Source organism: Phocoena phocoena, chromosome 2, assembly GCF_963924675.1.
Source record: "Phocoena phocoena chromosome 2, mPhoPho1.1, whole genome shotgun sequence".
NCBI lineage: Eukaryota > Metazoa > Chordata > Mammalia > Artiodactyla > Phocoenidae > Phocoena > Phocoena phocoena.
The window spans coordinates 75,983,623-76,054,520 of record NC_089220.1 but is presented as its reverse complement, the minus strand read 5'-3'; the positions used below and the strand labels follow the sequence as shown (position 1 = coordinate 76,054,520).

Here is a 70,898-nt window from a genome sequence, read left to right as displayed (position 1 = left end):
CACTTTTTGCCCCATGTCTGCAACATACTATCACTGAAAACATTAATGACATTTTTTAGAAAAATAAGATGATGTCTTTCCTATGTGGTCACTGTTTCCTCCAAGTTACCCTTTTCTATTTGTTTCAGACAAATAAAATCACATTAGATGATTTCCCCCAGCAATTAGCTGATCCTTGGTTAAATGTTTATATTAAAGAGAGGGAGACTAAGTAGCTGTTTGGAAGTTCTGAGTGCATGGATGGTACTTGAATCTGGACTTCACTCTACGGCGACATGACTGGCTTGTTTTTTAGGAAACACCAATGCCAGTATCTTCAGATCTTTCATTTTGGACTTGTCAGATAACAAAAAGAAACTTCTTCAGCTTCCTGTCTAGCTGCCGAACGTGTGGGAGCTAAGTAGGCAACTCAGCAACCAGTACATATACATTTATTTAATCCCCTACTTTCTGTACAGTATTCCTATCTTTGGCAATCAAGAGACCCTCTCTTTTACCTGTGCCAGAAACAAATCATCCAGTCTCCTGTTGGAGTGGGAGAGGGACAACAGTCAGCCTGGGTAGTAAAGAAGTATCTAGAATTCAACTGCTTCTTAAATATTTTTCAATTCTTCTTAATTTAGCCTTCCATTCACTCCACTTCCAAAAATATAGAGGGACTCTATGGAATATATCAAGCTGATTCTTGTTTTTTCTCACTGCTTGAATAGAAATAATCTTTTTCCATCAGTCTTTCCATGCCAGTTACTACTAAATTATCTGCTTTTTATCTTCCAAAATGTTGTTGCTTTGTTTCCTTTCCCATGCTATAGATTTAGTGGAGTTTTGGGAGGGAGAAAATATGGATGCATGTGTTCAATCTACCATATTTATGCCCATATTTACCAATTTCTTTGTTGATCTTTCCTTCTTGTATCTCAGTCTCTCTTTCCAGGCTCATTTTCTGTACATCTTTTAGATGTTCCTTTAATAAAAATCTGTTGGTCATTAACCCTCTCAGTTTTTATTTATCAGAAAATGCCTATTTCACCCCATTCTTGATATTCTTTATGCATACATAATTAAGAGTTATTTCCTCTCAACACTGTCTTCAGTCTTCAATTAATACGTGTTGGAAAGTCAGCTATCATCTTGTTACTCTTTGTAGGTAATGTCTTTTACTCTGGTTGCATATATAATCTTCTCTTTGTCACTGATATGCTAGAGTTTCACAATAATGTATCTATGTTTAGAATTTTTTTCTTTTAATTCCTGCATGGTCAACATTGTGCTTCCTGTATTTGGAATTCAACTCTCATCAGTTCTCTGAATTCATCACCTATTATCCCTTCAAGTATCCTCTCTTCTTCATTCTGTTTTCTTCTTTAGGACACCATTTCTTATATAGTTTTCATCTCCTTGTGTCTGTTAAATTCTGGGTAACATCTTCAGATATTTATTTACATTTACTAATTCTCTCTTGGTATGTGTAATTCACTAATTAAATCATTCATTGCGGGTTTTATTTTAATAGTTATATTTTTCATTTTAAAGGCTATAGGTTTTTTCTTTTGCAAATCTGCATGGTCATTTTTATAGTTTCATATTGCTTATTTATTTATATGACCCTTACCTTTTATTTCTTTGAACATTTTCTATTTAGTGATTTTGTGTTGTTTAGCTGAAAACTCCAATATCCGAGGGCCTACTGAGTTTAAGAATTTTTTCCTGCTGCTTTGTTCCTGTGTGTTGGTGATTTTTGAGTAAGACTTCTTTTCTGGTTTATCTTTATCTGTGGAAACACTGAGGACCTAAGCTGGGGTGCCCTCCTTCTGATAGTATTTGCCTCTGATTCTGCCTGCAGCCAGCACTACCTATCTTCACACACTTACTTATGTGTTATTGGCTTTTCAAACCATTGAGAGTTATAAGGTAGCTCTTTAATACGTGAAATCTAAATGCCTTTGGCCCCATGATAGTTGAGAAATGCAGTTCATGTAATTTCAAGTTTTGAGACACCAGTAATTTGAGAGTTGATTAAAGATAGTGAAATAGTTTGTGTTTCTCTGAAGCAGAAGATGATAAAGAAAAACACATTTTTTATATGAGCATTCATCTATGTTTAAAAATAATTGATTTTAACATCCTTTTCTTCAGATATTAAAAGTTATTTTTCTAAAGAATCTAAATATTTCACATTAAAAACTATAGGATTTTTAAGGCTTAAATTTTAACCTTTGGAACTTAAATATTTTATCTGCTAAGTTTTTGGAGAACTCATTTTCCTAGATGAAATAAAAGCTCCTCAAAAAATAGTCGAAGTAACACACTACTATATATAAAATAGACAACCAGGGACTACTGTATAACACAGGGAACTCTACTCAACATTCTGTAATAACCTATACGGGTAAAGAATCTGAAAAAGAATGAATATGTGTATAACTGAATCACTTTGCTGTGCACCTGAAACTAAACAACATTGTAAATCAACTATACTCCGATAAAATTAAAAACCAGGGTTTCCCTGGTGGCGCAGTGGTTGAGAGTCCGCCTGCCGATGCAGGGGACACGGATTCGTGCCCCGGTCCAGGAAGATCCCACATGTTGCGGAGCGGCTGGGCCCGTGGGCCCGTGAGCCCGTGAGCCGTGGCCGCTGAGCATGCGCGTCCGCAGCCTGTGCTCCGCAACGGGAGAAGCCACAACAGTGAGAGGCCCGCGTACGGCAAAAAAAAAATCAAACAAACAAAAAAATTCTTGAAGTAGCAGGAATGACATTGCTTTGAAAACTGATGCAAGAAAAAGCATTTGAGATGGTTGTCAGTTGGTTTTCTTATTAATTTGTAGGCATTCTTTATATATTTGGGATGTAAATCTTTTGCTGGATATACAAGTACATTCTCCCACTCTGTGGCAGGCCTCTTTACTCATTTAATGGGATTTTTTAAATGAGAAGATCTTAATTTTAATGTAGCCCAATTTATCAATTTTATCCCTCTACATTTGTTTGTGTCTTGTTTAAGAAATGTTTGCCTAACTCAAGGTCATCAGGGTATTCTCTTGTGTTTTTTTAAAGATGTTTTACTGTTTTACATTTCATAATTAGATTTACAACTTACAGTTAGATTTATAATTCATCAGTGTTGTATGCAATATGTGATTTGAATCAAGATTCCTTTCCCTCCATTGTAGTAGCTAAATGATCCATTATTATTTATTGAAAAGACAGTTATCTCCCTTGCAGTGTAATCTTTGTCACAAATCAGTGGCCAAGTTTGGGTCTATTTCTAGACTGCACTGTTCAGTTGGTATATTTGCCTGTCCTATATCATTACCATCCTAACTAAACTGTTGTGTCTTTATAAAGTTTCTTGGTACCTGGTATATTTAAGTCCTCTCTATTTGTCCTTTCTAAGAGTATATTAGCTGTTTTGACACTTTGCATGCCCTTATATGCTTTAGAATTGTCTTATCAAGTTTCCCTGCCCAATTATGGAATTTTGATTAGATTTTTAAGATCATAGATTATTTTGAGGAGATTTGATATTTTTACAATATTGAGTTGTTTAGTCTATAAATGGACTGTCTTTCCATTTATGTAACTTTTCTTTAATTCTCCAATAATATTTTGTATTTTGTGCCTTGAGATTTTGCATGTTTTTAAAGATATGTTTCTAGATATTTCATTGTTTGATGCTATTACAAAGGTAATCTTTTGAAAATTTAATATTCTAACTATTCTAGTTGATGATGGCATATAGAAATATACGTAATCTTTGAATATTGACCTTTGATACTGCAAGTGTATTAAAATAACCTATTATCTCTAGTAATACAGCTGTAGATTTCTTTTTTCTTTTTTTGGGGTGGGGGGGGCTTTACACAGTGAATGTTTATTTCTCACTCATGTTATAGTCTCGTGGGCTGCAGCAATGGCTTAGAGATCCAGGGTCTTCAACATGAGGCTTGCACATTCACCGAGGGCATTCTAATCTTGTTTCAGTCTCAGACAGAAATCTAGCACCATTTCACCATTAAACACATTGTTAGATGCAACATACAATGAGACTTTTGTTTGTAAATGCACTTTATCAAACAAATTGCCTTCTGGTTTATTAATAACATTATCATGAGAGATACTGAATTTTATTAAATGAATTTTCTTCATCTATTAAAATAGTCGTCTTATTTTTTCCTTTGTTCTGTTAGTATGGTGAAGTACACTGATTCTTTTAATGTTAAATCAATGCTACTTTCATGCAATAGCTCCAATTTTGTCAGATATGTAATAAGTTTTACATATGGTTTATTTGATTTGCTAATGTTTTGTTTAGAATTTTTTTTTTTTTTTTTTGGCGGTACGCGGGCCTCTCACTGTTGTGGCCTCTCCAGTTGTGGAGCACAGGCTCCGGACGCGCAGGCTCAGCGGCCATGGCTCACGGGCCCAGCCGCTCCGCAGCATGTGGGATCTTCCCGGACCGGGGCACAAACCCGTGTCCCCTGCATCGGCAGGCAGACTCTCAACCACTGCGCCACCAGGGAAGCCCTGTTTAGAATTTTTATAGCCATGTTCATGAATGAGATTGACCTGTAATAAATCTTTCTCTTAATATTCTTGTCTGCTTTTGTTATAAAATTCATACTGATTTTTTCATAAAATGAGTCATTTTCATATATGTGTGGATTTTCTAGTTATTATCACTCTGGATTTTACCTCTCTTATATTTTGACTAAGTCTTGTCATCTTTTTTCTCTCTCCAGTATCATGAAGCAGATGTTTTCATATATTGTTTCAACTTTCAGATTTCCTCAGTGATAAGGGTTAGTTTGAATATCTTACTATGGGATTCCCAGAATCTTCTTCATTTGATTTTCATCACAGAAAACCCTGGACTCTTTACATGGAATCTGTCACCTCTGGTTCTTACCTTAGAAGGAATTATGGACCTTTTTTTATCTTCCAATAAATCAGGTCTTTAGTCATTACTCGAGGATGTCCTTATTTATCAGAGTCTTCATCTTTCTGGAGCTGATGGTGAAATGCCTCAGGCTGGTAAATAATTTAACATGAGCTAGATGTCTGTCCTGTGCAAGGTACTGTGAAAAGCAAGGTGCTGTTGGTACCAAAATAAATATGAGATTTCCCCAGATTTCAAGGAGCTCACTCCGAAAGAAGATATTAAATTATAATATCAGCATAGCATGATAGGCAGAAAGGTGAAAGTAATTAAGGAGTACCAAAGAGACAAAGAGGAAGAGGACAAAATTGAGACTTGAGGAGCTAGGAAAAGATTATGATAAAAGATGATCCTGAAATGAGTAAGAGAGAATGAGAAAGAATTTGATAAAAGGGGGGGCAGAGGGATCAAAGCAGAACGAGCATCTTGTTACCGTCCAGTGTTCGTAAACCCAGGAAACGTGGCACATTTTGACTGAATCAAAGCGTTTGGGTGGAGGTGGGAATGGGGGGCATTGAACTGATTAAGCTGGTTACTTCAAATGTGATCCTTTCTGAGGCTCCAATATTTTTAGTAAAATACTAAGATGATAGGAAGAAAAAGCCACCAGTAAAAAGAGCAGCACTACCCATCTTCTACGGCAGTGTTGACCTCCGGTTGAGAATGGGTTGTGCTGCGGGGCCTAGAGGCAGGAACTCATTTGCCCTCTTTGTGACTTGGATTCCTGCCCTATTACCTGGCATACAGTGAGAGACAGTGAAGTTGCAACAATGGGAAAACAAGGAGCTTGCCTAGTAAGATACTGCTTGTTTTTTAGGTTTTTATCCCAGGTGTGGCTTCTCAGACGCTGTTCTTCTGCCTTGTAAAAATAAAGGGGGTGCCTTCTGATCCTGAGGAAGATGAGTAACCTTGTTGTATCTTGTGGCTACCGACCTCAAGGACCCCACCCTCCCCTCTTTCAGAGAGTTTTATTTATCTACAATGTACTTAATGAGTTTGGCTTGAGCATACTCTGATATTTAAATAAAGGGACTTTGCCACAAAATGCCCCAAGACATTTCAGTCTGTGTACAATATGGGACTGGCAGGCAAAATCCTTGAAAGGATTACACTTCTCATTCTCCATCTTGAAAAGACTGTGATATTTATCCACATTCCCTTACCCACTACTGATTGAAAAACTGTTCCATTTGAAGCCAGGTTTTATGTTTCTTGCTTAGGGATTTTACATGCAAATGTCATTTTACCTGTCTTGGACCACATACTTCTTCTTGATTACTTGTATTAGCGTGAGTGTAGAGATGGAGGAGAGTGAAAATACTTTGGTTTCTAATTAATCTCACTATTGAAAGGTAAACATTTTCATGTATAGCCTATGTATAACTATTTAATTATCACTGAGTATGGCCTGCATAGAGGGTTTTATTGATCCAGGCATCATAGAGGCAAGATTTTCTGAGAAAGGCTACCTTGGTGGTAAACAGAAGTGATGTTGAGGTTTGAGAAAGAGAGAAGAAAATTTCAAGAGCTCCTGAATGGAAATTTCCCAATTCCCCATTCCTGACAAATCTGGAAAGGAGGTAAACCCTTATACAACATAAGATTTTTCTCTCCTGGCATCAGTGATGTCTCTGCCTTCTGTCAGCTGATCCAAGCCAGGTAGTTGCAAAATGTATGTGTAGAGAAAATGACAGTAGGTGTGGGACTGGATGCAATGGAGGTGACTGGAAGTACAAAGACATTATGAACCTTTCTTCTGCTGGTCATTCTGGAAAAATAATAAACATGTCATGTTAAAAAGCCACGGTGTCTTCTCCAAAAAGACTCACAAGGGATGTTGAGAAATCTCTCCCTTGCTTCTGGGGTGAGCAGCAACTGGAAATCAGGGATATGATGAGATAAGTTAAAATTCCATGCACAATTATTTGTATCTTCATTTCCTGCTAGTCCTGGATTTCTCTGTATGCTCTAGTGATACCATATATAGTTACACAAAAAAATCAACACTCTTCAGGTTTCTGTTTCTTTTCTAATTGTTTTGGATCCGCTCCGCTCACCTCTTCACAGATCTACTTACTCCTCTTCTAAAACTGAGCTGACTACGGTGCATTGTCTCTCCCATGAGATCTTCCATATTTTCTATTTTGCCCTCCACCCCAGCCTGAATTAAAACTTCCTAAGATTGATTTTAGTTTTAGATTTACATGGACTATTCTATCTACCTCATTTGTAGTTTTCAGCACATTGTATTATAACTGTCTGCTTCCATCTCTGGGTAACCTACAGTCAGAAATATTCCAGGGCAAGACCTATATTTTAACCTCTACATCCCTGGCACAAGCACAATACATGGTACGTATTAGGTGCTTATTAAATGGTTTGTGAAAAAAACATACCTGAATACCAATCCTAAAGAGGGCAATTCTATTGAGTCAACACGACCTGGGTTGATGAGCTAAGAGGATGCAGGACTTACTAGTCCCCTTATTGATGCGTACATGCCTTCATTCATAATTCTAAGAACACATTCTTAGTAAATACATAATGGTGTAAGAGGTAGAATTACAGGATGTCCAAGAAAGGCCCAATTCCATCACTGGTCTCACTATGTTAATTTCTGCATATGGTGACAATCAAGGCTGGGGTCTCTTTGTGGATACAGAGCAATAGAGTCTTCATATAGATCACCTGTCTGAGCTAAATAGTATAAGCAGACTAGGAGATATCATTGCTCATAAAATAGCCAAAAATCTACATGAGCGCCGGGAAATATTAACAAGACAAATAAACCTGAGGATTCTTAGCAGAATATGAGTAATATTGGGTAATAATGGGTAATTATTACTCCCAGACACTGGGAGTAATAATTACCCATTAAACTACAGGGACCAAACAGCTGCATATTTCGGCTCAAATGTCATTTACAAAGTAGTGAAGATTAGCAAATACATTCTCAAAAGGTAAATCCCTACAAATACCATGCTAAGAAGGCAACCATGGTAGTTTACTACATAGCTGGGTTTCTAAAAATTATAGTTCTCAGATAAAATTAAAAATACCAACAGAAAAAGAAAAAAACATTGAGGAAAACAGACATATACATAAAAAGACATGAAAAGTTTCACAGATGCACGCCAGAGTTATCCGTGGCCCGCCTAGTGGCCGGTATGGTTGCAGACATACAGGGCTTGCAGTAAACAGCTCCTCAGGGGCAACCTGTTTAACAGGGATCTGTCCATGATTAGAGAAGCTGTGGTATCAGATAGAGACAGTGCTGTCCTGGGCAGAAGGAGCAAAAGCAAGAGCTGTGGGTGAATAAAACTATAAAGGACTTTGGAGGTCGGGGGTCGGGGCTGGCTAACTGCGGCTGCCCACTAAAGCAGGAGCAACGGGGGCTGGGCCGTCTTGCGTTGAAGGGCATGGGTCAATAGATTTCAAGAAGTAGGTGTGTTCCTTGGCGACAGCCCACAGGTGGCTGTGAGGGTGACTCCGGAAGGGTTTTCCTGGCTGAGTTCAGCTGCTGACCTGCTGCAAGGGCCAATTTGCAGGGCTGGGCGCCAGGGGGTGGTGGCGGCCTTCATGACGGGGCAAAAGCAACAGAGCACTTCCTTCGAGCCGGAATCGAACCAGCGACCTAAGGATTTCCACGTGTAGCAGGCCTACAGTCCTCCGCTCTACCAGCTGAGCTATCGAAGGGTGCACAGCGGTAAAGGCTGAGTCCTTCGTTTTTCCTGGAAACGACAGAGGCCAAGGCTCTGGAAGGCCCCGGGTGCAATATGCCCTAGGTTAGTTGGAAGCCCCTTGGCAGGGAGTCGTGCACACGCCGGGGATCCGTGGTGGCCAGGCATCCCGGGGAGGCGATTTTCAGAACGCCTGGGCCCGGGCCGCCACCTGTTGACTCATTTTCTCTCCCCTGGGCTCTTTCTATAGGGAGACACCAGGACGACAGCCCTCGCTGGCCAGAAAGCCAGTAAGAGGGTGAAGGGAGGGGGGGCGTTGGTGAAACCCAAACGGATGAGTGGGTCGGGTGGGGGCGGGCTTGCGGAGGGAAGCAGGAGAGAAGAATGCACCATCAGGCAGGCAGGGTCGCTGAAGGGCCCTCGAGGAGTTTCTGAGCTCGCCCCCCCGCCCCACCCAATCACATACACGCCCCCTGGTGCTGGGGCGTCATCATCCCCGCATTTAACCTCAACCCGACCCTGTTGCCCACCGTGAGCTGGGCTCGTTTTTCTGCGCAGTGAGACTTCCTGGAAGTGAGGGAGAAAGGATGTCCCCATAGGTACCCAGCCGTCTGGCCCGCTGCGACCCGTCTGGGGACTTGGCTTGTGTTCTCTGCCCACAGACCCGGATTCCTCTGGCAGAGGCGGGTGCTCCCTGAAGCAGCTCAAGATTCTGTGGGCTTCCTGGACAGGCAGAGCACACCGTTGTCCAGGTCGGACCTCTCGCCCTCGCTCCGCGTCTTTGACAAACGTTTCAGATCCCATCTGGTGCATGCCCGCCACCTGACACCACTCGCTCACCCACCCAGCTCAGGTCGCACAGAAGTACGGCAAGCCACACCCAAGTCACCTGCCCTCCGATGCCTGTGTCGCCACCCCTGATCGGGAGACCAGCAGGTCTGCACCTGTGAGGATGAGGGCCATGTCTGCGGAGGTCCCCTACTGCCCGCTGTGAGGCCCCAGACAGGAGGAGGTGGCCGTGCCGGGGCTCACCGGGGTGTGTCCAAGTCACCAGAGTCCACCTCCCAACCACGGGCACACCCTCCACCCCTGTTACATCCCCCAAACATCAAACCTAGTTCCTCCAAACCTGGGAACCTTCTGTCCCTCTCTCGAGGATGAGGGAGAGAGAGAGAGAGAGAGAGAGAGAGAGAGAGAAAGAGATGAAGTTGGAGAGAGAGATGGATGGAGATACACAGAGACTGCATTTGTTGGGCTAGACAGAAGAGAGAGGCCATGGACCATCGTAGGACTAGGCAAAGTAGGAAAGGGAAATTGAGTGGGAGGGTTTTCAAGAAGAATGCCTTGGTTGTCCGTGACCCGTGTGATGGCCCGTGTGCTTGTTGGGCTCCAGGGCTCGCGGTGGGCAGCTCCTGTATGGCCACATGTTTGTCGGATCTGTCCACGTTGAGCAAAGTGGTGGTGGCAGAGGGAGCGCTGCTCTCCCTGGGGAGAGGTGCGAGAATAAAAGTGTTAAGGGCTTGGGAGGCTGACGGGCTGGCTGGTGGGGGCAGTCTGCTAAGGCAGGAGCAAGGGGATGTTGTGGACTGAGGGGCATATGTCTGTGGACTTCAGGAAGAAAGGGTAAGTGGTTCTGGAAGGGCTTTGTTGGCTTTGTCCGGTGAGAATGAGGATGCCCTTGTAGTGCAGGGGGAAGGGCCAATTTGCAGGGCAGAAGCAGAGGGCGTGGCCCTCATGATGGGGCAAAAACGATTAAAGCCGGAATCAAACCAGCAACCTAAGGATGTCCACATGCCATCGAATGTACAGTCCTCCACTCTACCAGCTGAGCTATCACAGGGTGCACATCTATACCTCCACTGACAAGCACTGGGTCCTTTCTTTTTGCAGGAATGGTGGAGACCAAGGAACTGGAGCCTCACCGTTCCTCAAAGAGGAGCACGGCCTCTAAGTGCCTCCCCCCATGCCCTCCATCCACCCCAAATCCCGCTCCCAGTTCTGTACCTCCCTCAGCTCGCCACTCACTCCAGACAGGGGCCGTGGTGCCCACCTAAACCTAGTTTTACTTTTCCGCGCAGTGAGGGCACCTGGGAAGTGATGGAGAAAGGACGTCGGGCTAGGCCTGTCTGGGGACTTGGCTCGCGTTCTCTGCCCACAGACCCGGATTCCTCTGGCAGAGGCGGGTGCTCCCTGAAGCAGCTCAAGATTCTGTGGGCTTCCTGGACAGGCAGAGCACACCGTTGTCCAGGTCGGACCTCTCGCCCTCGCTCCGCGTCTTTGACAAACGTTTCAGATCCCATCTGGTGCGTGCCCGCCACCTGACACCACTTGCTCACCCACCCAGCTCAGGTCGCACAGAAGTACGGCAAGCCACACCCAAGTCACCTGCCCTCCGATGCCTGTGTCGCCACCCCCGATCGGGAGACCAGCAGGTCTGCACCTGCGAGGATGAGGGCCATGTCTGCGGAGGTCCCCTACTGCCCGCTGTGAGGCCCCAGACAGGAGGAGGTGGCCGTGCCGGGGCTCACCGGGGTGTGTCCAAGTCTCCAGAGTCCACCTCCCAGCCACAGGCACATTCTCCACCCCTGTTGTATCCCCCAAACACCAAAGCTAGTTCCCCCAAACCTGGGAACCTCCAATTTCCATGGCGGGTGGAGGGCATGGGCACATCCAATGGAAGCCTTAGAATCTCTCTTTGGTCCCTGTCCACTGGTCTCTGCAGATGGTGACATTAGAGGCTGGGGAATCTTTGTGGCCACAGAGCAGTAGGTTCCTCCTGAAGGGCTCCTGAGGGAAAGCAGTGGCACTGCCCCTGGACCCTGGAAACTCCACAGCCCCAGGCTCAGCTCCTCTTGGTCAGCAGTGGGGCAGCAGGGAAGATTGCTGCTGCAGAGGAGACCTGGAGATGAAGATATGCGGGAAACGCAGTCTGGATGCAGAGGCAGAACCCGAACCAAAAAAGGAGCTCATGGCCGCAAGGGTCAGGGGAGGGCAGCGGCTGGGCCCCAGGGCCTGCAGAGAGCCACGCTCCCATCACCGTTCCTCCGACAGTGCTTTCCAACTGTATCTCCAGCCTTTGGGAGTTTCCCTCCCACAGGAGAGAAAAGGGCAAGGGCCACTCCTTGGCTTTCCTCTCTGCACCCACATGCCCTGACAAACCTCCCCCAACCAGCACCATCCCTAAAACCTGGCTCAGTGGCGGTGGAGGGAGAAGGGTGTGGAAGGCTGTAGCCTCAGCGGCCCAGCACTTAATTCAGCCAGCTGGTCAGAAGGCACAGGCCAGTGGCCTGTGTCAGGAGGACAGTTGTTGTGCCCCTCCAGGATCACACATCCGGCCACCAAGCCCCAGTCCCGGGCCCTTTCTGCTCCCTGCCTTCAGCCACCATTATCTGCCCCCCACCCCCGGCCTTTTCCTACTCTCAGGTCTCAGCCTTTCCTTTTGCTCACAAACTCCCTTCCTCTCCCCATCTCCCCCTCTCCCTTGCAGTCGCTCTCCCTCGGTCTCTCTCTGTCTCTATCTTTATCTCAGTCTCTATTTCTCTGTCTCTCCATCAGAAGTGGCAGGGGAATTGGTACAGGGGTTTTTCCCACAATTGTACAGAGTGTGAGCAACCCTTGCTCTTGCAGAAGGAACTCAAACCTTCCTACGGCAGCAAGAACAGGTGTGAAGTTTCGAGGAACTGGAAGTTTTCCCGTGGCCTCGGCCTTGTTCTCTGACTGACAGGAGACCTGAATGGGGCCTCTGAAGTTTTCATCGTGATGTCAAGCCTCCTCCCCTGTCCTGAGAGCCCTGGTGTCTTTTGCTCCTGCCAATGCCAGAGGCTCTTGGTGCAGGCGCACAATTGGCAACGGCTTGGCAAATCTCAGGGTGGCAGTCCTGTCCCACAGTATATAAAGCACATGGTGAAGGGTTTCTGTCTCCCTAAGTTTATACATTTATGATAATTCAAGAGAGACACAGAAAGAGAGAACGAGTTCGAGAATGAGGGAGAGAGAGAGAGAGAGTTGGAGAGAGGGATGGACAGAGATACACAGAGACTGTGGTTGGGCTAGACAGAAGAGAGAGGCCATGGACTAACATAGGACTAGGCAGAGTAGGAAAGGGAAATTGAGTGGGAGGGTTTTCAAGAAGTATGCCTTGGTTGTCTGTGACCTATGTGATGGCCAGTGTGCTGGTCGGCCTCCAGGGCTCACGGTGGGCAGCTCCTATGTGGCCACGTTTGTCAGGGATCTATCCACGTTGAGCAAAGCAGTGGTGGCACAGCGGGCACTTCTCTCCCCAAGGAGAGGTGCGTGAATAGGAGTTTAAAGGACTTGGGAGGTTGAAGCGGCTGGTTGGTTGGGGCAGTCTGCTAAGGCTGCTAAGGGTGTTTTTGGCTGATGAAGCATGTGTCTCTGGATTTTGGGAAAGGGACAAGTGGCTCCAGAAGGGCTTTGCCGGCTTTCTCCTGTGAGAATGAGGATGCCAATTTGCAGGGATGCCAATTTGCAGGGCCAATTTGCAGGGTAGAGGCAAGGCTGCACTAGGCAGTGGTGGGCTTCATGATGGGGCAAAAGCACCAGGGGGACTTCCTTCGAGCCGGAATCGAACCAGCGACCTAAGGATATCCACATAGTAGCAGGTCTACAGTCCTCCGCTCTACCAGCTGAGCTATCGAAGGGTCCACACTGGTGAGTGCTGAGTCCTTCCTTTTTGCAGAAATGACAGAGGCCAACGCATTGAATGGCCCCAGGTACAACATGCTTTTGGTTGGTTGGAAGGCCCCTAGGCAAGGAGCGGTGTATATGCTGGCTCCGTGGTTGTCAGGCATCCTGGGGCGGCAATTTTCAGAATGCCTGGGACTGGACAGTCACCTGTTGACTCATTTCCTCTACCTGCCCCCCACCCCGCCCTGTCCCTTTCTACACGGAGTGGGGGGATGACACCCATCCCAGTCCAGAAAGCCGGCAAGAGAGTGAGGGGAAAGGGGACGTCGGGCAAACGGATGCATGGATTGGTTGAGGGCAGGCTTGCGGAGGATGGAGAGCAGAAGAACGGAGCCCACAGGGTCACAGAAGATCCCTTGAGGAGGAGCACAGCCTTATCTAAGCGCCTCCCCCCATCCCACCCATCCCACCCCAGCCCTCGGCCCCGGTTCTGTACCCCCCTCACCTCGCCACTTACTCAAGACCGGGGCCGAGGTGCCCACGTAGACCTAGTCTTACTTTTATGTGCAGTGAGGCTTCCTGGGATGTGATAGAGAAGGGATGTCGGGATGTCGGGCCAGGCAGGCCAGGGGTGGAGGGAAGGCGGTGGGGGTTGACGATGACACCACGCCCATAGTTACCCATCGGCCTGGGTAACTACGAACTTGGATCCCCTTTTCTGCCCACAGAACAGAATTTTTTTCAGTAGCTGTTTCTCCAGCATCCATCTTCCACTCCCTGCACCCTTCAGTTCCCTTCCTTCAGCCTGCTTTGTTTTCCCCACCTCCTTCCTGCTACCAGGTGTATTTCTGATCCCTAAGCCTGTGTTTTTCTCTCAAACTTTTCCCCTTCTTGTACATCTGTGTCTGTTTCTCACTTTCTATCTCTCAGGGTGTCTGGCTCTCTTTTTTGATTTTTTGCTCTGATTTTTCTCTGAAACTTTTTTTCACTGTTTCCTTCTTTGTTTCTCTCTGTCTCTTTCTCTTGCTTTTTGTCTCTCTTTTTTTTTCTGTCTCTCTATATTTCCACTTGTATATCTCTATGTCAGAATTTGCAGTGTATTTGTTCCTGATTCACCTAGTTTCGGCAGTCATTGCTCTTTCACGTGGAACTAACACTTTCTGGGTGCAATGAGAGCAGTGTATAGGGCAATAGATATTATCTGAAGTGCAGGCTGAGAGAAGCCAGTGGGAAAATAAAGGGAGAGGTCCAGAGGTTTAAGTATAGTTATCCTGGAAGTGTTTTTAAATATGTATGCTCAGATTCTCTTGGGCTTTTGCTGCAAGTTTCTTTTACTCTCCAGTTTTGAAGAAATCTTTAATGGCAATCAAAGAAATTTTGCTAGGATGAAACTTACGTATCCCTGGATTTAATTATTAATAAAGTAGTACAATTGGCTCACCGATTGTAATAAAATGTATTATACCAATACAATTTGTCATTAGAAGGGAAAATAGTGGAAGAGGGGCAGTGAGAACATATATATGAGAACATTCCTGACACTGTGCTCAATTTTCTTTTACAGAAAACTGCCTCCAAACAGAAACAGTATTAACTGAAAAATTAATAAATTGATTTTGTCCATGTATATTCATTTATGTGTATACAACTGCTGGAAAGAATGTTCTTGGGTAAGCAATAAAGGGTGGCATCTAGTGCACAGTTAGAGGGGATGGTCTTAGCTAGGATCTTGGATAGGTCATCCACAGTAACAGGAGGAATAAAAGTACTCAGATGCCTGTAAATGGGTACCTTGTAGATGTTCTCCTGTGAATGCTTCTGTTTTCTTACTGAGATAGAAAGCTGAGAGTGAGAATGTATGCTGAGGTATTGCTATTTTGAAGACACAAGAGAAGGAATGAAAGAGTAGAAGTGAAGGGATTGAGAAAAATAGTAAGATTGCTATGCATATGCACTTGAGATTATTGTCATGAATTTAAATTGAGACCATTTCAGCATCACTGGGTTTCTCTTCATTCTAGTTCAGCTAGGTGAGGGCACGTATTGAATGCTTACATTAAATAAGGATTGCTATTTTGTTAAGTGAGTTTTTCTAAGCAAAAGAGGGACGATCATATTCAGACCCCTAGATCAAGAATTTAGCCAGAAACTTGAAACTTCTCTTGGTGATTCTTTTGAAGGACGTGGGCCATCTTCACTCCTTCACCACCTCCTGAAGGTGCTTTCTCCTTTGCCTAAAGGTGCTCTCTCCTACTAAAGGTGACCTCTCCAAAGGCACACTAAGAAAGGGGCAACACTTTGATTCAACCTGGGTTTCAATGGACATCAAATTCCTCCCATCCACTCTCTGGGACCCCCAAAATATGGGCAAAGATCCGAAGTACACTGTACTTACAGTTCAAGCCGTGAAAATATCTAATAGGAGTTCAGATGATGGGTTAAAACATTCTCGGGATCTTTGAGAGCAAACTGTAGGGGCAGTGAGCTAATTTTCCAAGTTAGTTGTCAAAGATGCTCGATTCAAGTCTGCAAAAATTGAAACATCTCCATCATCCCCGGGGCATTGCCTTTTTGCTGCATCACATCTCGGTACAGTCTCACTCAGACCCCCTCTGTCCTGACTTCCTGGCAGAGAAAGAGGCAGAGGGAAGGGTAGGACCTCCATCGGGAGATCAGAAATAGGGTTTGGGGGCTTCCCGGGCTTCCCTGGTGGCGCAGGGGTTGAGAGTCCGCCTGCCGATGCAGGGAACACGGGTTCGTGCCCCGGTCCGGGAAGGTCCCACATGCCGCGGAGCGGCTGGGCCCGTGAGCCATGGCCGCTGAGCCTGTGCGTCCGGAGCCTGTGCTCTGCAACGGGAGAGGCCACAACAGTGAGAGGCCCGCGTACAGCAAGAAAAAAAAAGAAATAGGGCTTGGGCGTGAGGAGGCAGAAACGTCCCAGAGCCAACATACCACTGGGGAGCTGAGGACCCGAGGGGCTGATTCTAAGGTCACTGATGTACTCCAGCAACAGTACAGGCCCAAGGGTCTGCACCGGTGCTCTTGCCAAAGGAGTAACTCTTGAAGTTCGCTTATAGACTGCGCACGAAGTTTCTGTGAGTCTCCATTATGAGGAAAAAAAATGTAAATAAAATAAATAAAAACAAACACCACTCCCTGTTTTCTCCAGCCTTTTATCCGTCTCCTGTTGCATGTGACAGCTTCCTCTTCTGGGGCTACACCTCTACTTAAAACTTCTCTTTCTTACCGAACCCTATCCTGCGGATGAGCTTCATCCTTTAAGACTTATCAAAATTATCAAAACTTACTACCTGGCAAAACTTTCTCAAGCCCTATCTGGCCAGAAAACAGGAACCCCCTTGCCTTAAATAGTCTGACCTGAACTTCACTCTGGTACACTCAGTCCCTCATCTCAGCCCCAAACCGAGGACTAGATTAGTATTCCCATTTTAGACCTCGGTTGTACAACTGGCAAAGCTGTTGCTTAGCGGTGGTGGGATCCGAACGCCCCACCCAAAGAGACTGAGGCCTCATTCCAGTGCCTTAGACCGCTGGGTCACACTACTTGGTGTTATGTGATATTGCCTATTCTTTCCCATACTACCTACTTTCTTTTACATTTCAGCTGTGCTCTATACAATGTGTTCTCGAAGTCCTAACTTGATACCTCAAGAGCAAGGGTTCAGGGAACAGCGGAGGCTTATCACAAAAACTTACTTTCCTCATCGGCTCTGAAGTTTTCATCTTCCACCCAAGTGCTTAAATGGGAAGAACTTAGTGGATGAACAATGAGTGAATTGAATCTGTGCCACACAACTAGGCCGTGGGCCTTCTGTAGGTGTTACTATGTTTTATTCTTTTAGGCTTCCTCTCAGTCTCGCCACAAATTTCTTAGGAAAACAAACGAAGGCTGACGCTAATTAAAGCCATAAAAATCCTATCTTCGAAGGAGCATGACTTATCAAATGGTGTTTTAAAGCATTTGCAAATCCTTGAGCACGTACTTAAAGCTGGAATCTAACCAACAACCTAAAGATGCCAACGGAGCTCAACAGCGCCGCCCCCTCCCCCATTTTACCAGCTGAGGCATCAAAGAATGCACACATGTGGCTCTGCTGAATTATTTCTTCAGAGAAGGAGCAGCCTCTCACATGGTTTTATACTCTATTCCTAAGACACCTGGAGATGTCTTCTGCTCTCATAGCAGTTGCTCACGTCTTTAGAATTTGACGGTTTTAGGACCTTAGGCGTCGCCCAGGTTGCCATGTTGACATCTCTGCATTACAGATCCACCCTCTTGTTGCTCTGGAACTTGTGCCGGGGGTGGAGGTGGGGGTGGGGGGTAGGAAATGTCGATGTGAGCAGAAAGCAGCGCTCAAGTTCCCTGTTGACAAACTCTGCTCCCCTGGTGGAACCGTCATCGCACCGCGGAGAGCTCTGCCCAGGGCTCCCGAAGGATCTCCGTCTCTAGGCCTCCCTCCTAGCCCAAGGACACAACGTGCTCATTTCTCCGAGAAAAACGTTTTGTTTTGTTTTTTCACAACTCACACACACACACTGTATTTTATTTTTACAAGAGATAAATAAACTGACACCAAGCATTGTAAATGGATGACCACGACAAAAGCAACAATGATTGCAATTACCGAACATGAAACACACTCATATGTCATAATATTGACATTCAGTCCAGTGATCCTCCCCTGTAACAGCTCCTTTACTTTGCAGTGAAAATTGATTTGTATACTTTTTGCCTGTGAGTCCTTCTGGGATTTTTCTTTTATTCAAACAGAAAGTCACAAAAATTATAATCATCCTCATCAGTTCCCTCAGTCCCGTGTAATTAATTTTTTTTCATCTTGATCTTTTGTTAGCACTTTTATGAATTCATCAGTTTTCCATTAGAGTTCTGAAAATGCTTATTCATTCAGTTCAGCAGTACAGTCAGTGACCAGAAACCTGTACTTGTCAGAGTCTTTTCCATGAATTCCTTGAAGATGAAACCCTTTTATAGAAAAACGTTTTGGTGATAGAAGTCCTGCAGCTCCACAGAGGCCTGACTGGGGCTTCCGATCCTGACAGCTGTCCCCTCCCACCAGGCAGTTTTTACTATCACAGAATATTCTGTCCACATGCACAGATCACCTTCATTTAATGGCTGACTCCATTTTTCAGAAGATCATTCAGGGTCCTTCAGGTTTTTAACCTGGCACATCACATCCAAAATAATTAAATTCCTAAAGCAGTAGTCCTCAACCCTGGTTGTACAGGAACTTAAAAACATTCGGATGTGGAGGCCACACCCTAGACCAATTACATCAGAATCTCTGTGGGTGGTATCCAAGCATCAGCGTTTTGTAAAGTTTCCCAAGTGCGGCCAACATTAAAAAAAAAAAAAAAGTGCAGTGCAGGAGGATATTCCAACTAAGCCTGTTCTATTCCTTTTAAGGAAATCTCACTTGTCCTGCCCGTCAAGTCAAAACCTCCTTGGCCCGCAGCTCTTTCTCTGGACACCTCCTGGGACACAGCCAACAAATGTCATTGCTGGGTTCAATGCTTGGATGGCAGCCGCCAAATGCCGCCTGGCTACTGTTGTCAGATTACGGAAAAGATAGTGTGCTCTACATCTTACCAGTTACTAGACTCTCAATAAAAACAAAGTAAGGCTGTTATAGATTACAACGAGGAACCACATATAAGAAGGGCTCTTCCCCAGTCCCTCTAAATTCCTGTCTTTCAGTCCCGTTCTTTGACACGTCTCAGGATGATCTAGGGCTTCTAACTCCTCTATTCCCACTCACACACTTGAAGTGAGCTCTGGACTTAAAGCCTTAATACTAGGAGCAAATATATCCCCGAAATGACACCTGAGAATAGGTTTTCCGGTTCATGGTCGTGCGGCTCCTAAATCGTTCATTTAATCATCAGAGGCTGTCTTAATCAACATAGTCTAAAAGTACTGGCTTCTCTTTGACCTTTGACATGGCTCATAGAAGAGATGAGACAGAGATGTTGCTCCCGGAGCCATTGCGCTCTTCACAAAGCTTCTGCCCAGGAACTGGGGAGAATGTTCGGGGCCGGGGAACCTTGGAGAAGGGTCTGGCACCAGTCTCAGAGCCATCTGCACCAACACTGGAGATTTTCTAGGTTAGGAGGGACATAGAGGTTGAAGTGGGTACTGTGCCTCAGCGGTCCCCAACCTTTCTGGCACCAGGGACCGGCTTTGGGAAAGACAATTTTTCCACAGCGGGGGTTTGGGGGATGGTTCAGGCAATAATGGGGAGGCATAGATGAAGCTTCTCTCGCCCGCGGCTCACCTCCTGCTGTGCGGCCCGGGTCCTAACAGGCCGCGGACCAGTCTACAGCTGGGGGCTGGGGACCCCTGTTGTACAGGACAAATCACGTGTGAGGGGGTGGCGGCGCGGTGTATCGGGGGCTTTGTCCAGACTTAGCTGCGCAGGCGGCATTCACACAGATTGTGTTCCTGCTTCGTCTGGGGACTTGTCTTCTGGTGTGATAGCCCCCAGAGAGCGAGTTGCAATTACCTGAACCTAGGGACAAGTATCTCCTACTTCTTCCTTCTGCCAGTTTTGTTGGCTGTGGATCAACAAAATGTGTCTCTCTTAGAAGAATACAATAAGGAGACGCTGTAACTCAAAGGTTAGTGCACCAGGCAGGAGCTAAGATGTGAAGTCCCCATGGGGCCCTAGCTGTTGCACTTTTTATACTCTCCGATGTATTTACCAGACCGAGAAAACTTCACTGGTGAATTTTAACAAACATTTCAGGGAGAAATAATGCCATTTATACACAACTTCTTCCAGAAAAATTAAAGGGGAGGTAATAATTCCCAACTCTTTCTATGAGGCCAGCATGTTTTTGGCATCAAAACCAAAGACACTACATAAAAAAGAAAACTACAGACCAATATATCTCAAGAACATAGAAGCAAAGGAACTTAGCAATACTTTAGCAAGTTGAATCAATGGTATATAAAATAATAATACATCAAGATTAAAGTAAAGTGGGGGCTTCCCTAGTGGCGCAGTGGTTGAGAGTCCGCCTGCCGATGCGGGGCACAGAGGTTCGTGCCCCGGTCCGGGAAGATCCACATGTCACGGAGCAGCTGGGCCTGTGAGCCATGGCCGCTGACCCTGCGCATCCAGAGCCTGTGCTCCACAACGGGAGAGGCCAAAAAAAAAGTAAAGTGAGCTTTATCCCTGAAAAGCAAAGTTGGTTTAATATTCAAAGTCAGTTAATGTAAGTCATCATAGTAACAGATTAAAAAAAGAAAAATCATAGGATCTTACCAAAAGATGCAGACAAAGCATTTGACAAAGTACACATTCATTCTTGACACAAACCCTCAGCAAATAAGGAAAGAAAGGGAACTTCTTCAATATGATAAAGGACATCTATGAAAAACTTCCAACCAACATCAACTTAATGATAAAAGACTGAATGTTTCCGCTGTAAGATAAGAAGCAAACAAGGACATCTGCTTTCATCACTTGTATTCAACATTGTACTAGAGATTTTTGCCCAATAAATAAATTAAAAAAAAAATTGAAATAGAAGGCATCCAGCATCTGTGTTTAAACAAAGAAGTAAAGCTGAAATTCTTTTCCAAGAAAACATGAAAGCCTGGGGCATGTGGGAGCTGCCTGGCTGCCTGGACAGCATGTAGGAGCGTGAGGGGATTCGTGGAGTTTCAGGGTGTTGCCCCGATGGTAGATTACCTCCCAGGCCTCCCTTTCCCTCAATGGTGAGCTGATTGGGATGGTATGCCGGGAATCTCCTGAGTCTGCCCAGTGTCTGTGCCCTACCCTGGCCAGTCCGAATGGCAAGATTGTGCTTTGGCGGAAACACAAGAGGAAGAGCAGACAGCACCAGCGATTCATGGCCCAGAAGGCCTTGCTGCAGGAGCAGGGGCTGCTGAGCACATCCCCAGAGCTGGGGTCCTCCCCACCACCCACGCTGTTGGAGGCACCACCAGGCAAGGAAGCCACCAGCAGTATGAGGGAGTGTGTCTGAATCTGGAGGGCTGAATCTGGAGGTGCCCCATGCAACAGAAAGCCCACACCCAGGGAATCTGCTGGGCCCTTGCCCAGCAAGTATGTGGCTATCGACTGTGAGATGGTGGGCACAGAATCCCGAACGTGGGTGAGTGAGCTGGCCCGCTGCTCTGTGGTGAGTTACCACGGCGAGGTCCTCTTCAGCAAGTACGTCTGGACTGAGATGCCCATCATGGACTACTGCAGTCTCTGGAGCGCCATCACTGGGCAGCACATGTGCAAGGCTATCTCTTTCCAGGTGGCCCAGAAGGAGATCCTGGAGCTCCTGAAGGGCAAGGCGCTGGGAGGCACGTGCTGCACAATGACTTCCAGGTCTTTCCTCAAGTACGTCTACCCTCGGGGCCAAACTCCGGATACCACTTATGTCTCCAACCTCCTCAGCTAGTCCAGCCTCAACACCCAGACCCAGGTCTCTCTTAAGGACCTGACCCTGCAACTACTGCACAAGAAAATCCAGGTGGGCCAGCAGGGGCACTCCTCAGTGGAAGATGCCAGGACAGCCATGGAGCTCTGTGACTGAGCAGGACCCTATGGGGCCTTCCCGGGACAGGCCCTTCCCCTCATCCTCTGCTTTAGCTCCTCTCTGAAGTACCTAGATAACAGTATTTGATGCACATTTCCAGAGGTGTTTTACAGAAGTGAAAACCCCCCACCAAATGGAAGATGTTAACTACTTGATGACCATGAGCACACAGCCCCAGGCCTCCTGGAGCCTAAGGACTGATAGTGTTAACCCCTGTGACACCACCCTGTTTCCTCACCATCAGCCAATCAGAGAACTGTGCATGAGCTGATCACATACCCTGCGACCCCCCGTCCCTCACCTGGCCTTTAAAAATGTTTTGCCGAAACCCTTCGGGGAGCTTGGGGTTTGGGGGGCCTGAACCACCTGTCTCCTTGCATGGCCCTGCAATAAACCCATGCACATATTGTCACCTTATCTTTGATAAAGGAGGCAGGAATGTACAGTGGAGAAAGGACAGCCTCTTCAATAAGTGCTGCTGGGAAAACTGGACAGGTACATGTAAAAGTATGAGATTAGATCACTCCCTAACACCATACACAAAAATAAGCTCAAAATGGATTAAAGACCTAAATGTAAGGCCAGAAACTATCAGACTCTTAGAGGAAAACATAGGCATAACACTCTATGACATAAATCACAGCAAGATCCTTTTTGACCCACCTCCTAGGGAAATGGAAATAAAAACAAAAATAAACAAATGGGACCTAATGAAACTGCAAAGCTTTTGCACAGCAAAGGAAACCATAAACAAGACCAAAAGACAACCCTCAGAATGGGAGAAAATATTTGCAAATGAAGCAACTGACAAAGGATTAATCTCCAAAATTTACAACCAGCTCATGCAGCTCAATAACGAAAAAACAAACAACCCCATCCAAAAATGGGCAGAAGACCTAAATAGACATTTCTCCAAAGAAGATATACAGACTGCCAACAAACACGTGAAAGGATGCTCAACATCATTAATCATTAGAGAAATGCAAATCAAAACTACAATGAGATATCATCTCACACAAGTCAGAATGGCCATCATCAAAAAATCTAGAAACAATAAATGCTGGAGAGGGTGTGGAGAAAAGGGAACACTCTTGCACTGCTGCTGGGAATGTGAATTGGTTCAGCCACTATGGAGAACAGTATGGATGTTCCTTAAAAAACTACAAATAGAACTACCATATGACCCAGCAATCCCACTACTGGGCATATACCCTGGGAAAACCATAATTCAAAAAGAGCCATGTACTAAAATGTTCATTGCAGCTCTATTTACAATAGCCCAGAGATGGAAAGTGTCCATCATTGGATGAATGGATAAAGAAGATGTGGCACATATATACAATGGAATGTTACTCAGCCATAAAAAGAAACAAAATTGAGCTATTTGTAATGAGGTGGATGGACCTAGAGTCTGTCATACAGAGTGAAGTAAGCCCGAAAGATAAAGACAAATACCGTATGGTAACACATATATATGGAATTTAAGGAAAAAAAAGATGTCATGAAGAACCTAGGAGTAAGACGTACTAGAGAATGGACTTGAGGATATGGGGAGGGGGAAGGGTAAGCTGTGACAAAGTGAGAGAGTGGCATGGACATATATACACTACCAAACGTAAAATAGATAGCTAGTGGGAAGCAGCCGCATAGCACAGGGAGATCAGCTCGGTGCTTTGTGACCACCTAGAGGGGTGGGATAGGGAGGGAGGGAGGGAGATGCAAGAGGGAAGAGATATGGGAACGTATGTATATGTGTAACTGATTCACTTTGTTATAAAGCAGAAACTAACACACTATTGTAAAGCAATTATACTCCAATAAAGATGTAAAAAAAAATTGTTTTTTTAATTAAGAAAAAAAACCCTTTCTTTGCTCCAAACTGCGACGTTTCGGTTTGTTTGGTCTCACTGTTCATCGTTGGGCACAGGAACTTGGGCTAACAGCTCTACCAGCTGGTGGAGGTGCAGTGGGAACAGCTGGAGGCCAGCAGCTTCCGGACCCACCCTGAGGACAAAGAGCCTGAGAGCAGCAAGGACATGGAACAGTGTATGGAGGACCAGTACTGGCCTGAGGACCTGGCCCAGGGCACCAGCAGAGGAACGGAGGAGGCGCAAGGCAGAAGGGAGTGAGGAAGGAGAGGCTCCCTTGGGGAGGGGAGGCCAGGAGAGTGGCTGGGGCAGGATGCTGCCAGCTGCCCCCAGGGTCTAAAGAGTTGGGACCATCTATCTATCTGTACTCTGAGCTCCCTCTGCTCACAGCACAGCCCTCTGCGCTCCAGGGCTGTTGACAGCCCTTTCTCCCCAAATCCTGTGGTTTTGCTAATGGCACTTTACAGATATGATGAAAATGTCCCGTGGGCTAGCTGCTAGAGCCCAGCAGGAGTAGGGAATGTACCAACAGATGGTCCCAGGCTGTCACTCTAAATGTCTCCCTCCCTGGGGAGTTGGGTAGGGGTGTCAATATCTAAGAGTTTTCTTATCTCCACTCAGTGACCTGGGTAAAGTTCTCATCCTGTTGTCGCCATCTGCCTCTTCCTTCAGAGTCATTTTCCAGAGAATAAATATGCTCTGAAGCTATAGAGTTAAGGCCACTCAAGGGTCATTTTATCCCTTTCTCTCAGAACTGGAACTCTGGCTGTAGCCATTGTAGGAACTGCTAAGCTACAATGGAATAGCAGAGCCTACAGGCTCATGGGAAGCTGGGTCCTCCCATGGTGCCACCAGAAGTCACCAGGCCCTATTCTGGGAGGAGTGAGAGCAGATAAGCTTTGGGTGGAGACTGGCATATTTATTTTGACCTGAATCAGGCATTCCTCCTGCACACCCAGCACTAGGCTCTCTTAAGCAAACGCCTGAGAAACAAGACAGCAATTTGAATTCTGGGACCCCTGTGCAGAATTGCCCACGATGACCTTTGCTTATTGAAAGCAAGGCCACAGGTCTGTAGGGGAGCAGAGTGCCCGTCTACTTGGGGCTGGGCCAGGCATTAACAGCTGTGTAGTTTTACCTGCACTCAGGTGGGTGCCCCCAATCACTGCAGTGGCTGGGTTTTCTCCAAATTTCTAAAAGTGTTCTCTGTCAGAATTCATCCTCTACCCCTCTTTCCTAAGGGGCAGTTTTGGGATATGAGGTAACAAAGAGCTCAGGTCACACAGAACCTGAGCCCCATCTTAAGAGCTCTGAGACTTAGGCAAGTATGTGACTTCATTCTTGAATCTCTTCCCTCATCTGTAAAGTGGGGATAATGACACAACTACCTCACAAGGCTGTTTCAAAGATGAAGTACTAAGTGCTTGGCACAGTGCCTGGTACATAGTGAGCCGAGGGTGAAACCGAGTGAGGCCCTGTGGGGCTCCCGGGCACGGAGGCCTTTTTCATCCCCTGTTTCTTGTAGGCAAGACTCCAGCCTCCAGGACCTTCCCTGAGTTCCAAAGGGCAGATTCGAACAGTTGCTAATCAACTGTTGCCAAGAAACCACCTGAGGCCAGATTAAAGGACCAGAGGAGCTCATCCAGATTAGGGGACTGACCACCTGAGACAAGATGAAGGGAGCACAGGCCCTGCTCACCCCTGACCTTGTCAGAGACCCCGCCCTTGAACCGTTGCTATAAAACTTCTCCTCCAATCCTCCTGGGTTGGGACACATAGTTTTCAAGGACAGGAGCCCACTGTGTCCCCTTTTGCCTGGCAAAGTGATAAAGCTATCCTTTTCTACTTCACCCAAAACTCTGTCCCAAGATTTGATTCGGCACCGGTGTACAGAGGCCGAGCTTTCGGTAGCAAGGTCAGTGAGAGCAGCTGTTTTTTCTTTAAGGATTAGTATTGGACTCTTCTGGATAACACCTGAACTTGCCCTCGGGTTGAGTGGCTTTGGCCTAGACAGAACTCTTCTAGCATGTGGGGCATGGACCTCTGAGGACAACGTGCGGGGTTCCGGGCTCTCACTGTTCCTGTGCTGCATGGATTTCCAGTCAGTCTGAGCAAAGCGGCAGGGCCAGGAAGGGAGAGACACTACTGAAGGCGCACACCTGCGAACTCAGGACCACAGTTCTGGGAGCTGGCTGAGTCACTGACCGCTGCTGGCCTGGCTCCAGGACTTTGTTCTATATTCCTTGAAAATCTGTAGCTGACAGCACACTCACAGCTGAGCAGTAGCTTCAGTTCTTTTGTCTACGGGTTGATGGAGGATGGAGCTGTTAGCAGTGGGGAAATGTACTGGGTTTAAAATGTTCTGGAATAAAATTCAATTGGAAAAGTGAAAAAAAGACATGAAAGCCTATGTAAAAATCCTATGGAATCTACAGAAAGCTATAACTAATAATTGAATCTAGAAAAGCTGTAGAATACAAGATTAATATTGAAATTAATTATATATATTACTGTTTATACTATATATACATATATAGAGAGTGTATACTATATATGTGTGTGTGTATATATATGTGTGTGTATATATATATATATGTGTGTGTATATATATATATATATATATATACACACACATATATATATATAGTATCTAGCAATGAACAATCAGAAATCAATTTTGGGGCTTCCCTGGTGGCGCAATGGTTAAGTAATCCACCTGCCAATGCAGGGGACATGGGTCCAAATCCTGATCCATGAAGATCCCACATGCTGTGGAAAACTAAGCCCGTGTGCCACAACTACTGAGCCTGCGGTCTAGAGCCCGCAAGCCACTACTACTGAGCCTGCGTGCCACAACTACTGAAATCCGTGTGTCTAGAGCCCATGCTCCACAACAAGAGAAGCCACCACAATGAGAAGTCCGCACACTGCAAAGAAGAGTAGCACCTACTCGCCACAACTAGAGAAAGCCCACACGCAGCGACAAAGACCCAACAAGCCAAAAATAAATAAATAAATAAAATAAATTCATTTTTTAAAAAAAGAAATCGATTTTGGATTCTTTTAAAAAGCAATCCAGGGGCTTCCCTGGTGGCGCAGTGGTTGAGAGTCCACCTGCCGATGCGGGGGACACGGGTTCGTGCCCCGGTCCGGGAAGGTCCCACATGCCGCGGAGCGGCTGGGCCTGTGAGCCATGGGCGCTGGGCCTGCGCGTCCGGAGCCTGTGGTCTGCAACGGGAGAGGCCACAGCAGTAAGAGGCCCGCGTACCACAAAAAAAAAAAAGCAATCCAATTTACTATAGTATCATTCAATATGAAATACTTAGCATTAAAACATGTACACTTGTACACCGAAAAAAAAATGCTGAGAGAAATGAAAGAAAACCTAAATACAAGAAGAAACATTTTGTGTTTGTGAATGAGAAGACAATACTGTTAAGATATCAATTATCCCTAAATTGATTTATGGGTTCAATGTAATCCAAATCAAAATAACAACAGGTTTTTTCCCCAGAAAATGACCAGCTGATTCCAAAATTCATATGAAAATCCAAAGACATAGCATGCTCCAAACAACAAAAGAAGAACAAAGTTGGAGGACTCACTCAAGACTTATAAATCTGCTATAATCAAGACTGTAGTATTGGCATTAAGATACAAAAATAGATCTATGGAACAGGAGTGCAGAGGTAGAACCACACATGTATTATCAACTAATTTTTGACAAAATTTCAAAGGCAAGTCAGTAGAGAAAAGTAGTCTTTTCAACAAATGATGCTTTAAAAAAACCCACAATTTTGATCCCTACTTCACACTGAATGAAAAATTAACTCAAAATGGATGAAAAATCAAAACTATACAATATTTAGAATAAAATCTTTGTCAACTTGTGTTGGGGGAAGATTTCTTAGATGCAACATTAAAAGCATGATCCATCAAAGAAAAATTAAGTACAATGATTAATTGTACTTCATAAAATTAAGAATCCCTGCCCTTCAAAAGACACTGTGAAGAGATTGAGAAGACAAACCAAACACTGCGAGATAATACTGTAGTTGCACCCTCAGGTCTTTAGGGAGGATTTTGCCTCGTAGGGGACATTTGACAATGTCTGGAGACATTTTCGTTTGTCAAAACTGGGACAGTACTACTGGTGTCTAGTGGGTAAAGGCCAGGGATGCTGCTAAACATTCTATAATACATATGACAGGCCCCCACTACAAAGAATTATCCAAAATGTCACTATGGTAGAGGCTGACTAAAGTAACAAGTCACAAGGACAAATTTATCTCTTGCCTCCTTTAGGGCGTGGGCCAGTCAGGACTATCACCACTTACTAAAATGAACCGATGACTCCTTCTCAAAGGCTTGAGGAAGGGACAATGCCTGGATTCAGACCTGGGGGCAATGAGTGCCAAACAGTGCCCAGTGCACCCTTTGGGTACCAAAGGCAGTGCACATGGGGCAGGAAAGTCATTGTCCAAAGGTCAGAAAGTGAGAATGTTCTTTAAAGAGCTCAAATTCTGACTTTGAACCCATCCTAGGATACCTTGCAGGCTGGGGGTGGGGGGGAGGTCAGGGTACTCTTCTTTGGCTGGCTCAAGCCTGGGAATTGAATCACTTCCCTGAGCTGGTGAGCAGTTGCCTCCCTCGATGATTCGCTTTCTGCTTAACCCATCGTCCTTTACTGGCTTGACTTTACCACCTTTACCTGGAGGGAGAGACGGAAAGAGAAAGTGTGGGTGGGTGGGTGGGTGGTGCTGTTGTAGCGGGGAGACCAGTGGAAAAATAGAGAACATCCCGTAGGAAACTCTAGGGGTTCCAGAGGCAGTCAGCATCGGGAACTGCACAGGGACACTTTGCATCTGCCCGAATTTTGCCGTGTTAACACTTAAGAGAAAATGATGAGATAAAGTCTCACTTCGCTCCCGGCTCCCCTCCGTGCCCCACCCGGGAGTCTACAGAGTCTACTCTCCAATTCAGCCTGCAGGGAGGGAGGCTGTCGTTTAGATTGGATCGGTTCCTGCTTCCGGGGAGCCTAACCCCACCCCATCCCGCCGGTTTCAAGGCTCTCCACCTCTCCTCAACTTGAACGCCCCAGCTTAAATGCAACACCTTTGGCAAGTCCTTATCCGCTCCTGTAGTGAGGACCCGGGCAGTGATCGCTTGTGATTAAGAAAGAAAACCTTGGCAGCGGTGGGATTCGAACCCACGCCTCCAAAGAGACTGGAGCCTAAATCCAGCGCCTTAGACCGCTCGGCCACGCTACCAAACGTATACCACATACTTCTGTACACTTGCTAGTTATACGTTTCTGCCCTTTTTTTTTCCCGCGTTGTTCTCTACTCCCTGACCCGAAACCATGATTCTAGGTATCACCAAGGGACACTAAGAAAGTTCTTCTCAGCTCTACTAGGACTCGAACCTGCATTCACCCAAGCCAAACAGCTCTTCTCACTCCAGGAGCTAAAAGAGAAAGACCTTCAAAACCAAGTATCCCCTTCCGAAGCACAGCACTTGGGATCTAGAATGTAACATCTTTGCGAAGGCGGGTCACGTCAGGTTCCGCCTGGCGTCCAGTAAGCGCTCAAAAACTGTTGAGAGGACGAATGAACTCCTTGATTTAGACTCCAGATCACTTGGGGATCGCGGTGGTGGAATAAGAAAGAGCAAACTGTCTTTCCCTGTCACCACCCCGCGCGCCGCGACTTCAATTCTTTGCTAAATTTTGAGTTTGATACTTTTCGGTTCTGAAGCCGGGAGAGAAGTCTCCAGGAGTCATGCACAGTGCGTGCGTTAAACGACTGGGGAAAAAAAAAAACTTGTCTCCTAGTTCCCTTTTTCTTCTCTTGGCCGAAAGCGCAAATAGCCGACGCCGATCAATGCCCGCTCCCTAGTGCCAGCCCAAGCAGAGTCTGCAGTCTTCCTCCCCAGTTCAGCCTACTGGTAGGGAGGCTGTTTTTTAGGTCGGATCGGTTTCTGCTTCCCGGGAGCCTCCAGTCCCTTTTGTATCTCTGTGTTTCCCATTTCTGCGTCTCCCAGAGAGGTCCTGTTTCCCCTGCGCAGTTGTAGCCCTGTGGAGGCTATTACTACTGGCGACTGCGGAAGGAGACGGACTGAGATGTCCTTCCATAGGGACTGAGGCCGGATTCTGAGCCCAGACTGGTACTCCAGGTGCCCAGGATTCCTGAGAACTCTCACGCTCGCGCTCCTCATCCCACCTAGAAGCCCAAGCCTGCCGGCCTCCAGAGGGGAGCCTGGGAACGGGGCCAGAATAGGCGAGAGAATTACACTGTCACGCCTCTTGACCCGGAGAAGAGGAGCCACACATCAGTTCTCCAAATGTTTGAGCATCTGTCTAGGGTCCACCAAACTTGAGTTTCCATGTTCCCTATGTGAAAAGGAATTCTTGCTGCTTTTAATTACAACGAAGTGGAAGTTACAGAAGGCCACGATGCTATGTCTCTTTTGCTACTTTGTGGCAGTAGCTGAGAATTATTTCACAACTACTGCCTAGACTTGGGGGTGGGGGGGCGGGCAATAAAAACCATTGCAGCAGAGATCGGTTTTGTATTTTGGAATTCTAACAGGTGACTGAGCAAAAGGCTGGGCAATGGGATTGGGGGATGCTTGGGCCAATTTTCTGCCTTCTAAGGGTAGAAATTGTGGTTCCCTGGTGATATCCGATCACATCCTTCATTTGATAAAATTAAAGCTATTTGGGGGGCAAATTCCACCAAGAGCCTTAAACGGGGAGGTTGTATATGCTCTGTGCTTCCCTCTCTCTTGCAAATATGCAGTCTATGTCAGAGAAGAAGCACCCAGACCTGGCTCACTTCCTTAAGAATAGACAATTGTCATTGTTTCTTAATTCCCCCAAGAGAAGGGAAAATCAATCCCTTCTCTTGGTGGTGTTGAAGGTTCCCAGGACACATAAAGGGGATTTTCCCAGGGCCTCCAGTAAAATTCTATGGTCTTTGTTTTGGGTGGAATTGTGTCCCTCCAGAAGGATATATAGAAGTCCTAATTCCCAGTGCCCCAATATGTGACCTTATTTGGAAATAAGGTATTTACAGAAGTAATCAAATTAAAATGAGGTCATTAGTGTGGGCTCTAATCCAATACGACTGGTGTCCTTATAAAAAGGGGGAAATTTGGGCATAGAGATAGAGATCTCTTCCTGAAATCCCATAAATTTCAACATAAGAGTGAAGGGAACAGGGATTGCAGGAAGACTGCTAACTCAGATTCTCTGTGGGATCTCTGTAAAAGAACCTCAATGTATTTTCAAGGGTAATAGAGGTAGACATATTGGGGCTGGAGCTCCCTGCTGGTGTGGAAAGAGATCACTGGAGAGGGGCAACTCACCAGTGGTAGAGCAGTGGCCCTCAAATGTTAGCATGCATCACAATCACCTGGAGGGCTTATTAAAAAGACAGATTGCTAGACTCAACTCTTGGAATTTCTGATTTAGAAGACCAAGGGCCTAAGAATTTATATTTCTAACAGGTTGTGAGGTGCTGCTGCTGCTACTGATCCAGGGACCATGCTTCGAAAACTACTGCAGCAGAGATCAGTTTTTTATTTTGGAATTGTAACAGAAATGAGGAAGGCAAGCTGAAGGAGTCAAAGGTGTACAGACTTCTTGAAAGCAGTGTGCAGGGAAGAGATGTATGCTCAATATGGTGGCTGTGGGGGAAAAATGAGAGGCCTTGGATATAAATGAGAGGGAAAAGCCTGGCAAAATATTAAAGACTACTGTTAAGGACAAGGAAAAGGTCCTTCCAATACTGGTGAACAGTACCGGTCACTTTGTGACCCTTAAGACATGAATAGGGCTTCCCTGGTGGCGCAGTGGTTGAGAGTCTGCCTGCCGATGCAGGGGACGCGGGTTCGTTCCCCGGTCCGGAAAGATCCCACGTGCCGCGGAGCGCCTGGGCCCGTGAGCCATGGCCGCTGAGCCTGTGCGTCCGGAGCCTGTGCTCCTCAACGGGAGAGGTAACAACAGTGAGAGGCCCGTGTACAGCAAAAAAAAAAAAAAGACATGAATAGAATGTGGACCCAAGGATGTCCAGGACTAGAAACGCTAGAGGTCTCAGATGAACTACGCAAAAATGGAATCAAATGGTGCTATCTTCTGAAGTCTCTGGCCACATGTATTTGTCTTACTGGGCATGGCATAAAGACACATGAGCGTGCAGGAGAAACTAGGAGAAATGTTTGCACCCTTACCCTCTCCTAGGCCACATGGAAAACTTTGCACATATCCAAATTAATCAACTGAGGTCACCCTGGAAACTTGATACCAGAGGTCTTTCTCATCTGTGAAAGAACTTTAGAGACTTGAAGCCTAGGACGTCTGAGGTCCATGAACAATGCACCTACAAGATCTCGGCCTAAGAAAATGGAATCTCATCTACCCTTGATCTTCTATGTCCAAGTGTATTTTTTATCATGTCCATTTTACAGACTTAGACAAGGTAGAGTTCACACCCTTGTCAGTAGTGTGCAAAATACTTGCATTCTCCTTTGAACCTTAGAGACCTAAGGATGTCTACCAGGATATGCATCCTACAGTCCTTCATTCTATCAACTGAGTGATTGAAGTATGTGTCGACTGAAAAAACATGTATAATGTGAGAGTTGTGAGTTAGTTTTATTGGGGGCAAAATGAGGACTATAGCCTGGGAGACAGCATCTCAGATAGCTCTGAGGGACAGCTCTGAAGAGGTAGGAAGGAACCCAGTATTGTATATGATTTTAGTGAAGGGGGGTCCATGCAGTCAAGCACACATTTTGGCAAGGCTTGCTGCTAGTCACAAGGAGCAGATGTCTCTGTTAATGATTTTAGTGCTTTTCTAGATGTAAGAAGATGCAAGAATTTGGGCTCATAAAATCTCCTCCTGAAAATATCTAACTATCTGAAAGGCCTGTTTTGCCAGTTTTTCCCAGAGCACAGATTGCCTCATTCCTGATCTCCACTCTGAACCCCTTTCAGGGTGTGTTGAATGTCAGGGGCTGCAGTGGCTAGTGACTTAATCCTTGCAGAGGCAGATGGCAAATGCCAGTTTGTAGTTGGCATATACATAGTAAACGTTATTCAAATTTTCTTTTTGTTAGGAATCTATCTAGTTACCTCCCAGTACCAGATATTGGTTACTGTGTTCATAAAACCTTCGAAGTCCTCACTGAATATTTTGTCTACTTGTTTAATACTTACTGAGAGAGGAGTGTTCAAATATCCAATGATGATTGTGTATTTTTCTATTTCTTCTCTCAGTTATGTCAACTTTTGTTTCTTACCTTTGAAGACATGTTATTAGATACATAAAAATTCAAGGATATTGTGGAGAGTTTAAATAGAATTTCTTTTCAGGGCAGTTTTAAGTTCACAGCAAAATTGAGTAGAAAGTGCATAGAGTTCCCATCTACCTCCTGCCCTCACACATGCACAGACTCCTCCATCTTCAGCATCCCACACTAGAGTGGTACAGAATGGTACATATGTTACAATCAATGAATCACACTGATACATCATTATCACCCCCAAACCACAGTTTACAATAGGGATCACTCTTGGTGTTACAAATTCTATGGATTCTAACAAATGTATGACATGTATCTACTGTATCAAATAGAATAGTTTCACTGCCCTAAAAATCCTCTGTGCTCTGCCTATTCACCCCTCCCTCACCCCAACCCCTGGCAACCAGTGATCTTTTTGTTTTGTTCATAGTTTTGCCTTTGTCAGAGCATCATATATTTGGAATCATACAATATGTAACATTTCAGAAGGGCTTCTTTCATTTAGTAATATGCATTTCAGTTTTTTGTCTTAGTCAGCTCAGGCTACCATACAAAATACCATAGACTGGGTGACTTGAACAACAGAAATCTATTTACTTACAGTTCTGGAGGCTGGAAGTCCAGGATCAGGGTGCTAGGATTGTCGAATTCTGATGTAAGCTATCGTCTGGCTTGCAGGCAAGCACTCTGTCCTCACATGGCAGAGAAGGAGAGAGAAAGAGAAAGCAAGCCTTCTGATATCTCTTTTTATAAGGACACTGCTCCCAGCTTGAGGGCCCCATCCTCATGGCCCCATCTAACACTACTTACCCCCAAAAGACCATCTCCAAATACCATCACATTGGGGGTTAGGGCTTCAACATATGAATCTGGCAGAAACATAGTTATTCAGTCCATAACAGTTCTTACATTTCTTTTCATGGCTTGTTAGCTCATGCTATAGGTCTCAGTGCTGAATAATAGTCTACTGTATGGATGTACCACAAGGAATATTGTATATAATTGACCCTTTTATAATAAAATATTCCTCAATATCTCATACAGTACTTCTCACCTTAAAGAATCTGTTGTCTGATATTGATATAACTACATCATCCTTTTTCCTTTAAAGAGTTTTCAATGGTATGTCTTTTCCATTTTTTTACTTCCAGCCTATCTGTATAATGGAAGAAATTTTCATGTATTTGAATTCATAAACTCAAACTTTTCATAAATTTCCATATATAAATGTTTAAAACATTTGCATCATCACAAGTCATTCTGGCTTATACATAATTTGGCTTGAACTTTACACTAACTAGAACAGCTTGTCTTATGACCTGTCAAACATGCATTGTACATCTGCTTTAACCATTAAAGAAAATAATGTATTGTAAAATCAAAATGGAATGACTGTGGTTTAGGTCTCCTCTTGTAACTATGCAAACATTTTGGACCCCAGCCAATCCTTGCTTAACAAACACCCTTACTTCTTGCCAGCTCCAAACCTAAATCTTGACAAGCAACTTACATAACTTTGCAGTTTTTGCCTATGTAAGCCTCCATTTTATAGGTTGGTGGAACACAGTTCAATTGCTTCTTGAATCTGTGTCTCCTAGGGTACAGTCCTTGGTTTGGAACAAATAAAACTCTTTTCTCTTTCTATTGTTCATTGTTTATTGATTATTTCTGTCAACACTTGTCTTTACATTTAAAATGTGTTTTCTATAAACAGCATAGAGTTAGGTCTCATTTTTACTCAAGCTAACAATTTTTGCTTTTAACTACAATATTTGTAACATTTACATTAAATGTAATTTCTGATACAGAGGAGATTGAGTCTACCAATTGCTACTTGCTTTCTATTATTCCCATCAATACTTAAAAAAAAATAACTCTATTGACGTATGATTTACATACCTTAAATTCATCTTTGTAAGTGTACAATTCAATGATTATTTTGGTAAATTTACCAAGTTGTACCACCATCACAATAATCAAGGTTTAAAACATTTGTGTCATTACAGTAAGATCCCTCTTATCTGTTCTTTGTTTCTTTATTCCTTGTTAACCGAGAAATCCAGGAAGAGAGACCTGGTTGAGATAGAAAATAAATGCTTTTATTGGGGTTTGTTAGGACTGCAGCCCAGGAAGCATAAATTCAAGGAAGTACTTGAATTGTGTTCCATTGCATTACAAAATGAGGGAAGCTTACAACGGCAAAAAACTGTGGGGTTACATAAATTATTTGTCAAGAATTAGAAGTAAGCGTGCTTATTAAGCAAGGATTGATTGGGATTTGAAATGATAACATAGTTGTGACATGGGTAGGGGACATTTTGAAACTACAAGGTTGTAGCTAGCAGCTGCTAGCAGATATATATATATATATCTTTTATTGGAGTATAATTGCTTTACAATGTTGTGTTAGTTTTGGCTGTACAATTAAGTGAATCAGCTATATGTATACATATAACCCCTGCCACTTGGACCTCCCCCCTCTTCCCACCCATCTAGGTCATCACAGAGCACCGAGCTGAGCTCCTTGTGCTATACAGCAGGTTCCCACTAGCTATCTACTTTACACATGGTAGTGTATTTATGTCAAACCTAATCTCCCAATTCATCCCACTCTCCCCTTCCCCCTTGTGTTCACACATCCATTCTCTAGGTCTGCATCTCTATTCTTGCCCTGCAAATAGGTTCATCTGTACCATTTTTCTAGATTCCACATATATGAGTTAAATCGACAGATGAATGGATAAAGAAGATGTGGTATATATAAATATATACATATACATATAATGGAATATTACTCAGCCATAACAAGGAACAAAACTGGGTCATTTGTAGAGATGTGGATGAACCTAGAGTCTGTCATACAGAGTGAAATAAGTCAGAAAGAGAAAAACAAATATTGTACTAGATGTTGTTTTGAAAATGACTGGTAATGTCCTTGAAGTTCAGAAAATTCAAGTTCTCTGTGATTTGGGAACGTTTCTGAAACCACATCCACAATGGGTACCTGGCTCCATTTTGGATGAACATAGTTACTGAAACATAGTTACTCCATTTTGATTTTTAAAATAATCTTAAATATATCATCATCGTCCTTTTCTGGCTTTGTATTAAACAAGCACTTTTATCATTCCATTTATCTCCTCCATTTTGTTTTACTTTTAGTTATCATTCTTTAAGTTCTTAACCTTAAATTTACTAAATGCATCATTTTTATTAGTCTACCTGAAATTAACATTTTAATCATATCCCAGACAATGCAGAAAACTTACAATGCAAGAAACGTATTGCAGATGGCAGAATTTCCTTCTTTTTAAAGGTTGAATATTACTTCATTGTATATATGTATACCATATTTTCTCTATCCATTCATCCATCAACATTTAGGTTGTTTCCATACCTTGGCTACTGTGAATAATTCTGCAATAAACATAGGAGTTCAGATGTCTGTTTGAGATACTGATCTCATTTCCTTGGGCTATAAACCCAGAAGTGGAATTACAGGATCATAAAGTAGTTATATTTTAAATTTTTTTTAGTATCCTCCATACTCTTTCCATAATAGCTCTACCAATTAACATTCCAACCAAAGTGCACAATGGTTTTCTTTTGTCCACATCCTCACCAACAGTTGCTATCTTTTGTCTTTTTGATAAAATCCATTATAGCAGGTGTGAGGTGATATCTCATTGTGGTTTTGATTTGCATTACCCTGATGATTAGTGATGTTAGTACCTTTTCCTATATCTGTTGGACATTTGTATGCCTTGTTTTAAGAAATGTCTACTCAGGTCCTTTACCCATTTTTTAATTGGTCATTTGTTTTTTTGCTATTGAGTTATATGATTTTTTAAAAAATATATTTTAGGTATTAATCCCTTATTAGATATATGGTTTGCTAATGTTTTCCCCTATTTGGTAGAAAATATTCACTCTATTGATTGTTTCATTTGATGAACAGAAACTTTTTAGTCTGACATAATCCCACTTGTCTATTTTTGCTTTTGTTGCCTGTGCTTTTGGTGTCATATACAGAAAATCATTGCTTAAACCAATGTTGAGAAGTTTTTCCCGTATGTTTTCTTCTAGTAGTTTTATAGTTTTAGGTCTAACACTTAAGTCTCTAATTCATTTTGAGTTGATTTCTGTATAAGATATGAGATAATGGTCCAGTTTTATTCTTTTGCATGTGGATATCCAATTTTCCCAACACCATTTCTTAAAGAGGCTATCCTTTCCCTATTGTGTGTTCTTGGCACCCTTGTCAAAGATCAGTTGAATATATATATGAAAATTTATTTCTGGGCTCTATATTATGTTCCTTTGATCTATGTCTATTTTATGGTAGTATGTTACTATTTTAATTACTGTAGCTTTGTAATACATTTTGAAATCAGAAAGTATGATGTCTCCAGCTTTGTTCTTCTTGCTTAAGATTGCTTTGGCTAGTCAAGGGTTCAAAGAAGACAAAGAGATCAAAGAGAATAAATCCAGTCCTTGTAAGAGCTGTAAATAAACACTGATATTTACTTAAAAAAAAAATTGCTTTGGCTAATCAGGAACTTTTGTGGTCCCACATGAATTTTAGGATTTTTTTCTATTTTTGTAGAGAATACAATTGGGATTTTGATAAAGATTGCACTGAATCTGTAGATCACTTTGGGTAGTTTGGATATTTTAATGCTATTAATTCTTCCAATCCATGAACAAAAAACACTTTCCACTGAACAGATGTTTAGAAAACAAAGGTTGTCCTGTTGCATAAGATAAGTTTCTTAAGTGGGGCTTCTCTCACTAGAAAGTGTGCCTGCTTGAGGGTCTGAAATCATGAATTGGCCTGAAAAAGGAGGTCAGAGATTTTTCAGAGGAAATCTGCCCCAGTGGGGCTAAATGCACATGCCATGTTAAACTGTTTCTACCCAGTGTTTTTTTATGAACATTATCTTAGAGATTCTCAGTCTCAGTAGGTAACCATATGTTTATTCTTAGGTTACTTCTCCTTTTTCTGTAAGGATACTCTGTGTGTGTTGGGTGGGTGAGACATTCATCTCTGTGCTGGTGTCAGGTACACCATTCAGTGACCACATAAATATGAGAACTGGCACCTGAATTCAGACTAGTTTCCTGGAATTTATGCTTAAATTGGGTGACAGCTAGAAGTCCCTTAGAGATTTTCAGTGCTTGTTTTACCAAGAATTTCAGGAAGAGGAAACTATAAGAGTCTGTTATATTCTAGATTTCTGAGGGTAATAATTTCCTTCACTCTCTGCACATATCTGTGTATTTGTTTGCTCTCCATTTCTAGTATTTACTAATGCCCTGATATGTGCTGGTGGTCACTTTGCTAGGTATTTTGGAGACCCAGAAGTATAATCCATACAACCTTCCCCTAAAGGAGCTGTATAATATATAAACTGCAGATGATGTACTAATACACACAATTCTAAAAACAAAACAAAGCCATCTAACTACTACAGGAGACTGCAGTACAGTCTCCTTCCCTTTTTCTTTTCCATCTCATTCAGTTCTTTCTTTGTATCTTTTGTAGCATTTTCCAAAAGATGGACATAGAAATACACAGAAAACCACAACTCAGAAGTAATTCTGGAAGATTAAAAAAATTAAAATGTGCATCCTTTTGACAATATTTCATATAAGATGAAGAAATATGGGAAGGAAGAGAGAATCATGATAATTTCATGGTTGAGTGTAGTTGAATGGGTAATGTCAGTCTGGATGCTTACTTCTGGGTGCTGGGGGACACTTCCATTACATGTGTCCTATTCAAAATCTTGAGAGAGGGAGTGTAGAGGAAGGAATAGCAAGGACAAAAAATGGTTCATGGGTTTCAGAGGGGAAAAGAGATGAAATCTATTTGGTAAAAAGCAAAGGCATTGTGAATTAGAACATTGAGATGGTTTTTCCAGGATAAGTAGTGTTTGCTAAGTATGGAGGAATGGGAAATCATTCTAGTTGAAGAAATAATAAGCAAATGATCACAACTGGAAAAGGTGTGAGTTATATCTGGGGAATTATAAGTGGACCAAGTTGACTGGAGCAAAGATCTGTACAGGGCAACCTGTTGCCAATATATAACGGCCATTTGATAAATGTTGATCCAAATATTGGAAGATAAAAGCAGTGAGGTAGAGAGATACATACTAACACTTTCAGTGTTAGTTAGGAGTCTTTTAAGTTGAAGATAATTTTTGCTAAAACAAAAAGGGAGGATTTCTTTAAGAATTCAGGGAAGTCTCATAGATTCCAAGTGGGAATACAGTGAGGCCTCTGAAGTGGGCCATAGCTAGGGACTTAGAAGGTATCCAGGCTTCCTTTCTCACTGTCACCGCTCTCTTTTTTGTTCTTTGGCATTCTCTCCCTTATGCTCTTTCTATAGTAATGCTTTCTCTGCTTCTCAGCCCATGTGGTAGAATATGATTGATTTTATAACTCCTACCACTCTAATTTCCGTTCTAGTAATTGTGGGCTAATTAATTTGTACCAACCTCCTTGAGGAAAAATGATAAAAATATTGGATAAGATTTTACCAAATCTTCATAAAAGCATCAAAGTACTGATATGATAACAAGCCACTAATAGGTCAGGATCTAAAGGAAAGATGAAATCTGAGAGCATTAACCTTTGTAGCTCCTAAGACATTTGCTAATTACTGCAAAATTGGGCTATAGTTTTGGCAGCATCTTTGGGTGTGAGAAAAAAGAGGGACAGATGTCAAGATCCAGCACCCACCAAAAGTGGAAATTCTAGTAAGGCACTCTGCCAAATATTAAGTTGGGACCCCAAAGAGATATTCTCACAAGATAAGGATGAACAAGAAGTTAACCTTCCACTTAATTGTTGTGGAGCTCAGCAGAAATCAGCTAAGCTTAGCAAGAGAAAAGGGAAAGGATGAGCAGTCAGCTTTTCCTCGTCTTTTCCTGGTGATCACAGGTCTGATTTGCAGCTTGGGCTTACATCATCTTGGAGGCCCAGGGAATGCCTGGCCATGAACTTTTTTCAGGGTCCTCTTGGGCTGATAATGGTCCAGGTACATGTGAGAAACAAAAGCCATATATATTTTTTTTTTCCAGGAAGACAGCTTCAACTTGACCTCAAAAATTCACTGCATATAATTTTGCAAAGATATTGAGCAGTACACATTCAAAGATGACCAGTTACACATGGAAACAATGTGACATGAGTACGAATCAACTAAAGCAACAGATAGCATAATACAGGCTTATCAGTTATAGATATTAAAAATTATAATTACTATGTTTAAAGAGATTTTTTTAAAAGTGGCAGATATCTGTGAGGAATGGGAAATCACAAAATTTGGCTTAGAAGTTTTGAAAAAGAAGCAAATAGAACTTCTAGAATTGAAAATTACAATTTATAATTACAGTTTACTCAGTGGGTAGCTTTAACAGCTGATTAAACACAGCTGTAGAGAAAATTAGTTGATTATGAGTAAGAACATGTAATCCACAATGCAACTTGGAGAGAAAGAAAGACAGAAAATACAGAAGAGAGGTTAAAAGAAATGGAGGACAGGGTGTGAAGGTCTAATATATGTTTAATTCCAGTTTCATGAATGGAGAAAGAAAAAACAGAGATAAACAACATTTAAAAAGATAATGGCTGAGAATTTTCCAGAACAGAAGAAAGACAGCAATCTATAGATTTAAGAAATCTATAGTGTTAGTATGTGTCTGTCTACCCAAGAATCTGACACCTTCACCATTGGAAAAGTATGGGATTTCCCTGTGGGATTATTTACTCCTGGTTTACACTTCTAAACCGAAATCTTCCCTGGATGCATCTGATTGGTAGACCTAGGTAACATGCTCACTCTCAGCCGCCAGGTGGGAAAGCAACTTTTCTAGGACAGACTTACATAAGTCAAATTACAAAAAGTAAGGAAAATGTTTAAAAAGTGTTGGACACTCACTAGTATGACAAACACCTGCAACAGGGCTATTCAGAAAGCTCAGGTTCAGGTGTCTGCTGTTTTCTCTTTCTACTCTCTTCTTTCAAGAGCACATAACCCTTAGAGGCTCTGACTCAATAAATGACTTATGTAATTTGATCTAACCTTGACCTATCAATCTACAGAGCTCTAGATAGAAGAGTATTCTGGCTATCATAAACTCCTATATCCTCCAACCACACCTCAGATTCAGCCTACCTAAATCTGAGCACTTCTCCCCCCTCTGCCTTCTCGAGATACACATCTCTCCCTTAGATTTTTTTTCAGTATCATCTTGTTTCTTCAACGTATGATATTTGAGAATCCTCCCTGACTCTTTCCCCTTTGTTGTCTCATTTCTTCTTCATTCATATCTAACTTCAGCAGAATCTCCCTTGCGTGTGTCTCTCTCATTCATTCCTTCCTTTCCAGTCCTGTAACTATTATTCTCCTGCATTGTATGTTTGAGGATCTGCACCATGGCCAATCTCTGGTGTCCCCTTGACTCTGGTTTCTCTTCCCTTCAATTCATTCTGCATCTCCAAGCCTTGTGAGTTTCCATGTTCAATTTTTAAAAAGGTGTAACTTCATTCCAGAAATTTCACAGTCTCCTGATAACTTGTCTTACATTCCCTCACTTCCACCAGGGCCGGCATCTGCCCCAGTGTCTGCCTTGGCCCTTTAAATGCTTAGGTCTTTCTCTCCAACTTTGCTCATAAATTTTTCTCTACCAGGGATCACGCCGCCCCCAAACTTGTATGTCTTAACCTTTCTTCAAAGCGCAGCTCAAGTCCCATCCCCTCCTGCAGGCCTGCCTCTGTGATGGCTCACTCTGTAGTTTTGTGTACCTTGACACTGTCCACCGCCCCTCACACCGGGCACAGCTACTTTTCGTTGTTCTCTTTCATGAAAACTAACTTTCTTTTACACCACAAGACTATGCCAGTGACTTCAAAGTAAAGACCATATCTGGATGCCTCGTTCCTAAGTGCAGAGCCTAACACAGAATTGGAGCTCAGTGTTTATTGAATGAAGGGAAGAATTAAACAGAGAATTAACGAATGCCTGCTCTGGTGCTGCTACTCGAGCTGTAAAGAGGTCCCTAGTCTAACGAACTTGAGGCAGGCCGATCGGTGGATGTCCAAATCAAGGAGAAAACCAAGTGCGGATGTCTGGATTTCATGTGAGATATCTTAATTTTCACAATCTGCAGAGGGCAGAGGCGGGGAAAGCTTTCACTGCATCAGACTGTGTTGGGTTGGGCAGATTTCTGCAATTTAAAATAGTGGTAGGTCCTGTCACCGCCCCCCCCCCCCCCCATATTGCTCTGTCCCCAGTAAGAGTCTACAAACTGAGTTCCAGTAGTTGGGAAATAGATCGAAACGACGTTCAGGTTTTGGTCGCCCGGTACCTACGGACACTCTAATAAAGGCCCAGCTGGGAGAGAGAAATAAGCGTTATATGTGGGGGCCCTATAGCTCAGGGGTTAGAGCACTGGTCTTGTAAACCAGGGGTCGCGAGTTCAAATCTCGCTGGGGCCTCGTGTGTATTTATTATTTTCAAATCTTCCTCACCAGCCACTCACCTCTCTCTCGTTACTTTAACCCCTGCGAAAATTCAGCTCATATCTTCTCGCCAGTGTTCAGATGTGCCAAATAAACACCCGAGCGGAACCACTTCCTCTCAGTTTCCAGTACGAATGCGCAAGTGCTGCTTCGCTGCCTAGATTGTGGCGGAGTCCACTACAAACTGCGGGGAGCGCTGCCAGCCTCCGCGGACGCCCTGGCTGTGCGAACCTGCAGCAAGAGCCCTGAGGGCGGCCGGAGCCGGAGCGGGGCCTAAGGGCTGTGGGGAAAGAGTTGGGATCGAGCCCTCAGCACCCGCTCTGGGCAGATTTAGAGCCCAGAGCAAGGTCCCCTCCCCACAGGGGAAGAGCCGGCGTCAGCTGTCCTGATTTGGGGGTCCGACAAGTTTTCATGTTTCAGTGGATTTTCGAACATTTAAGTATCTCAGCGGGAAAATTAGCGTCGGGACTTGGGTCACTAAATTTGTTATTGACTCAAAGAAACTGTGGCTTCCTCTTTGAAAAACCTTAAAATAGTTTCTCCAAGTCAATTCTCATAGCAGCATTGGGTTTAGCCATATGTATTATATACCCCTCCCTCCCCTACTCTGTGGACGTGTAAGCGGAAGAGAGAAGCAGCTCGCATGTGCAAACGCTCCTGGATTTGGAGGCGAGCGCAGGAAGTGTGGAAAAGAAAGGCCCAGGCCAGAGCTCCGAGGCCCGCCCTTCTCTCTGGCTCGCAGTTGCGCGATCAGAATTGTATGTTCCACCACCTCAGCCCTTAGTTCTCCGATGCCCGGGTGTCCGCTCCCACTTTAGACACACATCATGCCAGGGAGGCCCCGGGCAGCGCACTCCGTGAAGAGAACAGCCCGGGGGCGAGCAGATCGCCACGGTCCGGGGCGGCCTCGGGATGCACAGGCTCTAGGTGCGCCGGTGAAGAGCCCACTCTCTGGTCATGCTTGGAAACCCGTACCTGAAGCAAGAGAATCCAGTTCTAGGGGGGTTGTCTGCAGAACCGCGGATGTAGAACTTTCTCCTAAGCTGGCTGCTAAGTGGTGTCCATGCACCGGCAACTAGTGGGCCATTATGCACGAACCTCTGCTTATCAATGTCCTCAATATAGAATAGTACGAACATAACCTCCATATTTCCTTCGATAGCTCAGCTGGTAGAGCGGAGGACTGTAGTGTAAAACAATCTGGTTATCCTTAGGTCGCTGGTTCAACTCCGGCTCGAAGGAAGTGTTGATGTTTTGGGGGTTGCAACCACCCATCGAGCGAGCCGTTGCTCTCCTGTTTCTTACGTCGTTTTCCCTCTTCTGGAGTCATTTTCTCCAGACCTTACCCCGTTCCAAAGATAAACTCAGCATGGTTGCATGAACTTCGAGAATCACCTCTTGAAAAGTTGGACTTGTTGGGCACGGTTCTCAGTTAAAAAGGGAGTGTGCACCAACTCTTCCAACCAACTAAGGAAGTTCTGGGTTGGATGTTCTAGCTGAGCTTAGGTTGCTGCCTGAGGTCCAAAGTTTGGAGATCCAAGACCACTCGCTGGTACAGAATATATATATATATATATATATATATATATATATATATATATATATCCGGCGGCCCTTGGGACTCTTAATTTTGGGACTCTTAATTTGCGGGACAAACCCCTGAGACCTTCATTCACTCTATACACATACATTCATTCAGGGGGAGGCCCTTTTAATTTATTCAGCTGTTTATAGATTTTTATAGTTCCACAAAAATCATTTTGAGCTGGAGCCGGAAGGAGGAACAGGATTTGACGTGAATTGGGATGAGACTGGGAGAGAGAATTCCAGACTGAGGAAACAATTTAAGCAGAGGTAGAGAGATGGAACATTTGATTCTCATTCTGGGAAACTGCAGGGGTCTGGACTTTATGAACACGCCCCAGACTGGTTCACCTCCAACAGATCAAAATACTGGCTCCCCGTATGTTGATGCCCATCAGTCCTGCCCCTAGGATTTTATACTCGCGCGAAGCAGTAGCAGCCCGGCAGATACATATCTTGTGCGTCTGTCCTGGGGCTCAGGACCCTACAATATTGCAATCGACCCCAGCTCGGGCCCTCAGGCTCCAACTCGGTTCTCTCCAGGCTCCCTCCAGGCTCCCCCTAGGCTGGAGCTCAAGGTTAGACTCCTCCCGGCGGGGCTTGCGGGACCACAGACAGGTGGCCTGGCGTCTGAAAAGCTGACTCTTCTCACCCCATCCGGCGTCTGGAGGCGTCCAGGACAAGGATCGAGGAGAATTAGCGAGGCTGGAGTCAGACGTGAGACTTCTTCAAGACGGAAGAGCTAAACAAAGCGAAAGGTAAATGTTACAACATAAGGTAAAACTCCAGAGCAGCCTGGCAGCCAATTGCTGACGGAGAAGTAAGGTTCAGAGGAAAAGTACATAAACTTTTGTCAGCGTGGCTCGTTGGTCTAGGGGTATGATTCTCGCTTTGGGTGCGAGAGGTCCCGGGTTCAAATCCCGGACGAGCCCTAGTGGTTGAAACTTTTCCTTCCCCCTTCCAACCACTGAAAAAAAGCTCAGTTCTATACAAACTTTCCAGCGTTCTGAACTGTTCTACAAAAGAGAACAGTTCAACAAAAAAGATTATCTGTGCGGGGCCAAACTGCCTGGCTTCCTGGACTCTCGACAGCGGACGCTTGGAAGGGGTAACCTCGCTCCCGGGAGCAGGGAGCAGGGGCCAGGGTCCCGCCGTCTGCAGCCCCCACAGGCCGTGTCCTCACGGCCCCTGAGCGTCGGGCTCGAATCTCCAGGCTAGCTCCCAGTCCAGGCGGGGACCCACCCCCTCCGCCTGGGGCGGGGGCTGCTCTGATGCCTGCGTCGGAGGCGGGTCCTGGAGGAAGGCGCCTTCTCGGAGAAACTGGGCGGGGCCTCAACTACAAAAAGGCTCGCACCCCGACGCTCCTCTCCTTTTTGCGTTTCTACCGGCTCCCCGTCGTCCTCACAGGGAGGAAGAAGCGGGTGAGAAGCAAACACGTCTCTTTCCACCGTTCTACCTGTTTCTGCAGACTTGTTCTGAGGCCGAGGTGGGTTCACACTTCTCCTCCTCCAGCTCCATTTCCTCCATCTCCCCCCCCCCCCGCCTCCTTTTTAGTAGTTTCATCAGGGGCGTTTGAGTCGAGGGAGTCGCCTCTTAGCAGAGGCAGTGTGGGGCTCGGTGGGGAGGCGTTTGCGTCACCGGACTGGAGGAGCTGAGGAATAGGAAGGAAGGTAAAAGTCCAGTTCTTGTAGAGTCAGAGATTCCCCATTCCGACTCAGATGCTTATTTTCCGCAGCTGAGTGGAGATGCCAGCGTGAAATGCCTGTTGCCTCGAACGTAGGCTCTAAGGGGGACCCCAGAATTGGTGAACCGAAGGAAATCCGGGGAGGCCTACACTTCCTCAAAACTAAGGATTCTTTTGCTTGGTACCCAGGATGATCGCCAGATTTATGAAACAGGTCTTGTCCGGTTTTTGCGATCGCAGCTGACACGTGGGAGCTCGTGTTTTCGTTTTCTGTTTACTCCTCTGTCTCCTCACCCTTAACCCACCTTCAGCCAGAGTTGAGACGTTCTTTGAGACATTGCCACCAACCTCTTCGCTAAGCTTTCTTAGTGGAACCTTGGGGTCCTCAGCTTTCTTACTCTGTGACAGCACATCAAATGGTAACAGCACAGGGCTTATTTAGGCAGGATGGTAAAAACAGTTTCAGCAGCATTCTGGGGGCCTGGGGAAATCTCAAGTGAGCTGTAGTGGAGCAGAATTTGCCACCCCAAACTATCTCTGTAGCATATTATTTTAACCTGGTTATTTCCTAAGAAACAGCAGACAAGGGGAAAATCCAGAAAGCCTAGTAGGAGTTAACTTTTTGTAGTAAGAAACATTTACATTTATTAGGGAAATCTCCATTTGTAAGAGTGTCTCCCTCGCTGTACCTGGAAGAGGATGACCAAATATCTACAAACTCTTGCCTGTTGGAGAAGGCAAAGACTTCAGTTTGCATCACAACCCTACTTTTTACTGCGCTTTTCCTGGTACCCTAACATAACTGACTCTCCCCACCCTCAACATCCTTTTTTGCCTCGAGGGGAGGATGGTATTTAAAGAGAGGCTTCTGCTATTTTGGCGAGTTACTCAGTTTTCCTGGGTCTCTCTAATGTGTCCATGATTTTAAACATCTGTTTGATTTTTTCCTGTCAATCTGTCTCATGTCAATTTGATTCTTAAACCAGCCAGAAGAACCTGGAAGGGTGGAAGAAAATGTCCTCTTCCCCAACAGAGCCAAGACCTTTCCTGTGTCATCGGGAACCTCACAATCAAGTCATAAATGTAATCACTAGAGACCCAAGTGACATAATTATCTGAATAGCACATGGCTAACTTCCCAGAAGCAGCCAGAGGTATTCAAAGAGCCACTGGACTACACAGCTACTAACTAGTTAGTGCAGAAGGATAAGACACTTTATATTTCAAGCAACTTTTTAACAGATAATGGGGGTGTTAAAATATTTTGGGAATATATGGAAATATCCAAAGTAGTTTTCTCTTAAACAGCAACTTTTCATTGGCACCTTTAAAATGATCTTTGATTTCCTAGAAATTACTAGTGTGGACTGTGAAGGCTGTGTGGTGCAGTGGGAAGCTTCTAGTCCCTGGAACTGCAAATATTCACTGGGCAATACATGTTCTTTTTTCGTTCCTGGTTCCTCATCTGTAAAACGAGGGGTTGATAGATAGTCTCTGAGGTCCCTCTTCTAATTCCGACTGTAGGATGTTGGTAACATGACTCTTATAGGAAAGAAGGTACTCCAGTAATATGGAGAAAAACTATAGTTTGGCAGAGAGGCTGGGGAAAATCATTCTAGGAAAAGAGGAATGGCTCTGGCTTTGTTGAAAGAGCAGATGTGAGCTTATAAGCAGTCAAAACTAAGGGCTTTGCCGAGTTACTGTTGTAAGCATTTGCCAGTGTGATTCATAAATTAAAGTAGTTGGCCAAGAAAGTGGACCACAGCAGGCCAGTGAAACCTCTCTTTAGTTTTTATTTAATCTTTATTTGAGCAAAGAACAATCTCTGTAAACAGCTATTCTCCAAACACATTGAAATACCTGGGAAAGAGCAAATGGGCACAGAACAAGGGTTTGTTGAAAATGGAATGTTTAATGTTTGTCTTTGTTTGGAAATAGAGGTGGGTCAGCTGGACTTTGTCCCCATCCTCCCTCAATCAATAGTGTCCCCTACTTCTCGGAGGTAGAGGTGTGACCCTTATTTCCATGTGGACGTCATCCTCTTTTAACCATTACTTCTGTTACTAAATAAGTTTCATGCTTTAGATTACTTATAATACCTAATACAATGTAAGTGCTATGTAACCAGTTGCTGGGGCACAGCAACTTAAAAATTTTGCTTTTTGGAAGTTTCTAGAATTTATTTTCAAATGTTTTCGATCCATAGTTGGTTGAATCCGAGGATGGGGAACCTGTGGATGTGGAGCGTTGACTGTAGTTCCTCATTATAAGTATTTTGAGTAAACACTTAGATGCATTTTAATGAAATAGTAAAACTTTCTTTTTTAATTTTTTCCAAAATCTTATATTCTGTTTCATTATAACCTCATTGGGCCAAGGTGAAAAGAAAAACAATTCGAATGAAAGCAATCATTCACCATTCACCAGCTGACTTTTGGCATTGTCAGCTCTATGGACAAGTTGTGAAAAGGTTGTCGAGTGAAACCCCAGAGGAAGAGAAAGGACTTGGCTGTGTTCAGAGGCTGAAGGCTGCCCCCCAGCACTACTGCATAACTCTAAAATCAGAGGCTGATCTGTTTGTGTGAGTTGGTGCTTGCACTGGTGTTTCAGGCCATGGGACTGTATGTGCTCGATTTTGGAGTGGAGTATCTAATCTCTGCTTTTAGGCGATTTATCAGACTAGGGTGGGGTTGTGTTGATCAAGTCATCTTGATCCCCACAGACTGTGGGAGTTGGCTGCTGCTTCCTGGTCCAGGACTGCTGAGGCAATCAGGGTGTCAGCAATGGGTCTGGCAGCCTTCTCCGCAACAAGTGACTGGTTTGATAAGTCTTTTTTTTTTTTTTTTTTGGCCGCATGAAGCATCACGTAAGATCTTATTTCCCCAACCAGGGATGGAACCCTTGCCCCCTGCATTGGAAAGAGGAGTCTTAACCACTGGACTGCCAGGGAAGTCCTGATAACTTTTATTTGTATTAATAAATCTGAACTCACTACTAAAAGAAAAAGATCATCAGATTGAATCACAAAGCAAAACCCAGCTGTGTGGTTTGTAATGGCTGATAACTTTTTAAAACTCAGTTCTTCAGTTTGTGTTTAAAAAGTGATGTGTGATTAATTTACGGTAGGTGCCCCTCTCAAACAGTGTGTTTGCCCATAAAAGGAAAGTGAGTGTTTGGGCACGTCGTTAGAGCCAGTAGAGCCCCACATCCCGCTACTGCTCTTTGCTCTGTTAAAAACCAAAATTCAACGGAGTAAATTTGAAGACCTCATTGACTTTGTTGAACGATTCACAAATGGGGCAGCATCTCATCTAGTAGATAAGAGGTGCTCCGAGGAGCTCTTCAATGGAAGGCTTTTATAGTCAGAAGCTGGATGAGGCAAGAAAGTTATTAGCAAAAGAAAAAGAAAGGGCTGTTTCAGTCAAGGGCCCCTGCTGTTTGATTTCAGAGTTTCCTCATAAGAAAAACTGGCTTACATAATACCCACCTCACACAGTCTCGGTGATGGTTAAATGTAATCATGTATATGAGCGCTTCATAGAGTGAAAGGTAACACGGATTATTATAATTATTATGATGATTTCAAGTGCATTTGTTTTACTGATAGGCAGCCTGTCTTCAGTTGACACCTAAAATACAGGGAGACTGAAAACTTGGAGGTGGGTGGATGACAATAGAAGGCTGAGGATTTTTAAGAAGATGACAGTGTCCTAGATCCAACATCAGTGAAGGTGGGTGCTGAGGGTTTGTGAAATAGTTGGCCTCCTGCTGCTACCTGATATTTGAAACCATAGGATCTATAAGTGATCCTGGTGACCTTCAGTCCACTTTCTATGCAGGCAACGAATCCACTTTGTGAGTGGATGCAATGTCAGTGTTGCACTGATGGCGGAGATAATCAAGTTTACAACGGTGTTACAAGGAACAGAAGATTGAGTGCACAGTTAGTCATTTGTGGACAGGTAAACAAGAAAGGAAAGAGAAGCCCAGGACATATGATAAGGATATTTCCGAGGGTTAGTAAGGGTTAGTAGCTGGGAGGTTGAGGTCAAAGGCAGGGTGCTAAGAGCTGTCATATAAGCTTCTCTGGAAGTGCTTTCCTGGTTCTGTGAAACCTACTTAGCACCCTGAGACCCCATCTCACTCTTCAGGCTTCTTCTGAGGCAGTTCTTAGAGCTGGCCCAAGAAACGACATCTTCTGGATCCAGATCATTGCATGGCAACAACGAAACCTCGGTCCTGTCCTGGGCAAAAGTGAGAACCACGATGTCAGGAAAAGCAACTTTGGGACAAGAGGCCATGTTTATCAAACTTTGCCTCTGGAACAAATCTCTAATCTATTCAGGTGGATTGATAGTTGGCCGGGTCATGCCCAGGGAAGAGGTGAATGACTCTCATTGTTTGTCCAAGAGCAGGGTCCTTGGTTTGCCTGTCTCTGCAGAATTGGGGATTTTTAGATCTAGTGTCCCCACCCTGTTCATCTGATCACTATATAATGAGAACCAAGAGGGGCCTCCAGGTTCACACAGCTGGAACCCATCTCCAGGAACAAACAGCTGGAACCTCTCTTCAGTTGGAGGGAAACTTCCAGGTTTTTGTAAGATTCTTCCACCTGGGTAATCCGTTGTTTTATTTATTTACTTGTTTGTTTATATACTATTTTTAGCTGTCCATCCATTTCAGTGAAACTATTTCCCCCCTTTTAAAGCCTCTGGGCCCAAGCTCATGAATTAAGAAGAAAATGAATTAGATTCCAAAGTTTAAAAGGAAAACAGATTTCTTTGGGGGATATTCTATATCAGGGGTCCGCAACCCCTGGGCTGTGGACGGGTAGCAGTCCGCGGCCTGTTAGGAACTGGGCCGCAGAGCAGCAGGTGAGCGGTGGGGCGCGCAAAGCTCCATCCGCCACTCCCCATCGCTTGCCTTACCGCCTGAACCATCGCCCCACCCACGTCCGTGGAAAAATTGTCTTCCTCAAAACCGGTCCCTGGTGCCAAAATGGTTGGAGACCACTGTCCTATATGTAGATAAAGGGAAATTAGTGCGATTAGGAGCAAGTGGAGGTTTAGGAGAGACTCCTAAATTGTGATAAAATCCCCAAAGATTTGGGAAAGCTGTTTGCTGAAGGGCATCCGGAACCCCCCCCCCCCCCCCGCACCATATAGGCATTGTATGTGGCTTAACAAGAAAAGAAAACAAAATATATTTTTAGCTCTGTTTTCTTTTCTTTTTCGATATTTATTTATTTGGCTGCGCTGGGTCTTAGCTACAGCACATGAGATCTGAGATCTTCGTTGCAGCATGTAGGATCTTTCAGTTGCGACCTTCGAACTTAGTTGGCACGTGGGATCTAATCTAGTTCCCTGACCAGGGATGGAACCTAGGTCCCCTGCTCTGGGAGCGCAGAGTCAGCCACTGGACCACCAGTGAAGTCCCAGCTCTGTTTTCTTATAACCTTCCCTGATAATTTCTTTCCTTAAGAAAGTTTTGGGGGAATTCCCTAGTGGTCCAGCGGTTAGGACTCTGCGCTTTCACTGCGGAGGGCATGGGTCCAATCCCTAGTCAGGGAGCTAAGATCCCACAGGCCGTGCAGTGCGGCCAAAAAAAAGAAAGAAAGTTTTGGGTGCTCTTTGAAAGCAAAGTGGGACACATCCCAAGATCAAAAGAAGGTACACTTAGTTACCATGAGTACCATAGTTACTCATCATTAAAGGTCAAGGTAATTCCCTGGTGCATAAAGTTTGGTGGATCCCTTGAATACAAAATATTGCCTGTGGGGAGAGGAAGAGAATGTTAATTTTTATAAAGACCAAGGGATTGGTTTGAGACAGAGGATAAAGTTAGTCTAAAGAACATTTGGAACAAATTCCACTGACACTTATGTGCTTGGGTCTAGAAGGATATGTGTAAATGAGTCTGACCACCCTTGACCAAATGTGAGGCTCTGCACCCTTGGCCTAGGCAGATTCACTTCTGGACCACAAACAATCTCTTATTTGTTTTCTTCCAATTCCCTTTTACCTCTCTTTTTGGGAAATTGAGAATTGCATATATGCTTGTGGAAGGTATGAGTGGGGGGAGCAGATGTTAGATAGTGGTGACCACTCTCACCAGTGGTGTGTATTTGCTGGGATTTGGTTTCTGGATGTCTCAGGGAGTCAAGATTACAATAAGCCTGAGCAAACTTTAGCTGAGTTGTTATAGAACGAATGTGCAAATTTTGTAAGTCAGAAACAAAGATATTCCTTTACCTCCGCAGATTGGTACATGAGGACCTTCAACCTCTCAACAAACAAGTGGCTTTTTAGGGTGACAAGCCCTGAGGTAGGGTCGGTCCAGTGCCTTAACTAGAAGTGGTATGGGCTGGACTTATACACCGAGCCTTCAGGGATGTTGCATACCAGTGAGATTGGGCTGCAGACCATCCTATCATCTCTTTCTTCCAGCTGGTCCCTTGTGCTACCAACTAAACTTATACAAACTTATCTTTACAATTCCATGGTCACTGGACTTTTGCTAGTGAAACTAGAGAGGCTCTCTTATGCTTTATGAGAACCAGGGAATTTCAAACTTTTCGAGCTAGCAACTCTCATTTTATAGATGAACAAATTTAGGCCTGGAGAAGAAAATGAAGTCAGTCATTAAAAAAAATTATTATTGGGGGTCTACTGTGAGGCAGGTAGTATAATACAAGGTGAATAATATGAGCCCTGCCCACCTGTAGATTATGCACCAGTAGGAAACACTGAGAAGTAAACAGGTGATTGTTCGCTCAGATCCCATGAATAATGGTTTTGGAATGGCACCCATGAAACCTGACAAGAGGTAAATCTTTATTTTGTGATATCCTTGTGGGCATATACTGAGCTTTGTGACTTTTGCTTTGACACTGGTGAGCTGTCCTTGGGCTTAATATCTAAAGCATAGAGTGTTTGGACAGAAACTGTAGACAGGCCTGCCAGCTCACACCCCCTTCGGTGAACAGCAATATCCCCTGTACAATACTGGCACCTCCTACAAGACCCACTGTTTTCTCTACAGCGTGGGAGACAGCATTCCTATCCACCACTGCCACCTAATGACTCTTTTGGGTACTACCAGCTCAGGTTCTACTTCCAGATTTTTGGACTCTGGGATTCTGGCCTCTGCTCCCTGTGTGACCTTTATTAAGGACCCTTCCAACCTTGACAGCCTGCCATTCTACAATTGCCTGTGACATTAGAAGGCAATATTTGTCCATAGCAGAGCAAGAGACTTAACTGATTACAATTCAAGAAAACTTTGTCTTCCAAAAAACTAGAAAGAGAAAACACACCCAGGAGACTGAAAAGCACAATGTAAATGTAAAGAGCTTGGCGCATGGGGAGCATGGCAGCCCAGCAGCTGTGATGGAGCAGCTGCCATGTAGGACTACTTGTTATTCTTTTAGGTGTGACTCTTCCAATCATGTACCACTTGCTTGCTAACCTCCCAAGAACACACTTTTGCTGCTGCTATTACAGATCATACTCTTATGTGCTTAATGGAAACCTTTTCAGTGACTATTTCTTTATTTCATAATTGAGGAATGACTTAGTGTATAATTTGGTAATTCTTTGGCAGTATACCAAATTTGTCTACAGTTATGATAAAACAGACAAGGTAGTGAAATGCCCCATAAAAGTGATTCAAACTACCACGAGGGCATGACTGTCTCTCTCTCTGAGCCCTTTTGTGTGTCTATCCACATGTACTGTACTCTTTTTCCTCCTAATAAACACTTTACTTGCTTCACTAAAAAAAAAAGGAAGAAAGAGAAGTCATTTCGCTCACCCTGTCACATGCCTTCACGTCTAACCAGCAGAACCCCGAGTCCTCTTGTCTTTCTAGAGCCACAGTTGTACTCCCAGGGCTGGTTAGCATCACTACAGGTTCAGTGCTACAACCTGTGGCCTCTTTAAGGGCTACAAAAATATTTAATACGAAAATATGTTTATTGACTTACACACAAGAAAAGCACAGTATAAAAATTAATTTAATATCCATGACACTCTACCATTTATTATTTTTTAAATAAATTATTTGTTTATTTTTGGTTGCGTTGGGTCTTTGTTGCTGCGCACAGGCTTTTCTCTAGTTGAGGTGAGTGGAGGCTACTCTTCGTTGTGGTACACAGCCTTCTCATGGCGGTGGCTTCTCTTGTTGTGGAGCATGGGCTGTGGGCACGTGGGCTTCAGTAGTTGTGGCACGTGGGCTCAGTAGTTGTGGCGCACGGGCTTAGTTGCTCCGTGGCATGTGGGATCTAACCCATGTTCCCTGTGTTGGCAGGTGGATTCTTAACCACTGTGCCATCTGGGGAGTCCAAGACTTGGTGTGTCTTAATGGTCTTTGTGTTCCAGGACCTAGCACGGTGACTGGTACCCAGTAGGGGCTTATGTAGTGTTTGTTATTAAATTAGTTAATATGAATTAAAGAGTATGAATGGATTTTGTAATGCTACAACTGGTAGAAACGTAAATTTTCAGGGATAGGAAAGAGAGGTTGGGGCTGGAAGGTGTGTTCAGGAAACTTTTAAATAGACTTTCCAAAGGAATCGATAGACAAGACATATGAGACTAATGGGGAAAGGAAAAGAAAAAGATATGCTTAGGTGACGGATGATACCTGATTTATGATGCCCTGTCAGAGGGAAAGGTCCCTGTCCTTTTAGCCTAATTTGGCAAGGCTATTCTGTGCCCCTACTGCATCTCCTTTTCTTCTTGGTAGGAGCTTTTTTTGAAAGAGATGGTGATGTTCCTGAGACCCCTGTTTTTCGTCTTCATGCTGGGTCTGACCCCACTGACCCTGGCTCAGGGTGACCGCAAATACAGACACTTCCTGTCCCAGCACTATGATCGCCAACCAACGGGCCGGGATGACAGATACTGTGAAAGCATGATGAGGAGGCGAGACCTGATCAATCCCTGCAAAGAAGTCAACACCTTTATTCATGGCAGCGTGAATGACATCAAGGGCATCTGTGAAGATAAGAATGGAAAAGCTTACGGTGATCTCAGAATAAGCAAGTCTCCCTTCCAGATCACCACTTGCAAGCATAGAGGAGGGTCCCCCCGGCCTCCATGCCAGTACAGAGCCACACGAGGGTACAGAGTCATTGCTATTGCCTGTGAAAATGACTGGCCCACCCACTTTGATGAGTCCTTTATCCTTTCAGGGCAGTAGCCTAGAGCTGGCTCTGCTCTTTTTTCCTTGCATTTCCCCCTCTTACTGTAGCAACATTCATTGCTAGGAATCCAGAAAATGAGCTGCTGATCTTTTGTTTTCTTGTTTTACAATATGCTTAATAAATAAAAACGTCTCTGAAATCAGTAAAAATCAAAGTCTTCTCACTGATTCTTGGTCTATTGATCTTTCCCTATTTTCTCTATTCAGCTGTCCCCTGAGAGGGTTGGATGGGATAGAAATGCCTTTTTCCTTATCAGTCAGTTCCTTATCAGGCATTAAGGAGGTGGACTTTACCTTTCCGTGAAGGTAAGGATGTTAAATTCATCTTACAGAGATTGCTGGGAAAATTCCAGGGCTCAAGCAGAATTTTTAGGAGAAGCAAATTGTTTTTCTGTCACCTTTCATAAGCCAGTATTCCTTTTACAAATGTTAAGCCCTAGGAAGAAGAGTTTAGGACTAAATACCAACAGATTAATTACACTCTCTCTCTTTCACACACACACACACATACACACACACATTTGTAATCCTGCATGAATACCAAAATCCATTCAGGGTAGCCACTCTTACCCTAAGCAGGAAGTAATTTGATATTGCTTTGAATGGAACACTGCCAGGATATTCTCATGGTTATTTTATATAAAGATCAAAAAATTGATTGCTATAATCATTTTCTCTTTAATCTTTTACTTTATCAACTGACGTCTGGCAACTCTGAGGTCTTGGGGAGGTCATAGAAAGATTCCAAGCTTATCCTTTATTCTTCTTCAACTTGATATGTTTTCAAGTAAATACAAACTTAGGTTAACAATCTCTGTAAAATATGCTAATTAATCCATGGGTTCAGTGGTTAACTTCCTGTTCCCTAATCTCATCCACAGATACCTGGATATTTTATTTAGAAAGTACTTAATAAATTACGGTTATGCACCACGAGTTTTGCCATCTTATGAATGACTATAGTGGTCACAGTATTCCCCATGGTGGCCTCCCCTGCTGCCTACATGCCCTCAAATGGACCAAAAGCCCTGGCTCCTCAATACCTGGGTTATAGGCCAGTGCCCTGGTGCCACAGAGAGCCCACCCTCACTGAAAGTACTCAATTTATGGAGAAAAGGATGAAAAAGTACTCAATTTATGGAGGAAAGGATGAAAGGTTATGGGTACATACTCAACACATGAATATATCTGCCTTGAATTCATCTATTTCAAAATTGAAAACATTGTCATTTCTTTCTGAAGTAGGGAGAAGGGTTTTCCAAACCTCCTTTATTAGAAAATTTGTCTTGGGACTTCCTTGGTGGCGCAGTGGTTAAGACTGCGCCTGCCAATTCAGGGAACACGGATTCAATCCCTGGTCTGGGAAGATCCCGCATTCCTCGGAACAACGAAGCCCGTGTGCCACAACTACTGAGCCTGAGCTCTAGAGCCCCCGAGGTGCAACTACTGAGCCTGCGTGCTGCAACTACTGAAGCCTGTGCACCACCTAGAGCCCATGCTCTGTAACAAGAGAAGCCACCGCAATGAGAAGCCCACACACCGCAACGAAGAGTAGCACCCCACTCCCCGCAACTAGAGAAAGCCCGCGTGCAGCAACAAAGACTCAACACAGGGAAAAAAAAAAAAAAGTTCTGGAAATGTATAGTGTTAAAAAAAAAAAAGAAAGAAAGAAACTTTATCTTACTATAAAATCAAAAAACTCTTGGGAAGCAAGAAATTTCCAGAGTTTGGTAGACTATTTGGATTTTTTTTTTTCTGGTTCTCCAACCAGGACTATCTCCCTAATATTAGGCAAAGGGGCTTCCAAACAGACTCTTGCCCACTCACGGTCTTGATGGGGAAAGTCAAAGGCATGGACCATTATTACATAGATCACATCACAGTTGTGAAAACTCACATCTCCAAACATCTACTTAGAGCATTATTATTGCATACCCTGCCCTGGTGTTAGGACAAATGACACTTTCCCAGGAAATCATGTGGCATTGGGATAGGGTTCTTCCTGACCTGCTGATGGAGCTAGCAGCTGAGTAGCCAACCCTAGTAGTTTTTGCTCTTGATCTCTTGTTCTCTCACAACCAAAGGTTGTTTAGAATGAAATGTTGAGTCACAGGCAAGTCATTTTATCTCAGGTCAATCATCTGAAGAATTGAAATCCTAATCCACTATGTTTTGTTGACTTCGCAAGGAAAAGAAAAGAAGCACCCCCAAATGTCAAGTCCTTTGAAGAATGGTGACATGAAAGAAAGAAAATTCCATGCACTTTGGAGAGGAAACATTTGTCTAGGGACATAGCATAAATTCTAGTAGCTGAAATATTTTGGCTTAAAAAGAGCCTTCTCATCTCTTGGGAATACAGACTCTCTACAAAGTAAGAGGGAGGGTGTCAATAATATGTACAATTCAGTTTAGTTGTTAGTGTATCAGATTGAGGGAACAAAGGAAACCAAGAGAAATGGAAATTGTAAAAATGGCCACTGCTGACATTTACTGAACACCTAACCGTAGGCTAGGCATTGTAATAAGCACTTTACATTGATTTTATCATTTATTCTTCACAACGTTCCTAAGAAGTAGGTATTATTATTATTATGCTTATTCTACTTGTGAGGAAATATACTGAGAGAGGTTAAGTCATTTCCCCAAGGTCACACAGTTAGTGTGGCAGAACTAGGTCTTTGGGATCACAGTATCAAAGGAAGTTCTTACTGAGATTTGATGTGTACAGTGGAGAAAGCCTTTGGGGCAAGCTCTAAACAAAAGTGCGTGTTGGGAGGATTTAGGGATCATTTCATTTTCTGTTGTAGGTAGAATCTTGAGATGCACCCATTGATGTCTACATGGGACTTCTGTTCATAATGTTTTTCCATGTCTTGTTAAATCAGTTGGTTACTGTGGCTGAGGTCATGGGTTTGCTCTTGGATGAATAGTTTAATCTACTCTGTAGCTAGTCATCTTGCTAAACCATGTTGTTGGTCACAAAGAAGCAGGATGAGAGAAAGTAGACAGAACTGCGCAAAATTGGATTTGGGAAAAGCAACCCAAAGTACATTGTTGTGATGAAGCTCTTACCCAAGTGCCAAGTGTATCTTCAGAAGTTGTATCCAGTGGTCCTGGGGTTGAGGGGTAAATCAAACATCATTTTTTCCTGCCATCCTGCTTCCCACAACTCCTTCACTTCCCTCACTTCCCAACTCCATATCGCACGTCTGCGGCATCAGACACAGGAATATGACATAGAGCTTCGTATCTTTCTGTGCACAGGCAAAAGGTGGTTGTGAACTTAGAAGCTGGCATTTAAAAGAATGATAGTTATGTTTGATCCTAATCATTATCGTTAAGGATAGGCTGTAGGTGGAATTAAGTGCAGGTCCCTCGTCAGCCGTTTAATCACTCACACGGGGTGATCCACCATCATGAAGCAGCCTCTTTGAAACAAAGGACAGTAGTAACCATATATATCAAACTAGGATTTCAGCTGGGGCTAACCCTTGGACTGCATGTGTAGAAAGTCCTTGCTGCTTTGGGTTGCTCACTTCCTGTTGAATCAGGGATGATTTTGCCTGCCCCTTGGTTTCTCTCTAGGCATCTCCAAGGTAGTGATGGCTCTCCAGACGACCCATGCATTACTTCTGCTCTTGCTGCTGACCCTGCTGGGGCTGGGGCTGGTACAGCCCTCCTATGGCCAGGATCGCATGTACCAACGATTCCTGCGGCAACACGTGGACCCTGATGTGACAGGAGGCAATGATGGCTACTGCAACTTGGTGATGCAAAGACGGAAGATGACTTCACATCAGTGCAAGCGCTTCAACACTTTCATTCATGAAGACCTTGGGAGCATTCATAGTATCTGCAGAACCTCCAATATTCAGTGCAAGAATGGCCGGATGAACTGCCATGAGGGTGTAGTGAAGGTCACAGATTGCAGGGAGACAGGAAGTTCCAGGGCTCCCAACTGCAGATACCGGGCCAAGGCCAGCACCAGACGTGTTGTCATTGCCTGTGAAGGTAACCCAGAGGTGCCTGTGCACTTTGATAAATAGATACCACCCAGCAGGGGTTATGGCCCAGCTGCTGGCCTTTAATGTACTCCTTAAATAACAATGAGTAATGCATTTGAGCTGTCCCAGGCTCCGTCTCCACTGCTTCTTTCTTTCCTTTTTTTTTTTTTTTGGTTCGTTATATAACCAATTCTGTTAAATACATTGCATGAAAGAGAAAGATGAGACATAAACTTATAATGAATCTGAGCTTTTCTATAATAAGCTTCCTTCTATAATATTGGTCAGCTTTGCTCTCTCTAATCTCATCCTCTGGAATTTAGTCATTACTTAGCACTTCAAGAATTTCAAGGTTCTTTCATCTAAGTTATCTCATTCTAATACCATAGCACCCTTGGGATGCTGCCGCTAGTGTTGCAATATACAAAAGCGCAAAGTTAAGAGATTTGCTAAGACCAAAAGGTTAGTAGAAAAGCTGAGACAAAAGTCTAGTTTACACGGTTACTAATCCAGGGCTTTTTCCACTTCATCACAAGGAATGTTTTGAAAATATCTGGTTTCTGTTCTTCCCAAATGTCAGCTGTTGGGGGGAAGCATTAAAAATTTGGAAATAGACACTGGCAACATGAGAACTCTATCTGTATAATGCAGCAACCTTACTGTGTTTGGAGCTAATAAGATCAAGAAATTATACAAGGGATTTTCTTTTCCTCTTCCCAAACTTTTGAGTCGCCCTAGTAAGTCAGAGTATTAAAATGTACTAGATCATTAAGACTCTTCCTGACTGAAAGATTTTTCAAGTCTTCCTTATAATAAAGGAAATAAGATACCTTCAATTCCAAGTATTTGAGAAGACTATAGTCTTGTGTGTGAGATTTTTTTTCCCCTCCTATCCTCTTTTAATTCTCCTCTAGTTTATAAACATGCACACGATTTAATATCCTCATAAACTCTGGCTCAAGACTAAAGCTCATCAGATCGATGACCATGACACAAAAAACGTTGTCTCATTTTCTCCAGAGAGAATGATTCCTCTCAAGACAATTCTCATACCCCTTCCTTCTCCCTTTAAATATTTAGGAGCAAATTGGGGGACAGAGATGTATAAAGACATTAACTGCTAAAGAAGGAAAGTGTGTGTGTGTGTGTGTGTGTGTGCGTGTGTGTGCGCGTGTGCGTGTGTGTGTGTGTGTATGTGAGAAAGGACTGAGCTGAAAGCATTTGAATTGTAGCAGACATATATTATTTATATTTAAGATGTACAACTTCATTTGGTATACATATACATTTTGAGATAATCACTATAATCAAGCTACCAAACATATCTATCATTTCACATGGTTACCCTTACGTTTGTGTGTATGATGAGAATCCATAGGCTTTACCTGTTAGCACATTTTAAGTATACAGTACTGTATTGCCACCTGTTAAAAAACTTAGGGGTTCAAAAGAGGCCTCCCCAAGATGTGCTACTTTGGCATGTGGATTATTTTGAGCTAATGGCAGTGGAGACCCTGTTAACTCAAGAGAAACTACTGCCCCTCACTTAAGTTCCTAGAAGAATTTAAACTGGGGATTTTTCCCAGAAAAAGAGTTATTAGCAGACATAAAATGGATCGCTTTCTTAGCTTGCCACTTCACACATGAGTCCTAGGAGTGTCTCCCTCCTGCCTCTATATTCCTTGAGTCACTACTTGATTTAGATCTTCAGTAGATAACACTAAGTTGCTGGGAAGGGCTCAAGATGTATGGGCACATGATGGCCATCTTATCTTTTCTTAGAGTCACCTCTCAAATCCTCCATACCCAGGTGCCCAGAATTCTTGCCTTTTTACCCCCGCTCTTCACCCAAAGAACTAGAGTAGCTGGATTTACAGTGTCCTCTGAGACGCTCCCCGTCTAGACTATCAGCACACGATTCCCCGTTATTCAAGGAATACTTGACATGAGCTAGGGTTTACAGTGCACCAGAGTTTCTGTAAATACCAACACGTCCGCATCTAATCCTGATGACATATTTCCCATTCAAAGAGAAGAAACAGGATGGCATTTCTACTCACATGCTTTGAAGACAAGTTCTGGTTATAAACTAAGCATTCTGACTATAGGACAGGAAAAAGAATTTTCCCTCTATCCTTCTAGGTTCTGAGACGTGGATGAGATCCCCCTGTAATAAAAGATAGATTAATAAGAGAAAATGTTGACCTAAAACAAACAGACTGCCAGTTATTTCTCCAGCAAAAAATAGGTTTATTTGGGATCAGCAAAGAATTGCAATTTGAGGTCTGCAACCATGGTGAGCCACACGCAAGTCTCCAGCAAAAATGGAGAGGAGAATTTTATAGAGGGGAAAAGGAAGTTGAGAGGGCTATAGTAAATAGAGCATGGCTTTTTGTTGGCTGAGTTGTGACAGTCTCTTAATGTCTGAGCCAGGAAAGAAGAGGAAATCTTTCTTCTTCCTGTTGGCTCTGCTATCCTCATAGAGCATGAGAGCTCCCCCTTCTGGTCTCCTGACTCTATTTAATTGAGATTTCTATTCATTATTATTTTTACAAAAAACAAACAGAAGCTTAACAAAATGTATATATCCTGTATGCTTGGGAGATACCCAAGAAAGCTGACTAAAACTCCCCCCAGTGGCCCAAGCTGATACCTCAAATACCATTTTCAGCTAAAGACAAAAGAGGATGTTGGGGATAGTATTACAGGAAGGAAGGCAATTCACCAAAGTTGAAAGGAGCAAATGGTGGTAAACAAATATTTGTTGAGCGTTGTAGAGACAGTGAGACAGAGAGAAATTTTAACAAACAGACTTTGCTAGGTTCCTCCCTGTCTACACACCTAGTTCATATTATACTATAATTATCCATGGTGTAACTATCTTCCTGGAACAAGTCCCCTACCTGCATTCTGTCGACTGAACAAAATGCACAACCTAAAAGGTGAGAATTATGTTTTATTTGGTGGACTTACTGAGGACCTAAGCTTGGGAGACAGCCTCTCAGATAGCCTTGAGGGGCTGTTTTGAAGAGGTTAGGGAGGAGCCAGGATATATAGGAGTTTTTCAAAAAAAAAAAACCCAACAGGTAGTTGGAACATCAAAAGATTACTGTTAATTAAAGAAAAACCAGGCATCTTAAGTTTAATGAATTTAGCACTTTTCTATGTATAAGAAGATGCAAGAGTCTGGGCTCATTGAAATCTTTCCTTTGAGATGCACCTTGACTATCTAGGGCCAGTATCCTGTTTATCTCCATCCTGAGTTCCCCTCAGGGGGCACCGTTGTGGGGTGGCTGCAGTGGTTGCTGGCTTGATGGCTTCAATATCCCTTGTTTACTGAAATGGCAGATGATATTCTTTGTTCATAATTCTTTTAGGTAGTTAGAGGGGAGGTCAATGGTTCTTCCTGAGTCTTGTATGCCATGATTGTTTTCAGCTCAAAATAATCCACATGCCGAAGTGACACATTTTGGGGAGGCAAGTGTTGCTCCCCTCAGAGGCATATTTTGGGGTGGCATTTTCCGCTACCCTTTATGGCATTCTGATAACAAGGCGGCCCAGTGAGAAATTCAACTAAGGAGGCTTAGCTAGGAACAGCCCTTGAAGAAATATGTTCATAGGAAACACATTCAAGGATCTCACTTTATCCGCAAACTGTGCCTTTGACTAGATACTTTTCACCTCTCAATGGAAGTCCCACAGTTTACAACTCCAGATGTGGTTTTCCTCACTGAAGTTCCCATAGAACATAGCCATCCAGGGAATTTCCCCTAGAAGTTTGTTGGGAAATGAGTTTAGGAGCCAGATCTCTGGTGGTCTCCTGATAACTCTAGATAACCCCTCTCTGGTGTTACCCAAGACCTTGCAATTCCTTTATGCCCACAAGTCAGTCTTTGGTGTTTGACACCTTTGCTCCAGGCTATTCTCACAGTGAACCCAAGGATTCTAGATGAGAAGCTATAGGAACTGGTTCTCTTAGTGAGGCTGTCCCTCACCCCCACCCCACTGCCAATCAGTTGGAACACTGTACTTCCCACTGCTATTCCTTCCTTCCTTCACTGCTGCAGACTTCTTGGCTCTAAGAAAAGGGGAAAGACACAGACTCTCTGCTCTTTAGATCCATAAACTGATCCCTACTACAGCCAGTGACAGGAGTGTTGGATCTAAATAGGGTGAGTTACGTTTAGAAGGGTTGGTGCTGAGGATGCTTAGAGGGAAAGGCCCAGGAACACTGTAAGGGGCTTGATTGGACTTCTAGATGGTGGAATTAAGAAGAGACAGTGACCCGGGCTTCCCTGATGGCGCAGTGGTTGAGAGTCCGCCTGCCGATGCAGGGGACACGGTTTCGTGCGCCGGTCTGGGAGGATCCCACATGCCGCGGAGCGGCTGGGCACGTGAGCCATGGCCGCTGAGCCTGCTCATCCGGAGCCTGTGCTCCGCAACGGGAGAGGCCACAACAGTGAGAGACCCGCGTACCGCAAAAAAAAAAAAAAAAAAAGAATCTCACTGATACAGTTCTTGGAGCCTCTCTCCACTCTTCCACCCCTCCCCACTTCTTCTCCAATCTTCCTGAGCATAATACCATTGTCCCTTAGTATCCATGGGGGGCATTGGTCCAGGACCCCGCCATGCCCAGGATACCAAAATCCAAGCTTGCTCAAGTCCCTTATATAAAATTGTGTGGGTAGTATTTGCATCTAACATACGCGCATGCTCCTATATGCTTTAATCATCTCTACATTACTTATAATACCTAATACAGTGTAAATAACTGTAAATACAATGTAAATGCTATGTAAATAGTTGGCAGCACACAGCAAATTCAAGTTTTACTTTTTAGAACTTTCTGGATTTTTTTGGGGGGGGACTATTTTTAATCCATGGTGTGGTTGGTTGAATTCCTGGGTGCAGAACAAATAGATACAGAGGGCCGACTGTACATTGAAGCAGCTTGAATCTTGGTCTTCTCTTCATCCTATTTAGGCCTTTTGAGCCAGGGGTAGGGTGCCACAAATGAGAGCGTGCCTACCCCTTGCGCTCTGTTTGATGGAGTACTTGACATTCTCAGATATACTCTCAGTACACGTATCTCATTAGCCTCTTACAGGTTTGTGAGGGAGTTATTATTAAGCCCATCTGAGGACATCACACTCAGAGAGTTGAGAATCAGGTTAGAAATTCCACAGGGCCGGGTATACTCCTCATGGTAAATGACAACAGAGAGCTAGTTTAAAGGGAAGACTTTTTCAAGCAACTCTCGGCTCTAATTAATTTTGACCAGAGTAGCTGTTGTGAGGGCAGTTTCAATTTTGGTACTTGATTGATTAGAACAATATTTCAAAACTGGAGTTCCTTTATGCTGACCTTCTTAACAATAAATCAAGATCATTTATAATGATGATAATTAGGGAAATGGCCTCTGAGAAGGGATGTGGGTAGTCACAAGTGATAACATGTTTCACACAGGCTTTGGGGAAGTGTCTTAAAGAAGTCGAGATCCTGGTAAGCACCATCTTGCAGAGTCAGCGTAGTTGCAGCCTCAGATTTCAAGGAACCAAAGCCTTCCTGCTTCAGAAACATCTCCCAAGTCTCTATTCATCTTCTGTATCCCCTTGAAAGGCAACAACACTTTCCACCTCACAGACATAGAGCTTAAAATACCATTTTCTTTAGGACACATGCTCTTTTGAGAATTGATCTGGGGACTCGCTTGTGGTCCAGTGGGTAGGACTCCGAGCTCCCAATGCAGGGGGCTCGGGTTTGACTCCTGGTCGGGGAACTATATCCCACATGCATACGGCAACTAAGAAGTCCGCATGCTGCAACTAAAAGATCCTGCATGCAGCGACTAAGACCCGACGCAGCCAAAATAAATAAATAAATAAATATTAACCAAAAAAAAAAAAAAAAAAGAATCGATCTGGACTGCAAAACAGCTAGCTAGAGGGTGATTGGTTCTTCAGTTCAGGTGGAAGAGATGGCAGACAGGAGGTACTTGGACTTCTCAAAATGAACTGCATCAGTTTTTTACAACTTTGTGCTTATCTCACTCAGGCTGTACCATATTTTCCGTTCTTATAAACTTTATTATCTAATGAGAGTTATCACCTTCTAGCCTGGGAACCAAATGATAAAATTTGGTTGAAGGGCCTACGTTGGCAGAGAGGAATTTTAAGGTAGAGCTCAGCAGTGTTTCCTCTCTCTTCCCTGTACACCCACAGGTGGCCCTGGTGACTGAGATGGCATCCTCTCTAAAGGTCCTAGGCCCTCTCTTGGCCCTGCTGTTCCCTCTATGTGGGCTCCTTGTACACAGCCAGAACGTTTCCTGGAGGGAATTCATGAAACAGCACCACCCTAGCACAAACTGGGAATTCAGCAAGTACAAGTGCAGTGATCTGATGAGGGAAAGAGGTGTTTCAAAAGACAAGAACTATCACATCTTCGTCTATACCGTATGGCACAAAATTGAGCATATATGCATCAGGAACTGGAGAGATCACTACAGAAATGTATATATATGGGCTCCATATCCCTTCAAAACACTCAAGTGCTACCGGAAGAATAGCAAAAACAACTACAAAGATTACAAGAGCTACAGCTACATTGAATTCCATTGTGGCATGAATGGGTTTGTTGATGGCATAGAGGACATGCAGTTGTTAGAGGATATCAGCAACTAGAAAGTTGACCCACACCCACAGGTTTTAGCGTTCAGTGCTTCCCAAGTGGTGGCCCCTCCCTGCACCAAGAGCCCTTGCATTTATTTGCCAGTGTTTTCCAACTACTGAGAGCTATGTTTCACGTGGTTTCTTACTATCGTAACTTTGCCTATGTTGTTTCTCTGCCTGGAATACCCTTCTGTCCTTATTTACCTGATTTACTTCTACATTTTTGAAAAGATTCAGCTCATATGGAATTTCTTTTTGACTAACCCAGGAATTTTCCTGATATTGACTCTCCTTATAACTTTGCTAATGGAATGATCTTCCCATCCCTAAATAAATTTTATCATTCCAATGTGTGAAATTTATTTATGTGTTGTGTGATTAGCACGGGTGTTATAATCGTGAGTTATATAGCTTATGCTTGAGTGTGATTTGTGCTGTATGTAGGTTTAAAGTGTATTATATGTGTGTGTCTAATATGTGTAATAGACTTGTGTGTATGATGAAAGTATAACTGTTTATGTGCTAAGCTGGGGAAAAGTTGTGACCTAGGCATTGATTGTGGGGATATGCTGAGTTCCCATACCCACCCAGATTGATGGGTGTGGCCAGAGCTGATTAGGTACAAAATATGTAGCATGTTCCTGGCACATAGCAGGTGCTCAGTCAACACTGATTTTCTTCCTTTCTATCCTTTGACTTGGTATTTTAATTTTGACTTTGACAAAACAAACATGACGAGTGCCCATCAATTGTCTCCTCTCCCTGGATTTCTTTAAGAATGTCTGTAAGGAGGCTATTGCATTTTAGATGAGTTACGGTAGTATGTATGTTTCCTGATGAATAATACATTAAGTAGAAGATATGAACACAAATGAGTTTATCTGATAAAAACCGTTTTCACTTGGCAGAGATATAGGGTAGGGCTAGAGGACTTTAAAATGAAACTCTCATCAAGAGTGGGGCTTAGGGACTTCCCTGGGCACAGTGGTTAAGAATCTGCCTGCCAATGCAGGACACACGGGTTCGATTCCTGGTCCGGGAAGATCCCACATGCCGCGGAGCCACTAAGCCCATGAGCCACAACTACTGAAGCCCGTGCCCTCTAGGGCCTGCATGCCACAACTACTGAGCCCGCGAGCTGCAACTACTGAAGCCCACGCGCCTAGAGCCCGTGCTCTGCAACAAGAGAAGCCACCAAAATGAGAAGCCCGCGCAGCGCAATGAAGGGTAGCCTCCGCTCGCCACCACAACTAGAGAAAGCCTGCGCACAGCAACGAAAACCCAACGCAGCCAAAAATTAAAATAGAAAAAAAAAGAGTGGGGCTTAAGACTTGCATTTTGTTGGAGAAAAGAGGAAGTAGATTGGAGAAGGAAATGTTGAAACACAAGTAAGTAAGGTCCACAGAAATTCTGTTTGTGAAATGAGAGATAGAGGTACAGAGTAAGAGAAATGTTCGCTTCGTATAATTTTGCCTGGGGCAGGTATGCGAAGGAGAGATACTGAACATTAAAGGACCCTGTGTTCTTCAGCCTCCTGCATCACTGAATGACTCAAGCCTTGAAACAATTAGAACAAAGACCCGGGTAAAAACATTTTAAATTAGATGACACTTTAAGCGGCACACTATAAGGGAGCAGAATTTTCCACCCTAAAATATGTCTCTTTGGTATAAGGATTATTTTAGCCTGGTTATTTTTTAAGAATCAGCAGATATGAGAGGAGCTCTGAAAACCAAATAGAAGTCACTCTTTTGTAAGAGACATTTACAGGTAAAAGAGAAATCTCCATTTGTAAGGGTGTCTTCCTGCTGTACCAGGAAGCGGTGGGGGGGTGGGGGACGGGACTCATTCTCTAGAAACTCTTAGTGGTGGACAAGACAATGATAAGTCTGCAAAACAACATTATCTTTGGGCTTCCCTGGTGGCGCAGTGGTTGAGAGTCCATCTGCCGATGCAGGGGACGCGGGTTCGTGCCCCGGTCCGAGAAGATCCCATATGCCGCGAAGCAGCAGCTGGGCCCGTGAGCCATGGTCGCTGGGCCCGGGCGTCCGGAGCCTGTGCTCCGCAACAGGAGAGGCCCGCGGACCGCAACGACATTATCCTTGTTTCCTGTGTTTTCCTGGTCATCTCCCATAGATTTCCCTCCCCAACATCTCCTTTTGTCTTTAGCCGAAGGTGATATTTAAGGTGATGGCCCCAGCCATTTTGGCAAGTTACTCAGTTTACCTGGGTCTCTGCCATGTATTACACGTATATATAAATGTATAAACTTTTGTTTGTTTTCTCCTGTCAGTTTGTCTTATATCATTGATTTATGAGATGAGCCAAATATCCTAGAAGGGAAAAAAGGAAAAAAATTCCTCCCCAACAACACCTTCCTGGAACTCGGGCCTCAACGAGTAGCCAGTGAATCTAGATTGGTCATCGTGCTCCAAGCATAGCTCCTCAGCTTTGCCATTTTTTCAGTGTACTTGGGAATGAGCAAATACCTGGGAGATGATGACCTATACCAACCAAACTCACAAGAGATTAGTGTTAAACAGCAGTTCTGTAAGCAGATAGGGTAGGGGGTCCCTGGAGAAAGAGAACCAGGAAGGGTTTTCTTGACATAAGAGAAGCCATTTTAGCCTAAGCCATTTTGCGGTCTAAGCCTGGCCACAGGATCTTAAGGGAAGTAAGGGAATGCAGGAACAAAGGAAAGCAGTCAAGAAACAATAGTTCAGCAATAAAACAGAATCTTAGTTCCTCCTCAAGGGACATACATTACAATCTGATAAAGTCTTTGCGTTCTGTAGGAACTAAGGCTCCCACCCAGGTGGAGGACAGAATGATGCTGTTGACGTTCCTGACTTCAGTCAGCTACAGCTTGGGCTCTGTCAACCTTTCCCCAGTTCTATGCTGAATTCTCCTCTGCTCAAGCCCCTTCATGAATATGCATATACCCTTAGCTTAAAACTTCCCCAGTTTTGCTGTTCCAGGGAGACTGTTTTGGGAAAGATTCCCAGTGTTCTCCTTACCTGCTGCAAGTAATCATAAATCCTTCCTTCTCCTGCTCTTTGGCTTGGTTGTATCTTTTGGCTTGACATCCACCAAGAGACAAACTCGGTTTTTGGGTAATAGTTCCTCAGCATTTATCAAGTGAGAAAAACAATCAGTATTTCCCCACATGTCAAATGATCGTTGAGGAAATACTCACTTTCTTTAGCCCAGCATGTTGTCAAACCCAAGTTGTTGTACCTGATACACTGTGATGTCAAACAACCTGAAACATCAAAGTTTGGAGCAGAGAAAGGTTTATTGCAGGGCCAAGCAAGGGGAAAGGGGTGGCTCATGCTCAAAAGACGTGAGATCTCTGATGGTTTTCAGGGAGGAATTTTTAAAGACAAAATTTGGGGTGAGGGCTGCAGGGCGTGGGACTTTCTTCTGATTGGTTCGTGGTGAGGCAACAGGGTGGTGCTCCAGAACTTGTGCTCAGCTTGAAGTTACCATCCTCCACCTGGGTGGGAGCCTTAGTTCCTGTAGAAGAATTCAAAGATATGTTGTTATGTATATCCCTTGAGGAGGAAGTAGCACTCAGGAGGACTTTATCTCAGAATCAAGAATAAGACCAGTCTTAAGAACTTGGACATTGGGTGAAAATCAATGTCAGTCAAGAAAAATGGTTCTCTACAAAGAATGGGTAACAGAATCACTGTGGAGTTAATCAAATATAGATATGCAAAGATGTCCGTCCCCGAGATTCTGATTCAGTAGGCCTAGGATCTTGGCATTTAAAAACTTTTCATAGACAATTCTGGTGTGAGGCCAGGGTTAGGAGACCCCTACTTAAGGACATGGGTAACTCGGTATTGTTTTCCTCTGTAGTGGGTTTGGTGTACAATCAAGTTGTGGAACTGCAGAGAGAAGGAGGACTGTTCTAATACATAGGATGTAGAATAAGATATATGAGCACTAGGCAAACAGACTTATTTTTTTACTCCTTTTTTATTAATTTTTATTGGAGTATTATTGCTTTACAATGTTGTGAACAGACATCTTAAAATTTTTTCTTTAAGTGATGGACTTATTTGTTCAGAGCAATTTTAGATTTACAGAAAAATTGAGTAGAAAGTACAAAGAGTTCCCATATGCCTCTCTTCCCTCCCTCCTCTCCTAACCACACTGTTCACAATTTTCTTATTATTAACATCTTATTTTACTGTGGTACTTTTGTTATATTTGATGAACCAGTATTAATAGAGTCCACAATTTACACTAGGATTCGTTCTTCATGTTGTACACGTTTTGACAAGTGCATAATGTCATTGTATGGGAAGAAAGCTTTCCTCAACACTCTTAGGGTCTCTGGCTGGGTCTGAAAATTCAACTGACAAAGACAGATCAATAGGAGAAAAGCATACAAATTTTATTAAATATTTACATATACATGGGAGCATTCACAAGAGAATGAAAAATCCAAATAAGTGAAAAGAGCAGGAAGCTTTTATACCTTTTAGCCCAAGAAACAAGATATTCGTAAAGAATTGGCAAGACAAAGGGGTTTGGTCTATGGTTAGTAAATGGTGAAGAAGTAACTAGAAAGATAAGTGTTAGTTTCAAGATTCTTTTGCAGATTCCTCTGGTGCCCTCTCTGGGAGGTTGAGGGTCTATCTCCAGTAAAAAGAGAATTTATTTCCTGGCTTTGGACAAAGAGGGGGGAGCTTTTTCTGCACTTCATGACTCTTAATTGCCTTCAGTGCAAAATAATTTTTATGTCAAAGAGCCATTTTGGGGGGTTACATATTCTGATTTCCTTCAGCATGAACATGGAATATCTCTCCATTTATTTAGATCTTCTTTTGATTTATTTCATCAGAGTTTTATAGTTTTCCTCATATTGATCTTGTACATATTTTATTAGATTTATACCTAAGTATTTCATTTTTATTTGGTGCTAATATAAATGTTAGTTTGTTTTTTTTTATTTCAAATTCCAGTTGTTCATTGCTGGTATATAAGGAAGCAATTTTTGTATATTAACCTTGTATCTTGCAACTTTACTATAAACAGAAATAATTTTTATCCTAAAGATTATTGGAGCCATTAAAAGTACTGGGCAAGAGTGTTTCACTCTTATATTTATGCTCAAGAAATACTAATCTGGAAGTATTAATATGTAGAATGGATTGGAAGGAAAAGAGACTAGAG

The 70,898-nt window shown here is 43.8% G+C and overlaps 3 protein-coding genes, 6 non-coding genes and 1 pseudogene across 9 annotated transcripts; 7 read left to right on the top strand and 3 right to left on the bottom strand.

The window, feature by feature from the left end:
• Positions 1-8,543: 8,543 nt before the first annotated feature.
• TRNAY-GUA (transfer RNA tyrosine (anticodon GUA)) lies at positions 8,544-8,633 on the bottom strand. Its single transcript is given in 2 exon segments — positions 8,544-8,579; positions 8,597-8,633. It is a non-coding gene; the product is annotated as a tRNA-Tyr (tRNA).
• A 4,554-nt stretch (positions 8,634-13,187) lies between these two features.
• Positions 13,188-13,278, bottom strand: TRNAY-GUA (transfer RNA tyrosine (anticodon GUA)). The gene is given in 2 exon segments: positions 13,188-13,223; positions 13,242-13,278. It is a non-coding gene; the product is annotated as a tRNA-Tyr (tRNA).
• Positions 13,279-21,043: 7,765 nt separating this feature from the next.
• LOC136118433 (apoptosis-enhancing nuclease pseudogene) lies at positions 21,044-23,991 on the top strand (annotated as a pseudogene).
• Positions 23,992-28,918: 4,927 nt separating this feature from the next.
• TRNAL-UAG (transfer RNA leucine (anticodon UAG)) lies at positions 28,919-29,000 on the bottom strand. Its single transcript has one exon. It is a non-coding gene; the product is annotated as a tRNA-Leu (tRNA).
• A 13,470-nt stretch (positions 29,001-42,470) lies between these two features.
• TRNAT-UGU (transfer RNA threonine (anticodon UGU)) lies at positions 42,471-42,543 on the top strand. Its single transcript has one exon. It is a non-coding gene; the product is annotated as a tRNA-Thr (tRNA).
• A 1,176-nt stretch (positions 42,544-43,719) lies between these two features.
• On the top strand, positions 43,720-43,809 carry TRNAY-GUA (transfer RNA tyrosine (anticodon GUA)). The gene is given in 2 exon segments: positions 43,720-43,756; positions 43,774-43,809. It is a non-coding gene; the product is annotated as a tRNA-Tyr (tRNA).
• A 1,202-nt stretch (positions 43,810-45,011) lies between these two features.
• TRNAP-UGG (transfer RNA proline (anticodon UGG)) lies at positions 45,012-45,083 on the top strand. The gene has a single exon. It is a non-coding gene; the product is annotated as a tRNA-Pro (tRNA).
• A 408-nt stretch (positions 45,084-45,491) lies between these two features.
• On the top strand, positions 45,492-59,899 carry RNASE4 (ribonuclease A family member 4). The gene is made up of 2 exons (XM_065872340.1): positions 45,492-45,637; positions 58,625-59,899. The coding sequence occupies exon 2, from the start codon at positions 58,642-58,644 to the stop codon at positions 59,083-59,085; it is 444 nt and encodes a 147-aa protein (XP_065728412.1). The 5' UTR covers positions 45,492-45,637; positions 58,625-58,641; the 3' UTR covers positions 59,086-59,899.
• Positions 54,599-55,036, top strand: ANG (angiogenin). The gene has a single exon (XM_065872815.1). The coding sequence runs from the start codon at positions 54,599-54,601 to the stop codon at positions 55,034-55,036; it is 438 nt and encodes a 145-aa protein (XP_065728887.1).
• Positions 59,900-63,136: 3,237 nt separating the features above from the next.
• On the top strand, positions 63,137-66,044 carry EDDM3B (epididymal protein 3B). Its single transcript, XM_065872709.1, has 2 exons — positions 63,137-63,215; positions 65,265-66,044. Exon 2 carries the CDS (start codon positions 65,283-65,285, stop codon positions 65,721-65,723), a length of 441 nt encoding a protein of 146 aa, XP_065728781.1. The 5' UTR covers positions 63,137-63,215; positions 65,265-65,282; the 3' UTR covers positions 65,724-66,044.
• The last annotated feature ends 4,854 nt before the right edge of the window (positions 66,045-70,898 follow it).

Bases quoted from the DNA above. Each gene is read 5' to 3' on its own strand.
- ANG (XM_065872815.1), top strand. From the start codon at position 54,599: ATGGTGATGTTCCTGAGACCCCTGTTTTTCGTCTTCATGCTGGGTCTG.
- RNASE4 (XM_065872340.1), top strand. From the start codon at position 58,642: ATGGCTCTCCAGACGACCCATGCATTACTTCTGCTCTTGCTGCTGACC.
- EDDM3B (XM_065872709.1), top strand. From the start codon at position 65,283: ATGGCATCCTCTCTAAAGGTCCTAGGCCCTCTCTTGGCCCTGCTGTTC.